General features: G+C 39.7%; 1 protein-coding gene across 1 annotated transcript; it reads left to right on the plus strand.

The window, feature by feature from the left end:
* Positions 1 to 24,593: 24,593 nt before the first annotated feature.
* On the plus strand, positions 24,594 to 56,242 carry CD28 (CD28 molecule). Its single transcript, XM_040475968.1, has 4 exons — positions 24,594 to 24,758; positions 45,750 to 46,106; positions 46,336 to 46,460; positions 51,803 to 56,242. The coding sequence occupies exons 1-4, from the start codon at positions 24,602 to 24,604 to the stop codon at positions 51,929 to 51,931; spliced, it is 768 nt and encodes a 255-aa protein (XP_040331902.1). The 5' UTR covers positions 24,594 to 24,601; the 3' UTR covers positions 51,932 to 56,242.
* Positions 56,243 to 67,527: the final 11,285 nt, after the last annotated feature.

The following is a 67,527-nucleotide window of genomic DNA, read 5'->3' on the forward strand; positions in this document are numbered from 1 at the left end:
TTGAAAACATCCAAATTTGACTGAGTTTTCCAATTTTCAGCAGAACATTTGGTAAATAAAAGAATAAGAAACTTATAATAACATTTAAAAAAAGGCAACGGCATTTCAGTGGGGCTTATTCCCCTATAGTACAGCCTTTATCTCTTGTCCTTTGTCAGACTTGCCCCACATTGGTGGAGAAGGCTCACATTCACAGGGTGTGGTTTTTGAGGTTGCCACATGGCCTTGCCATGATTTAAAATATCTCTCTCTGGCTGCCACATGGCCTAGGGAAGAACCAAACACAAGACTCATTGACCTCAGAACTTGGTGCCTTATGACTGAAGGCTTTTCCAGGATAACTCCCTAAGTTTCTATTTCTAAGTATCTGGAGCACTTCAAGCCTTAAACCATCATCTTGATCGTCTCTTCCTCCCTTTAGTAAAGCTGAGGGTAAAAATTAATTTTGGGCACAGAAGGTGAATGCTGATGTTCCTTGTTCCCCTGCGAACACTAATCCTTACTCTCCAGAAGAAAGTATCCCGTCTTCAGCCTAATCCTTTGGAAATTATTTGAATAAGAGGTAGGAGAAACCCATGGGGAAGCTATTCTGGGGAAGCTATTCTACGTATAGTCCCAGTCCTTGGGGTACCTGCAGTGTACAATTCAGGTCCAATTCTCTACTGTGTGGATGCATAGAGGGCAATTTACTTCAAGTTATTAAATGATATGTGTTTAAAATTTTGGAAAAACAATCATCTTGAAGGAAAAGGCAAAGAACATTCTTAAGGGAAAGGAATTGTTTTTTCTCTATATGGAAAGGAAAAATGAGATAAATTGGTTTAAAAAGAGAAAAATAAATATATTGCAAGGGAAACTTTTTTCATCAAACATTTTTGAGTGCCTATTATGTGCCAGAGATAGTTCTAGGCTCTAGAGATATAATAGTCAGTGGACTATACAGACATCTACTTTGGCCTCACGGACTTCCTGCTGCAATGGAAGTGTGTGGCAGGAGATGTATCCTAGTGTGTGTGTGTGAAGAGGGGTCAGAGGAGATTTCTCTCAAGACCTGAAGCCAAGACCTGAAAGGAGTTAGATGGACAAAGTCTCCAATTTAGTTTGGTTTCATTTTCAACAATCCTGTAACAAAACAAAACAAAACAAAACAAAACAAAACTTCAGTTCAAATTTATTTTTTTCTACCCTTCATGGTTGCCTGATGGAGATAAAATTTTGATTTCAATAGGAGAAATTGGATTGCTACCTCTCTCTCTTCCCCTTTCAGGGATATATATTATTTCTTACATCTCACTGTACTGTATCATTAACTGTTTTACAGGTTGGTCTCCCCTTCTGAATTGTGAGTCTCTTAGGGTCAGGGACTATGTCTTAATAGTCTCTGTTTGGGCACAAAACAGTTCTATGATGAGCAAATAAAGAAATTAAGGGGCACCTGGTTGGCTCCATTGGTTAAGCAGCTGATTCTTGATTTCGGCTTGGGGCATGATCTCACGGTTTGTGAGTTCAAGCCCTGTGTCCGGCTCTACGCTGACAGCATGAAGCCTGCTTGGGCTTCACTCTCTTTCTCCCTCTCTCTCTGCCTTTCCCCCCACTCATGCTCACTCTCTCTCAAAAATAAATAAATAAACACTAAAAAAAGCAATCAAGATGGATGAATAAAAAAATAGGTGTGGTTGCAGCATCATTTTGCATGGAAAAAAAATATATCAACATGTCCTTTGTCCTATCCAATTTATTCAACCCTCAACAAATTTACTGAACATCTCTATGTGCAGGCCCTATGTTTGTCATAGGAACGTGAGCCAAACAGATATGGTGTTGGTTCTTGTGGGGTGTACGGTCTGACGGCGGAAAACAGGCTTCATATACATTCTCACTCAAGTATCTAATTCCTAACTCTACCAAAGGGGACAAAGTAGGTAGAAATACTGAAATAAAAGATTTTAGCACAAAATAGCAGGAAAATTTATTTATTTATTTATTTATTTATTTATTTATTTATTTTTAATTTTTTTAATTTATTTTTGGGACAGAGAGAGACAGAGCATGAACGGGGGAGGGGCAGAGAGAGAGGGAGACACAGAATCGGAAACAGGCTCCAGGCTCCGAGCCATCAGCCCAGAGCCTGACGCGGGGCTCGAACTCACAGACCGCGAGATCGTGACCTGGCTGAAGTCGGACGCTTAACCGACTGCGCCACCCAGGCGCCCCATAGCAGGAAAATTTAAAGTGTTGTTAGAGTTTTGGATATCTGTAAGAAATGTAACTCCTATTTTCTCCCTCTCTTCCCTTCTATATTCCTGTAATAACGAAGTTTGTAAACTCAAGATGCATAATTTCTATATAGGGAAAAGGGCACACATTAATACTTATTCTAGGTATTTCAGCTGCTTGGCTTGGTTCCGTTGCTGATGGCAAAAACCAACTTTTGGTAAACACCAGTCTGATTTTCCCTGAAGGTGTTTCCCAATGGTCTTGATATTTAGTGAGTCAGAACCTTGTTTTGCATGGAAGTTTTGGAGCTCAAAAAATTACCAACCTCTAAATCAGGGTGTACATTCTTCCATATTGAGCTTATGAAAGGATAAATAGTTACAGAGATAGACAAGAAGAGCAGTAGTCATTTGTACTGCTCCCCAAATGTCAGGAAGACTACTCTTAGAAGCTTAAGAAATAATTATACATGACACAGCATATTTTTATTTCTGGCTTCAGATCTAAGAAAATAACTTAAAATAACTTCAGTCTTAGAAGGTGAACATTGGAGGAGCAGAGTGACCTCTTTAATATAGTAGGACAACACGCTACTATTAAGTTGATGTTTCATAGCTCCTTGTGGAAATTGTGGATATGAATTACGGGAAAAAAATCAGCATTCTTTTCTGTTTTTTTCTCGTTTGCCTTTTTTTCTTCCCTTTTCTCCCCCTGAATGCTATCATGTAGACCTCCGAGTTGTGTTGCTAATATTAATACTACTTGCACATATGCTTTTGCCAGTAAATAGACATGGAGCTGAAAAGGCACATGTAGTGGTATGATAATACTGGAGAATACTTTTCACAGGTATTTTATTTCTCCCGTAAAGGAAACTGATAATAATTTGAAAAGGAAAGGCTTATTTGATACTGTTGCTTAAATTGTACTATTCTTTTTTAAATGTTTATTTATTTTTGGGAGAGAGAGAGAAAGAGAGTGAGCGAGCAGGGGAAGAGCAGAGAAAGAGGGGGACCGAGGATCTGAAGCAGGCTCTGCATTGACAGCAGCGAGCCCAATGTAGGGCTCGAACTCACGAACTGCGAGATCATGACCTGAGCCAAAGCTGGATGCCCAACTGATTGGACACTCAACCAGGTGCCCCAATATTATACTACTCTTGATGAAAATACGAACTTTAGTTTAGCCTGGTATCGAATTACTTAGCATTTTAATAAAAATATGAGAGTTGAATTGGTAGAATAAGGATAGCCAATTCAGAAAGATGGAATAAAAGAAAAACATAAAAGCGTGAAACACCACTGACAGCACCACAGCTAAAGCAGTCCACTTCCCCAAACCCATATGCCCTGTGTTCACTTTGTCAGCCACAGAGAACAGACAATCAAGGATTGTGTAACAGAAGCAGAGAATAGAATGGGGGTTACCAGGGTGGGGAGGTGGGGGAAGTGGGGAGATGTTGGTCAAAGGGTACAAAGTTGCAGTTATGTGGGATGACTAAGTCTAGAGATGCAATGTATAACATTACGACTATAGTTAATAATACTGTATTGGATACTGAAATTTTGCTATGAGAATAGATTTCAGGTGCTCTGGAAACACACAAAGAAGGTGGATGATATGTTAATTAGCTTGACAGAAGCGATAATTTCACTATGTGTATGTATGTCAACTCATTATGCTGTACACCTTAAATGTATACAATTTTTATTTAAAATGTATATATATAGGATGCACTTCATATGTCCTAAATCATGCAGTTTCAACAGTGTGATAACTTTCCCAAGGAGGTGACAACTGGTTCTTGTGTGTGTGTGTGTGTGTGTGTGTAGAATAGTAGTCTTTAGAGGATAAGCATATGCACAGTATATAAAAAGACATAAAGTATATCTATGATACTAATTCTCATAGGGTAGGGAGTAAATAGAAAAAATGTCTAAAAATGTTCCGTAGGGGGAGGATGATAATGAGAATAAATGGTTGAGAAATTGCCCTTAATGTTATCTTCATGATGTGTAGAGGAGATAATTTACTTCTATGTGAAACTACTTAAAGAATTTGATATTTATGTTAGCGCATTAACTAGGAAACAGCCACGATGGGATGAAGCCCGAATGGTAGCATGTTTAATAAATGATGGAAGAGCCTGAGGCAAACTGATAGGCTTCTCAATAGCCTTATTATAAATCTAACAAACCTGGGCTCAAATATACTGTTTTGGAAATAATGAAGTGGTAGGAAGTAAATCCCCTTTTGCTTATTTGTAGAATCTTATGGACAGAATCTATAGTTTCCACGTGTACTTGTACAGTAGACATTGTCTTATCTGACCTCCACTAAATTTACTTGCCAGATTAACAGAGGTTCTCCATACTCTCCGTAATAATCTCTGGCTGAGGTCCATGGCCCAGGATAAAAGGCTACTCACTATTATATCCCACACTTCTGTTCTCCCCAGCTGATTATATGCTCACTAAGAGTCAGCTTGGTTCATTCCCAAACCTGCTAATACCACTTGCGTTTATTACTATATTTAGTTTTTATTTAATGAAATAGCAGGTAAGCCTATGAAAGCAAAAAGAAAGAGGATTATTGTTTTCACAAACACCAAGTTGAATACTTTAGAAAGAGCCAATAAAGGGAGTCTCAAATTTAAATTGAGAACAGTCAAAGTGGTTGTGTGCTTGATCCCAGCCATGTTCAAGTACAAGTACAGAAAATGTAGAGCTTTGGATTGAATTAGACTTGGGGTTTTTCCAGAGGAATATAAAGGAGGGAGAGAAGGCAGGTCTAGGGAGTTAGTGAGTTAGTGAGTATAGTAATGGATCTTGTCTTTAAGCTGGATAAGGAGGAAAATGAGAACACAGAGGGAGGAGAAAAAGGATGGCAGTCCTGGTCGACTGGAGGGGTTTGAGGTAATGGAATCATCCAAACTATTGGAGATTGTAATTGATTGGAGAATATAATGCTTGAAGTTGAGATCACGAGGGATGCAGTCAATAGTAATGACAAGATAGGATTGGTGGATGAAGTGTTGTAGAGGGCAACTCAATAGGAGTGAATAAAAAGGTTATGGGATATCACATTATATTGGAAGGATGTTGAAATCACCAAGAATGACTTCAGGAATAAGGCTGGGGAGAGACAGTGAAATGGCTCAAGCAATAAAGAAGAAACATGCAATTCAGTAAGCGGCAAGTCAATAAGTGCCAGAGGTGCTCAGAGAACAGAGAACACTGTGGTCTGCTATGCTGGGAAAAGTGTTGTGGAGCAATGGGTTTAACCTGGGTATTGACAGTTGAAAAGTCAGGTTGGGATAGACAGAGAGGACCGGAAGGTCTTTCAGGTGTGGGTCATAGAATGAGCAAAGGACAAATGGCAGGAAAGAGCCTGGTGTATTTTTGAGGTCAGTGAGTTTACCGGGTGTGGTGGCTTCGGATTCAGAAAGTTTGGAATGCCGGACTGAGGATTTTTGTTTTTGTGCTTTTTGCTTTTTCTGCAGAAAAGTAATATTGGTTGGCTATTGTCTTCTCTCTGAGTTCTGATCTTGACTGATGCTATCTTGTGAGCCAGAATTCATTCTTGCATTGAAGTTTAAGGTGGTGAGAAATTGCCTACGCTTGTAAACACAGGTGAATAGGCAAACATATTGAAACATAAAAGGGCAAATGGAAATAAGTTAGAGAGTTAGAAAACAAAAATTGAGCCTATGCCCAAGTTTACGTAGCGGCTACATTTGCAGAAGCTTGTGCCTTGTAAACCTCAGATTCTTTATCTTTGAACCCTGATCTTAGAGTTCTTTATCTTACAATGTCACTTCTTCACTTTTGTGATTTTTTTTCCATAGAACTAAAAGTAAACTAAGTTAATTCTACCACCCCCACTTCCCTTTGACTTTCCATTCACTATTTTTATGAAGCACAATAACAATCTACTGATTTGAGAGGAGATATTATACCATACAGAGAATGTGTATGTGGAGACCGTCTGACCAGGGTCTTCTCTTCCTTTAGCTAGAACAACATTTAAAGCTAAGTTATCAGAAAGTTTCTAGGTGATATAAAATCAGAATAAGGTAATTTTTTTTTAGTGACATCAGGCTATGCAATGCCCAATGATTTCTGTTATTCTTCATCACTTATTCCAATCGGGGTCCTGGGGGCAAAGAGATCGTGTACTCAAAGGTTTCGTTGAAGAGACTTTAACGAAGGGATTCTTTACAGGGGTGCAGGCAGCATAAAGGGTACTAACAAAGATAATGAGGCACCCAGGGAACTAGCAATGTTGGGGTTCTGTTACTGTTCCTAGGCCTGAAGGGACACAGAGAGCAAGTGGTATTAGAGAACCCAGCACAAGTGTAGCCACAGGAAGGGTGGCCAACAAGAGCTGTGGCCACAAGCAGAGGATTGCAGCCCCTGCCCAAACGTCACCAGTTGGGGAAAGAGCAGACAGAATAAACACTCTGGTCTCACTTTCCGCACCCTCAGGCTTCTCCAATATCTGGAACCCAAGTGGAATCCAGAAGGCAAGGGAGTTCAGATGATGCAGCCAAAGTGGCTAGCCTCTCAAGGTCCAGCAAAGAAGAGAAAAGTCAAGACTAGATCTGGAGAGGAAAAAAGAAGAACAACCAGCACTCTACTCTTTCAACTCTTCAATTCCCCAGAGTTTCATGTGTTTTCAGTTTCTCCCAAGAGCAACACTTTAAGATTCTGAAAAACTAGGGGCGCCTGAGTGGCTTAGTCGGTTGAGCATTGGGCTCTTGACTTCAGCTCAGGTCATGATCTCACAGTTTGTGAATTCAAGCCCTGCATTGGGCTCTGTGCTGACAGTGCAGAGACTGCTTGGGATTCTCTCTCCCTCTCTTTCTGCCCCTTCCCTGCTTGCATACTTTCTCTAAATAAATAAACTAAAAAAAAAAAAAGATTCTGAAAAATTAAAAATATGAAAAAAATTATTTTTGTCATTAAATTAGGTTTAGGGTTTTAAAGAGGGATCAGTAAATAGAACATATTAGGAAATAGTCTAAGTGAATGGCAGGTGGAAGCCAAAATACCATGTTTGTGATTGCTTAAGTTATGTTGGAGGGAACAGCTTAGTGTGAGGACCCGTGAATCTACCAACTGTGCCCAAAATTCATTGGTCTTCTCTGGCACCAAACCCTGTGGGGGAAAACCTGTTTCTGGAGGAAAGCAGAGAATGCCAGCTTCCTGTGGGCAATCTGCCTCCCTTTCCCAAAAGAAGAAGAGGAGGAAAGAGTAGGTCTACTCACCAGGGCAGCTGGAGGCTTCAAGTCCAGCATGTGCCTCTTGAGGCCAGCTCCTTCTCAAGAGGAAGATGGATGAGACTAGGCTGCACATGCCTACTTATTGTCCCCAAATTTACCAGGCAGAGAATTTTCTCCACTGCCTGCCAGCAGGGTGAGTTAAGAATGTTGGAGGGAACTGCCTTTTGTTGACCACATTTTCTCATTAACCAGTTCATTCAACTTACACACAACTTTCAGGAACTGGGCACCCTAGAGATGCTGAGAATGCAAAGATGAATAGGATGTGATTTATCCCTGGATGGTAATCAGAAGAGCAGCTAGCAGTTATTGAAGATGTACCTTAAGGCGGGATGTATTTTTCGTTCATTTGTCGTGAAAGATTCATGGCCATCGTATCAGACTGATACCATTGCTAAATTTATTTTATAGATGAAGAAACGGAGGCATGGCAAGTTTCAGGGACTTGTTACAAGTCACAGAAATTGGTAGAAGAGCTGGGATTCAAATATAGGCCATTTGGTCCCAGAGCTAGTGTTCTTAACCCCTTTCCATGTCACAGGCCAGTGCTGGAGACAGGCCTGTGCACAACTAGTCACAGTGTCACGAATGAGGTAAGTGCTACTGGAGGGATGTACAATGTGCTAAGAGAGCAGTGGAAGGAGTGACTAAACAGGCCTGAGTGCATGACACCTGTGCAGTTTCCCTTGTCCATTGCCAGAAATTGACATAGTGGAGTCTTTTTAGGGCATGCTTTATTATTACTACCCATGGATTCAGATACAGAGCTCAATTTATGTTGTCCTTCTGCTTCTCCCAAGCACAACAGCACTTAAAATAATTTCTTCCTGACATCTTGGATCCCTTCCAAGGTTCTGTTCCAACTTTTGGACAAGGCAGAAACAGGAAGAGGATGTCCTAATGTTCCCTGACTAGAGATTTGAGTTGGAATTTGGAATAGTTTTGTGATTAAAATCATTGCTAAGACTCTATTGTCCCGCACTATACATATGTGTATATGTATACACACACATAGTTTATATATAAACTATATATAGTTTATAAATCACTAAAATCTTCTGTAAGTTTGAATTTCTATACCTTTGTGTGTATCAACTATATTATATACAGTTTATAAATCACTAAAATCTTCTGTAAGATTGAATTTCTATACCTTTATACTTTATAAGTCTTATGTTACATGATGATGATTTTTTTTTTATAATGTGGGATTTTCTCACCTCAAACACTTTTTTTGGCTATGACTTTATCATAAGTTAGTAGTAACGTATCACAAACTCTCCTAACAACACAAAACAAATTCACTTTTCTATATCATCACTCTAGGTAGGAATTATTTCAATTTGGCCCTTTTTAATGAACATACATATCTTTGGTTTTTTAATCATTTGATACTAGAGTAAATATCATTAAGTTTATATGACCAGACCGCACACTATAAACTGGTGTTGTTGTCTGCCTCTAAGAGATGGTCCATTCATGTCAGGATATTAAGTACATCCTGCATTTTGGTGTAAACACCAGGTGGGATTCTAATCCATTCAGCACAGAGCCCCTCACTCTTTCCTTCTTGATGAATGAAAATCTCTGGGAAGTCCCTGCTCAGGAATTCTCTATACCTTTTGAAGTCCATAATCTCACTCCAAAATGACTCAAGAAGAGGCTGGGTCAATTCCTCTCAAGCCTCCTTTATTCACAGCCTATTTCTATTCTTCAGAAACTCACAGAAAAAAGCCCAGGTTAACATGTATCCCTTCTTGTACTAGGTTACTCTTTCAGGGTTGCAAGGTAGGAGAAATCCTCCCTCCTGTCCAAAGTTAAAATCGCCTGGGAACTTTGTGCCCCTGACTCATTCCTACCTTATTTTCCTTCTAGGGCCGTCGAGAAGCCATTGTGAGACAAAGTGATCCTCACAACCATGGGATAACCTTTGGGTGAAAGTAGTCTTTGGTTTATAGAACAAATGATGACAATACTCAGAACCAACTAGAGCAGAGGAGTTTCCCAGGTGGGGGTACAGCCCTGCTTTCTGATCTGGCCAGACATCACCACACAAAGCGCACAGGTGCTGGGGCTCTACTCTCATGGCCTTTCCTTCCTTACTACTGGTGTACCATGCTGGCATGGGTGGTCTGACAAATGGGCCAGTTCTGGAGGGGGGCACAGTACAGTAGCTTTGCAGAAAAAGAGGCTGTGTCTTCTGATGATTTAACCATCACCAAAGGAGTAATATGAAAATTGACAATTGTAGAAAACCACAGGCTGCCTGTTGGTATTGATTCTTCCCCCCCCCCCCCCCCCCCATAGTAACAGAATCCCTAACACTGGGATTCTGGGAACAGCCTTGAAAGCTCTGCTGCTCATATGACTAAGTTTTGACCAATGGGATATAAGCGGAAGTGGTGTTATTTCTGGGTTACGCCCATTATGGGGAGGGGCAGGCCCTCTCTTTCTTCGACCTACTTTCTGGTTGGCTGGGATGTTGGTGTGAAGGTATCCATCCTGGACCACGTGGGTTCAAGGATGCAGAGCTACACAATAGAAGGCATCTGGGCCTTTGAGCTTTGAGCTGCCATACCAGTCCTGGACTGCTTACTCCCAGACCATTAGCTGAGAGAGGAAAAACCGATTGAGTTTAAACCACTATTATTTTGTGTCTCTGTCAAAGCAGTCAAGACTTGATCCTAAATCAGTGTGACTTTGGATTTCAGTAGAATAGAGTCAGTTTTAGTTGAGAACATTGCTTTTTTATTGCAATTCATCTGTTTCAACAGGTAGCATGACTCTTCTCAGAGCTCTATAGCTTTCATGTAGGGTGTTGCCTTTTGGGGTGTACATAGAAAAAGAAAGCCCTGTGAAATTGGGCCTCTGCTAAAATAGAGTAGAGATCTGGAATTTTTATTTAGACTCAGAAATCCTGCCCAGAACTGTCACTTACTCCAAACGCTGCCATATTTCTCTGGCACTCCCCGTGATTGATGTCTATAAGAGCAGGAGTACTTTCTCAGACACAACTATAGTGTTTAAATTTGTTGCTAGGACATCCATGGAATTTCCATATTCTATCCCAGGAAAGAAATCTAATTTTTCTTTGATGCTACATTCTTCTTTAGCCAGAAATACAAGGCAACCGCTGTTTGCTGTAGCATTTTGGCAGAACTCTGAAGCGTGGCCTGGATCTGGGAACCCACGATCCAAGAATAAGGCACCATTTACGTACAAAATTATTGAATTTGGGTAGAAACTAGGCTCAGCTATGCTTGTGAAGCCACTGTCTTGCAGGGTCAAAAAGAGCTTATTTTTCAAGTAAGTGTGTTTCACTGTTTACTGGCGACTACCAAAATAATTATTTCCTGTGTGGGTCACTGGGAGTGAGGTAATTCCAAAGAAAATGTTCCATTGTGCTTACTGGGCTGGGCAGTGCTACAACTCCAGACATTCCCTTAAAGCAGCAGTAACCATGTTGAATGATAAAATCTTGTTCATATACCCCTAGGAGGGAGATTCATTTTCTAATTAATATTTGCAGGACCTTGAAAGAGATGGCAAGTATAAATGTACACACACACACACACACACACACACACACGAACATATCTCTGGTGCCCTTATGCTGATCCATTTAAGTAGTTTTATAGATGTTTTACAAAGAGAATGTCTATATGAACCAAGATAATGCTCTCTACTCCTTTCTTTTTTTAAAATTTATTTTTTATTTTTGAGACAGAGAGCATAAGTAGGGGAGGGGAAGAGAGAGAGGGACAGAGGATCGATCCCAAGTAGGCTCCACTGATAGCAGAGAGCCTGACACGGGGCTTGAACCCGTGAACCATGAGATCATGACCTGAGCCGAAGTCAGATGCTCAACTGACAGAGCCACCCATGTGGCCCATCTGCTCCTTTCTATGTAAAAGTTGAAACTTACTTTGTAAAGTAGTTAATGGTTTACCTGTCTTGAGGGCATGCTTCATTTGCCTGTGTCTTCCTAGCCCACATTAACAGGCCCATCACTGAGTGCAATGCTCATTAGTCATCTGTGGATGAACGTATGGCTTGTAAAGGAAGTGAATTTCAGGGAGGGGACTACTATTCTAAAACTGATGTCCCTGGAACTATGACACTGAGATAAGAGAGTTTTTCAGAAGGAGTTCCTGGCCAGCTAGAATTGGCGTATTCCTAAGGCACCAAAATCTATGGTTCCAGAGATTAAACAATTCTGTACTTCCTACTACCATATTCCCCGGGTTGAGAGAAGTAAGGCATGGAATTATCCACACCAGTTGTTAGATACTGGCATAGCAGGTACAGTGAACTGTGGCAGCCAGATCAATAGGTGATAGACAATCGAACTAGGCTGGATGGACTACTACTAAATTTTTTGTTGAGTTCCTATTATGTGCTGAGATACAGAGGTGAAGAAGCCAGATGTGGTCCTTGCCCTTAGGAAGTTTAGCTTCTAATGGAAGAGATGGACAAAAGTACAAATATATAAAATAACTATAAACTGTGAGCATTTAAAAAAGTAAGCTGGATATTGAGGTAGGGAATAAAAGAAGTACCTAATTTATTTTATTTTATTTTTTTTTAATTTTTTTTTCAACGTTTATTTTTTATTTTTGGGACAGAGAGAGACAGAGCATGAATGGGTGAGGGGCAGAGAGAGAGGGAGACACAGAATCGGAAACAGGCTCCAGGCTCTGAGCCATCAGCCCAGAGCCTGACGCGGGGCTCGAACTCACGGACCGTGAGATCGTGACATGGCTGAAGTCGGATGCTTAACCGACTGCGCCACCCAGGCGCCCCAAGAAGTACCTAATTTAAATATGGCAGCCAGAAATGACTGTCAGGAGGAGAAGCAAGCTTCCAGAAGAGCCAAGGGGAAGAAGATTCCAGGAGAAAGCTCAAGTGAAGTCCTGCTGCCTAGAAGAAACTGGTGTTTCAGAGGATTAAAAACAACACTCATGGGTCTGCAGCAGAGGGAGGGAGGGAGGGAGTGTGCTCTGACAGAAATTCTCCAAGAATTTTTTGATTTACTGTCAAGGACAGACTATCAAATGGAAGATGTGGAGTGCCTGCAGTGGTCAGGGGGCTTGATGTTATCATGCAGAGCAGGAGGTCTGAGCCTGAGTGTGGTCCTTTCACTGTATATTGAAAGTCTCAGCACTGTATGTCTCACCCTGTTGAGGGACAGTGAGTAGAGTGGAATGTTGGAATTCATCTAAAATGCAGGAGAAAAACAAGCACAGGTGGAACGGTCGAGCTTGTGATTCTGGCCCAGTATCAGGCCCACATGAGAAAACCATGGTTGGGAGTGGCCATCTGTGCCTGGTCAGGCATGGAATTGGAGGCTGAAGAGCATACTGATATTGAGGTCTCTAATGTTATTCACACTTTCTGCTCCTTGACCTTTCAGGATATAAGACATCTGGGATGTGTCCTTTATGAATGTCATTAAGATGCTGCCAGATTCCAGCTGAGGCTGAAGAGCGCGCGCGTGTGTGTGTGTGTGTGTGTGTGCGCGCGCGCGCACTGTGTGCACCCCACAGGTTGGTGGATGGGCTGCTGACGGCAGCCAGATGCACTGGCTTGTTCTGGGATTGTTAACCAGGAGTCTGATGTAATCTCGGGCAGGAGAGAAATTACATCTTCGTTTTCGCTAACCTCTGAAACTTAGCATTGCAACAATATACTTAGGCCACAAATCACAGTAATTTTAGCAGTACTCATGACTTTGTCATCAGTAGAAATCACATGATTAAGAGAGGGTTTTTTAGGCTTTCGGACCACCAATGGGTCCTTGACACAAAAAAGTTAAGAACTGTCAGATGTCATGGACACAGTCTCGACAGTTGGATGTAATAGGAATGTTGGGGACAGAATGTCCACACGTCCTCTTGCATATCAAGCCATGGGAAGTAAATACTGAGGCAAGACTTACTCATCAACCCCATGTTTGTGCAAATGCATACATATTTTTATTCAGCTTGTGGATCAATTCAAAGACTGAGTTTCTGAGAAATAAAAAGAGAGGGATTGATCAAGGGAGACTTAGAGAGAGAGAGAGAGGAGGGAAAGTGCCCACAATCTTGGGTACAAAGACTGCATTTCCATCAACATTTCTTAAGTAGACGGCTGGAAAAAAAGCACACATAATCTTGCAACTCCGACCTCCTGGAGGAAGGCCATTCAGTCAGCCTGAGTCTTCCCCATTTCCTCGGGCTGTAGACCCAGGGTCCTCAGAGGTGACACCGCAAGAGTGCACGATGCAGATTGTTAGCCAGTCTGCCACCTCCCCCCGGCTTAGCCACTCAACAGGTACTATTTTTAGGAAGTCTAATTTCTCAGCAGGGACGTAACACCAAAAGCCCTGAGAAGTCAGCCTGGTTTCCCAAAAGTCTGAGGTGGCACCCAGAGAGAAGAAATCCTTTCATGCCCCTCTGCTGAAATTAAAATATTTCTTTTTTTTTTTTTTAAATTAAAAAAAATTTTTTTAACGTTTATTTATTTTTGGGACAGAGAGAGACAGAGCATGAACGGGGGAGGGGCAGAGAGAGAGGGAGACATAGAATCGGAAGCAGGCTCCAGGCTCTGAGCCATCAGCCCAGAGCCCGACACAGGGCTCGAACTCAGGGACCGCGAGATCATGACCTGAGCCGAAGTCGGACGCTTAACCTACTGAGCCACCCAGGCGCCCCGAAATTAAAATATTTCTATTTCTGCACCCTGAGGCGATGGAGACAAAAAGGAAAAGGAGATGTTTGTTCACTTTTTCAGAGATTTCAGAAACCGGATTTAAAGCTTACGAGGCCATTCACTTGCTCCCAGCCTCCGCCCTCCACCCCACAAACTGAATGATGGTTTCTGAACGTGCTTCTTCTGTTGATCCGTGGTCTAGTGGAAGCTCTTTCTAAAGGGACGGTTTAATGAGATGATGGTTTAATTGAGAAGAGCAAGGAATCAGAGAATTCAACTCTCCCAGGATCAGTCTCAGAGCAGCAACAGAGTGGTTCGGTTCTTTTCTGCTACTAGTAGTCTTCTCATCTGTAAAATGAACCAGTAGCCAGGGCTGCTCCCCATGGCTTCTATGAGATAATGTGTGTAAATTGAAAGGCCATTAATCTGGAACTGCTTTCACTTCCGTTTCCCTAGATGAATGTGCCAATCTCAAAGAAGTGCCCTCCTTTTTAATTAATGCTAGGTATTAGATTATGATCTAGGCCTATTTCCTATCACCTCTTTCCTTTTCCCCCTACAAATTATCCCATCTTACCTCTTCAGTCTTTCTGCAGTATCTTCCTTGCTGGATCATGAAAACATGCTTATCTCTCTGTATCTTCTACCTTAAACAGACCCTCCTCCTGACCTCACATCTCCCTCTGGCTCCTGCTGCCTCCTGTCCGCCTGATTGGGACCCATCTGCCTGCAGAGAACAGTGTTCTGCTCTGGCCCCAGTGGTAGCTTAGTGGTAAAGACTCTGCTCCTATAGGTGGGGCCTCTGGTTTTCTAGCAATGACCTAACTTGGTGGGGGGGGGGGGGGTAAATCTGCCTAATTCTGGGGAGCCTGTTGTGGCTGCCCATCTTAGCCACATTCTCTGGTAGTACTCTTACCAGTGATATTTGCGTCTTCACCAAAGCCTGACTCCTTTGTCTTTTTCAGTCTTACTTGATTTAAAACCGTATTAGCAAGTAGAAGGGAACAATTTGTTAACCTCCTCCAACCCCAACAATGTAAAAATGCCAAGATTTAAGGGACAGATGGGGGAAGAGTAGCCTGCAATCTGATCTGTGTTCATGGCTTTACTATAATCCCAGTCAGGGAGCCACAGAGAGCCATTCCTATCCTTCCCCTGGCCCTTCCCATGCTCCTACTGAAATCCTGGTCACCACCGTGATTCAGGCAGCTGATATCAATCAGTTGGAACTGATGTAAGAAATTAAACCTATCTGACAGCCTGGATCTAGCATGCGTATGTTCCTAAACCTGTGTCAGCAGCCCAGACCTGCGTGCTGACCCATATTGTTCTCAGTGCAAAGAGCAAACTTCTTACCATGGCATGACTGCCCTGAATGCCTGTCACCTCCCTTGCCTTTCCACAGTGTTCTTTCTGCTCCAGCCACACTGAGCTCCTTATGGTTCCTTAAACAAGCCATGAACTTTCAGGGTTTTTCCTAGAAGGAAGTTCCCATTCTTCCCCATTGCTGATTGGGCCAATTTTGTTTATCCTCCAAACTGTAGCATCCCTGCCCAGAGAAGTTTCTCTAAGCAAGTTAGGGGCTTCTTCTTCAGTGTTTCTTCCAGACTTGAGTCTCGCCTGGACTCTCAGCACGTAGAACAAGGCCTTCTCTATTGTGGGCACCAAACATGGGTTTATTGGGTGAACACGTGCCTTTTCAAGGTCGCTACAGACTTCCTAGTGTTGTTTGTTCTGTTTTGAAGCCCACTAAATAATTCCCATTTCTCTACAAAAGTCCTGTTTGGCATAGCAAAGCTGGATAAACTTCACACAATGAACAGCAGCATGAGAAATCAGAATTGTTTAGGTTCTTGACATGGATGAGATTTCCCTGTGTTTCCAATATTGATTCTGGCCCCTCAATGAAGAGAATGATGAGTTAGCTTTTAGTCACTTCAAATCTGAGCAGCCTAATATATCTATGTATCTATATCATCTATATCTATATCTAATCACCTATCATATAACAGAAACTAAACAAACCAGTTTAGTCTGAAATTTTCCTCAAGACCGTGTATGAAAGACATACACACTATGGTGTAAATGGATGTTTCTGGATGGATTCTTCCCTTTTTTTTAAGTTTATTTATTTATTTATTTTGAGAGAGAGAAAGTGGGAGTTGGGGAGGGGCAGGGAGAGAGAATCCCAAGCAGGCTCTGCACTGAGTGCAGAGCCCGATGTGGGGCTTGAATTCCTGAACCGTGAGATCATGACCCAAGTTGAAGTCGGACGCTTAACTGACCGAGCCACCCAGGTGACTTGGATGGATTCATAAATACTGCATTTGTCTGGACCTTGCCTCAGACCATAGCCTTGCTCTCAACAATTCTATATATTACTCAGTGCTACCAAGAGAAGTGTAGTCACCATCTGTCACCGTATAACATTCTTGATCCCTTACTGTTGGGCTTCTTGTTATAATCTTTTCTTCTCATGTTTCCTTTTTCCCTTCCATAATTTCTAGGAGAAAACATAAAATCTTCATTTTTATCACCAGTACATATGGAAGGTTAGTAAATGTGTGTGAGTGGATAAGATGTGGGGGTATAGTGACTTAGAAGGGAAAAATCCTACTTTTTCTAAAACTTAAAGGAAAAAATAGAACTTAAAAACTTGGAGTTCTTTTAGCTTATTTCTATATCTGGCACATAGGAAGTACTTAATAAACATTTGCTACAATTGTTCTTTTAATTTTAATTATTATTAGTATAATAGGATCCAGTACTTGAAAGCAGGTTGTTTTTACACCAAAGCATGTGTAGGGAATATACTCTCCTGGCCCTACACTCTCCATAGGAAGTAGAGATTGTATATATTCTCTGGAGTTCATCCAAGCTACTTTTGGGACAAACAGGATCATGTATTTGGAACAGAGGTCAACAGCTGCTACTCCTCTGTGGCATTCCGGAGATGTGGACAGATGTATTCAGATTGACCTTCCCTATTCTGTGAGTGTGGGAACCAGTGGGAAGGGGTAGGGGGAGGGGAGATACTGTAGCAGGGAGGGTGGGAAGGTTCCCTTGGGGCCCAGTAATATGAGAGACCACTGAAAATAATGTTGAAGTGAATAGCTCTATTTCCTGGAGGTTCTGGGCTAAAAACATGTTAGGGGGATGAAGGCCCTTAAATTTTTTCTAAAATGAGGAAAACCAGGCATGACAGTTTTCCCAAGGCCAGGACAAGAGTGCACTTCCTGAAGAGGTCAGAGGTTTCCTCCTTACCATTCCACTGATTGCACAGTAGGGAATAGAAGAGGGTCAAAACAGGTTTAATACAAGACGTGGAGTGAAATACATTCCTTACTTTGCTCTCCCAACCCCAGTCATATTTAATTAACATTCCTGTTACCAGGAAATATCCAAATATCCCAGTGGCTTCAAAAACTTAAAAATTCAGCCTGACTCAAGGTCCTTGGTACCTTTGTGTAATGCCAGAAATAAGGCAGACAGCTGGTCTTCTATAAGACTGAAAGAATGTGGCTCCATGAGGCTGTTAGATTTTCTGAATAATAGGATTTGAGAAAAGCACAGTAGACTTCCCTCCTAATAATACCTTTAGGTCCTAAAACCTGTAAGTTTACATGGTCGTAATGGGTTAGCCAGAATCTGGTTGTTGGTAATCTTTCTCAAACTTTCATGATGGTGATCAATATTTTCTGTACTTGCCACTCTTCTTTTTCCCCCAGATTACCAAGTGAATGAACCTGTTTTCACGAAAACACCTTTTCCTAAAGCTGAGATTAGCATTGCCTAAGCTCACCATGTATCTTTGCTGATGGGACACAGATTCCTGGTTTCGTCAGGGTGGATTCCTTTACTGACGATGTCAAAACTCTACACATATTATTTCTTCCTCTCGACTGGGTCAGCAGAAAAGTAATGAGAACCACACACTCCTGATTGAAGAAAGACTTTGCAAGTCATAGAGAATTGTCACTGAATCTTTTTTTTTTAGGTATAATTAACATACAATGTTATATTAGTTTCAGGTGTACAATATACTGATTCAACAATTTTATGTATTAGTTGCTGCCAAGATAAGTGTAGTCACCATTGTCACCATATAACATCATTATTGTACTATTGACTATATTCTTTATGCTGTGCTTTTCATCTCTGTGACTTATTTATTTTATAACTGGAAGTTTGTACGTCTTAATCTCCTTTATCTATTCATTCATCTCCATTCACCTCCCTTTGGGCAATTACCAGTTTGTTCCTCCTGTTTGAGTCTTTTTGTCTGTTTCTTTGCTTCTTTATGAAGTTGGTGCTAAAGGTCAGATGTGCCTATAAAAAGATACATTTCTCTCTAAAATCCTTGCTCCTAAACACTGCACTATCAATTACATATTCAAGCTGCTGTTGACCAGAGTTATGTCTGTTTCTACCATGATGTACGGATCCAGACCAAATGGAGCTTATCCCTGGTTTGCTACTTACTGTGTGATTGTGGGTAAATTACTTAAATTCTCTAAGTTTCTGCTTCCTTATCTATAAAATGGAGATATTAATAGTACCCACCTACTAGGGTTGTTGTGGAGATTAGATGAGATAATGTATGTGTAATGCTTAGCTACTAGCAGGAAGTCTCCAGGAAATGTTAGCTCCAGCTTTTTAAAATTTTTTTTATTTTTTTAAATGTTTATTTATTTTTGAAAGAGAGAGAAAGAGAGAGAGAGAGAGGGAGAGAGAGAGAAAGCTGGTGAGGGGCAGAGAGAGGGAAACAAGGAATCCAAAGCAGGCTCCAGGCTCTGAGCGGTCAGCACAGAGCCCGATGAAGGGCTTCAACTCACGGACCATGAGATCATGACCTGAACCGAAGTCGGATGCTCAACTGACTGAGCCACCCAGGCACCCCTGTTAGCTCCAGCTTTTACCACTTGGAGTGGTAGACCTGCCTCTCTAAGTGCTCAAAAGGTTTTTAGACAGTTGTTTTTGGCTATTTTTTTACCATATTTTTCATGTAATCCTTGGTAAAACCTCCTAGATGGTTCTTGCAAAAAGATCTTTTTGTAATAGCTGTTTACTCAGTGGGATTAGTCAACAAATATGGCAGTTATTTTTTTGTTTTTCCTTTTTTTAGGCATAAAATTTTTCAAGATTTGGTCATGCTGGCTTGTGCTAACATGCATGACTTTCTTAATGTCATTTTTGTCTATTTTTTAAAAGTTTTTCATACCAACAGCTGAGGTGATAGTACACAGATCAGAGAGAAAATCTCAGGCTTCATTATTTTCCCACAATCACCATGTGAGCATTTGAACCTCTGTAAGTCAGAGTTTTGGGGAGAATTAGAAACTAAAATGAAAGGCAAGTTTCTTGCTGGAATTTAGATCAAAGAAGATAATATCCTGGTAGGCTTGCTCTATATGAGTTAGAGAGAGCCACAGGGCTTCTCATCGTTGTTTGGGTTGACAACTATAATTCTTTATATTCTTCAGTAATACTTTGTAGTTTATACTGGTATATGTTACTATTAAAGCATTGTGCATCAAGGAAGAATACTATGCTAATTTCTTTTTTTAAACATTATTATTTTTTTAATTTTTTTTTTTTTATTTTTGAGAGAGAGAGAGAGAGAGAGAGACAATGAGAGAGAGAGAGAGAGAGAGAGAGAGGGAAGGGGAGACAAAGGATCTGAAGCACTGGCCCTATGCTGAGAGCATAGAGCCTGATGTGGGGCTTGGGCTCATGAACCCTGAGATTATGACCTAATTGTGACCAAATCGTGACCTGAGCTGGAGTCGGAGGCTTAACGACTGAACCACCCAGGCGCCCCTATGCTAATTTCTAAAATAAGAGTTCTGGTGGCGCTCATGCTATGAAGTAAAATCAATCCACATAAATATACCGAACATACATTCAGTGATCCATTTTGGTTGATCCAACAAACATCTATTCAGCCTATTATAAATGTGGTGAAATGGAGATTCATGAAATCTGATTTCTATCCTGATGGTGGGAAGAGTTACACATTATGTGAGATATAAACAGCTTATTGAGTGAGGTATTTTCATCTCCATTTTACACATGAGGAATTCAGACTGTGAATTTCTAGGATCATGTAGCTACAAAGTGGCCCAACTGAGGTATTTGACCCCTAAACTCACAGGACTTCAAATCTTAGCCATTGGAATTCAAGATGTGTGATTTTTCTCCCTATTCCTACCATTTCTCCAATACCAGCTGGATGTCCTACAGTTCAATTCAGTTCTGACACTGTTTAGTTAGTGTCAGATCCTACAAATTAAGGACTCAGTCCCAGGAGACTTCCTTCACTTCAGATGCCAATTCTAAGTCTCAAGTTGTCCATTTGTACTTCTGTCTGGCTTGCCTATAAACTGGGTTTCTACGACTCCTTACTTAGGGTCAATAATTTGCTAGAACAGCTCACAGAACTCAGGAAAACACTTACTTACCAGTTTATTATGTAATAAAGGATATGACAGAGGATGCAAATGAATAGCCAGATGAAGAGATATATAAGGTGAGGCCTGGATTCTAAGTTCTGGAGATTCTGTCTCTGTGGATTTAGGGTGCATCACCCTCCTTGCTTGTGATATGTTTACCAGCTCAGAAGCTCCTTGAACCCTGAATTTCAGGGATATTTACAAAGGCTTCATCATATATGCATAACCAATCATTAACTCAATCTCTAACTGTTCTTCCCTCCCCAGAGGATAGGGGCTAAGCTTCTAATCATAGCTTGATCTTTCTGCTGAACTGCCCCCATCCTAAAACTATCCAGGAACCTACCAAAAGTTTCCTCCTTAGAATATAAGATGCTCCTACCACCCAGGAAATTCCACAGGATTTAAGAGCTGTGTGTCAGAAACTAGGGTCAAAGACCCAAATATTAAAACAGAAGATGCTCCTAGCAACTTCATTGATTAGGAAATCACAAGAGTTTTAGGAGCTATTGCCAGGAGCCAAGGACAAAGACCAAAATATATATTACATCACAATCTTACATGCTCTGAGATTCTTTTCTTCCCCCCAGGCTCTTACCCCTAGCCTTATTTCCTATTAGGTTTCAAATAGCCTATAGAATTTGGACACTTGTATTATATTTTTTTCTACAAGCCATGTAGTTGGGACTTCAGTATACTTGTTGATTGAGTAAGGTCATTTGTTTCATCATGTTGCATATGTCCTTGCATTTCAAGAGCATGTACGGATTTAAGGAATCTGGAGTTTCTCCAGAAAAGTACATGTGCTGTTTTATGAAACACAGTTGGATTTATATATCCCCAGTGCCGTCTTGGCCCACTAGCTCCTTTCCTCTCCATACTCCAGTCACACAGGCTCTAATAACACATCTTCTTAAATATGCCTTGCAATGGAAACGTAACACGCATTCCCTATTCTTTGGTCCTGAAGGAATTTACAACACTGGGGAGGGTTGAAAGCAGGGAGTCAGTAAAGTGCCGTGGTTAAGGAATAGTGGTTCAAGTTTGAAAGATCTAGGTTCAAATCCTGGCTGCACTGCTTCCTGACACTTCCTAACCCTCTCTCAGGGTCAGTCTTCTCATCTGTGTAATGGGGATAATAATAGCCTCTTCCTTATAGTTTGTGTGAGTATTGAATGAGATCAGGCATGTAAGCTGCTTGGTACATTAGCGCTTGCTACTATTATTGGAAATGCGCTAGAGTCTCAGTACTGTACCCATGTACTGCAATTGGGTCCCTTATTTGACCTCTATCATTTCTACTTCTTAGTATATGTGAATGCTTTTGAATTTCAGGAGGAAATGTGAAAGGATTCTAATAAAATGATTTACTTTTTTTGTGTGATACATGTTGAAAACAGGAAGTCAAAGTTTGTGTTTCTTTTTATTCTAAAGAATGAAAACCAAATAAAGTTGGTCAAGTAATAAAATCAAGTACATTTAATTACTTAATTAAGTCATCTATCCTCTCTGGGCTTTAGTCTCCTTTGCAAGATAAAGGCATTAGACCAGATAACTGCACTATTTCTTTCTACTTAATATGATTCTATTAAACACTACCGTAGATACAATATTAAAAAAAATTTTTTTTTCAACGTTTATTTATTTTTGGGACAGAGAGAGACAGAGCATGAACGGGGGAGGGGCAGAGAGAGAGGAAGACACAGAATCGGAAACAGGCTCCAGGCTCTGAGCCATCAGCCCAGAGCCTGACGCGGGGCTCAAACTCACGGACCGCAAGATCGGGACCTGGCTGAAGTCGGACGCTTAACCGACTGCGCCACCCAGGCGCCCCATAATATTAACTAGATGCTATACCGTCATCCTTGGTATACTTGAAAATAGTTATTAACTCACATCTTAGCCTTTGTTATCAGTCATTGGAAAGTTTGGGTGGTCTTCGTTTCTACTATACATATTTTTAACCCTGGTAATGAGTTTCAGAGCCTCAAATTCTAGATCTGTGTAGTCTGGTGGCTCCAGAATAGGGGTTATCTTTTAGAGAAGGGTACCTTGCCTTCTATGACTGCTCCTGGAAAGACATCAGGCCCTAGGTAAGATCTAGAGGGTCAGAGCCAGGAATACTGGGTCAAATTCTAGAAGTGAATTTTCTCCAGGACTGGGGACACGACTTCATCATTTACTTTTAGTTCAGAAGTGTAAGTGAACCGCTGCCAAATTGTTCCAAAGTGCAGAGAAATATGTCAGTACAAAAGGGTCACCAAGATCTGTTTGTGAGAAAATTGAAATGAGGACAAAGAGGGTCTGTCCGGAGACAAAATACTTTTGATCTGTCATTTACCAGATGAGGAGGAAGAGACATGAAGACTTTTTCCACTTGTAGCTAGATCATCAAAGATGTTCACAGTAGCATTTCAAAATAGCAAAAAGTTGGTAAGAACATTAAGGGATTTTTTTTAATGTTCATTTATTTTTGAGAGACTGAGAGAGACAGAGCCTGAGCAGGGGAGGGGCAGAGAAAGAAGGAGACACAGAATGAAGCAGGCTCCAGGCTCTGAGCTGTCAGCACAGAGCCCGATGCAGGGCTTGAACCCACGAACGGTGAGATCATGACCTGAGCAGAAGTTGGACACCTAACCGACGGAGCCACCCAGGCATCCCGAACGTTAAGGGATTTTTAAATAATTTATGATATAATTATAGGACGGATATTATATATCAATTAAAAATGATGTTTATAAAGAATACTTACATGTCATGGGAAAATGATTATGGTATAACAGATAATAGTATATATCTGTTGAAAATATAAATAAAACATAATATTAAATACATAAAACTCTTAATAGAAAAACCTATGGAAGGCAGTGGACCAGAATACTAACAGTGTTTATATCAGGGTGGTAAGATTATGGATGAGTTTTGTTTTAATAATTATTTTTAATAATTAAAAAGGTAAAATGAATCTTTTAATAAATTTTATATATGAAATATGTCCTTTCACAGAATAAAAAGCAGGACAGGTTATCTTAAAAAAATACATAACACCCCAAATTAGGGTAGTCATATAAAGCTTAGATTATCGGGAAAGGAGGAGAAAAATTATGAGAAAGGTCTTGAGAAAGCCAGTGAGTGCAAGATCTTGACCTGGATGGCCAGATGAGGAGAGCAGTGTTGGCTCCACCAGTGGGCTGGCCGTATATGCAGAAGGCCTGGCCAGCAGCAGAGCACCTGGAAGCATGGTGACTGGTCTTGGGGAGCCTTCTAGAGAGCCTGTGTTCATGCCTCTTACTTAACCTTGAATGGTTCCTTGAGGAACATAGGGAGATACAAAGGGGCTTTTGGTTACACTGGTGTCATATGTGAAACTTTTTGACTTTCCCGCTGTTCAGGGAACCCTTTCCAGATATTCACTGGGCTGGCACCTGCGTGTGGGGTGTGTTCCTCAAAGTTCCTGGAAGGGAGTTGGGGGAGGCTTGGTATAAACTAAGGCTTGTGTGCTGAATGCTCCACAGAGCTACCTATGTCTAACACAAAAGTTCAATTCCTAATATTTATAACTCCTCCCAACACCGATAGGGATGTTTCCCAAACCCTGTAATTCTTGTTGTTGTCTTTTGGACACAATCTCTACTCATGCTATAAAAAAATCTCTCTGCTGCGGTTGGTTCTCTTCCTCTTTTGAGAATACTTTTTTTGTCTTCCCTTCAATTCTTGGTGGGTTTCAAGCACCTATTCCACAAGCTCTGATACCTGTGTACAGAAAATAATTCTCATCAGCCCATCATAGAGTAACTGACATTCTTTTTCAATGACAAGAAAAGCTCGTCTTTAAAAGAAGAGGAAAAGTCTAAAGTCATCAAAACAATGTAATATCCTGTGTGAAATGTTGCAGTCACGATGCCTTGTGGTTTAAGTCCCTTGATCATGTGCCCTGAGTTGGTGGTGGCTGTGGATGACGGAGACACTCAGACTCTGGCAGGTGCATCTTCAGCTGCCCTCACACTTTGGGCTCCTCGGGGAGGAGGGGCTGGAGCCCTGGCCCACCGTTAGCACAATGATCCTCAGGCTGCTTCTGGCTCTCAACTTCTTCCCCTCAATTCAAGTAACAGGTAAAGAATTCTGATTTCTTTCCTCCTCTCAGTTTTTCTTTTGAAGTTTTCGATTGGCTTGGCTCATCTTAAATTTCAGACAACTGATGAAATGTAGTTTTTCAACTATTTGAAATGTAGTTTTGCTCTAATATGGCAACCTGTTATTTAGGAACTCATTGATTCTCAGTCTACAGTATAATATTTTAAGAAACATTGTTTGGAATTAAGTAAGATTTATTTAGCTAGTAGTTGACAATGTTTCAGGGAGCTCTAAAAATTATGCTTTGAAAAAAATTAAGACGATTGCTATAAGATGGTTGGTTCTGAAAGCTCTGGATTTAGACCGCTAGGGTTCATATCACAGATCCATTTCTTACTAGCTGAGCTTAGGCTAGTATGTAAACTGTATGAGTCTCAGTTTTCATGTCTATAAAATGGGGATACTAACAACCTCATCTCAAGGGCACTGTGGGGATAAAATGAAAAAAATCTGTGTGAAATTCTTAGCACAGTCAGTGCTTGGCTTGCAAGATGAATGTTAGTCGTAGTTCCTATGTCTACTCAGATTGAATTCAGTGTGTAAGAATGAATTCTGGCGTCATTGCAGAAGGTGGCACAATCCAAAATCCAAATGCTAATGGAGAATTAGTTTCTTTTACAATTGGCTGAAATCTGTTACCTTAGATTAAAATCCTTTAAATTCCCAATGATGATGATGAAGATCATACACTTAGTGCTATTATAATGGAACTCCTTTTCAGATGAAGAGATCAGGTGGTAGGGATGTTAATTTGTCCGAGGATATACAGATATGAGTTACTGCAGTCAGGGTCTGAACCACCTTAACCTGACTCTTCAGCTCTTGACGATTATACTATTCTGCCTGACGTGATGTGGTTTATGATTTCATAGCTCCAGATATATCCAGGGTTAAATTATCTTTGAAAATCACAATTCCAAACAGAAAGAGCTTGTTGCTTTGGTGGGCTGGGGACGGGTATTCGAATGGTTCTCAGAATTTGAAAAATGTCCCGCTTGGCTCAGGATTTGTACTGATTAGTGAGCACATCTAAATAGGATAATTATTTTTCCTTTAAGGTATGTTGACTAGCCAGTATCTTCAATGTTCTTTCTCATTTATTTTGGTGGTGTGGAGACTGCATTATTTGATGTTGTTCTTAACATCATGTGCATGAACTCCAAAGGGTATAATTTCCCAACCTGCACAAGTGAAATAGTTACATATACACCCATCTATTCCATTGCCTTTTGTGCCAGTGAGCACATTTACAAACTGTGTGTATTTATAAAATGTGCCGATACAACGAAAGACATAAGCTGGTGATGAGCTAGGTTATGCCCCAGTATCTGGTGCCAAGCATTTAAAACTACCAAATATATTTTAAAAGAATTTAAAAAATTTCTTTTAGAAAAAGGTCTTTAAACTATTTTTAAGGGATCTTTAAAATTTATTTTTAAAGATATTTAAAATTTCTCAATTTGTTACACAGTCAAGGATAGACAGAAAGGAAAGACAAGCCTCATTCTCACCGAAACTATTCGAGTATTTGTACACAAAATACTCTCCTGATGTGCTTTGTGGCCAACCATCTGTCATCAACTCACTGAATCTCTTTTGAAGGTATTTTTTGTAAGATGCAAAGCTTTATATTTTTCCTTTAGAACATTTATTGAAAGAGGAGTAGCTAAAACTGTCATTAAGGATATACACATGTGGGACCTCTGTTTTCTACTTGGAGATATATCTGCATTTCAAATGCCAACTCACCCCCATAATAACTTTTAAGATTTCATACTGAGTGGCCGTCTAATGAAGTAGGGGTAGAAATGCTTTTAAATGCTTCTTCCGGTAAGAAAACTTATGAGAAAAAATACAACATAAAAAGATGCATGATCCATTCTAATCAATGATGCAAAACCTGCCATATGCTTTTTGCCTCTCTGTATTTGCCTTCCATAAAGAAATTATAGATAAAATAATTCTCTTGTCACACTGTAACTGTCCTCCCTAGGATTGAGAGAGATTACTGGAATGTCTGTGTTGAAGCGTGTGTGTGTGTGTGTGTGTGAAGAAATGTTCTTTTCCACTATTTAAAAAATTTGAACTCACTGGCTCACAGCATAGCTTAAAATGTTTATTCTATGAAGGTTAAACCTAACCTGATTCTTCATGATTTTAATGACACTGTAGAAAGATCTTTACAGCTAACTTAAAAAATATATAATTTAGGAAGCATGAGGAAACCTTAACTTAGACAAATCCTTTAAGAAAGTTACATGTTTCCTACCAGATTTGGGCAACTGTGCAGTTGAGATCTACAAATTGAGAGGATTTTGTTGGACTTTCAAATAGAGTCCAACTTAGAATTGCAGTCCTTGAAAGGGAACCAAGTTGTGATTGATGGTAGAAGGAAGGTGCATATCGTAGATGGCATTGATCATAGATTTTTCAGCCAGTATTGGTTATTTTTCACCAAGGCTAATCATCCAGCATGAAGATAAAAATCAGGAAAACACCACTTATTTTTGTATGTGAGGATTTCTTTTCATTTTTCCCCAAACCTCCACAAATATACTGTCCAAATGTCCAGTTTGAACACAGTGGATTTCTCCAATGCTTTTGCATTTCCCTTGGCACTTCTTTTTATGAGAGAGGCATAGAAGGCAGGAGGAAGATGATTTTTTTTTTTAAATCATCAGTGAAGCAAGGTAATTAAAGACTTCATTTTTAGTTCAGCAAATGACCCCTCTGAGGTCGTTGTCCACAACAAGAAGTTATTGACCTCTCACAGGAAAGTGTTGCTGTGAGGCTGGGCTTAGGAAAGATAAGATAGAGAGATGAGCATTGAAAATGCTATATAACCGGCAGATTGCTGTATCTCATGACATCCACTATACTGTAGCCGTTTTTCTGACTGTTAAAGAATCTACTGGGTGTTTTGTCATCTCAAGTAAATTTGATGGACATTTCAAATATACAGACATTGCTTAAGAATTTATTTGACTCTACTCCCACACATACGATAGGATTATTACTTTTTATTTTTTTAAAGACAACCATCCAGACAGGACTTTTATAGCAAGGACCATAAAACCAATATCAATATATCAATACCAAGGAATAGAATGAGTCATTTTCACAGACTGATTAGAAAGAGAAATCAATCTGTGATTGTAACTCTGAAGCTCTCACATTAAAACCCTTTTTATGGATGGGAGGTGGGGATCTTGCTGCCTCTTCTTTAGACTTAGACTGTCTTCCCTTTTAATGTCTTCATTTTATTTTCCTGAGTGGAGAAATGCCACATGATTACCATTCAGCTTTTACAACATGTGGTTATTTTCCTCCAAGTAGTTCCTGTATGCAGTGTGCTGACGTTTACAAAATGAAAATTTTTATGCCACCAATATCCTAGAAGACAATTCCATTGTGGTTTATCGTCTCTAAAACAATAGCTCTTTATTAACTAGTATGGGCATTGATAAGGATACACGATTGCAAACTTTCTCATCTACAAATTGGAGGGCGGGCAATCTTTCGAAGCAGTTATTTTACAGCAGGTCACTTAAAAGGATAAAATCTTTCATTTTTCCCTTTCATCTTGGTTAAAGTTTTGCTTGCCTTTTTCTTCAAGAAATTTGTTACTTATGTAACTTCATAGAGGCTGGTACTTTTCTCCTTAGTAGATGGTTTAGCTGAACGCTTGGAAAAAATGACATCTGGGTGGTTTTGTGACTAACTGAAGGGGTCTCTGGTTTTTGAAGACGTATTAAGGAATCTATGTCTCTTTTATGGTCATTTCTTGACTCTTTTGGTCTTAACATGGTGTTGTCATAAAAAAAAAAAAAAAAAAAAAAAAAAAGTACCCAGAGCTTTCAGTCTGAGAATCGTTGCCTAAGAATTGGTCCGTGAAGCCGGAGAGAAGGCAATCCAGGCCCCAGGGAGAAGTGATTGCAAAGTAGGGGTCAAACTTCTTGCTTGCCACTCTCATTTTGATGATTCTGAACCTTAGAAGAGAGGAACACTGGATGGAGTCAAGGGCTCCTTGGTTACTTGTTAGAGGATGTGAAAAAGAGAAGTTTAGACTTCTTTGGCCTAGTGTTTCAATACTCACGTCATAGGCATCTTGATTTAGTCTGTGTGTCACCATACATGTTACGTGGGTTTATATTTTCATTGCTGGATGGAAACCTGCACTTTGGTGGAGAATTTCTTAACTATGAGCTGCAACTTTATCTGTGCATCGCCATTACCGTCATCTTGTTCATTTGTCATCATCTTCATTATCTGTGGGACTTCAGCTGTCAAGGTAACTGGGTTAATGGTTCCTGATGGTGTCACAAATGTCACCCACTCATAATTCACTCTGACCTCTGATCTAATCAGGACCCCTTTTCTGCAGTATCTAAGTCAACTTTGTGGCTCATGATTCACCATGTAATGTATTGATTATAGCAGGAACTCCTATTCACCCACTCATTCACACAAGAATCTGAATTATTGACATATCTTGCATTTTAACAGTGACATAGATTCCCTTGTTAGGAACTGAGGTGGGTGGGTCTTTTCTTTTCTTTTCTTTTCTTTCTTTTTTGTTGTTTTTACTTGCTGAGATGGTAGAGGTTGTAGTCTTCATTGTTTAATTAAGAACACTTGTCAGATGCTGAAGTGGCAGAATATCACTGTCGCTAGATCTGCAGCTTTCATGTGATGTGATGACTTTCTTTGATATTGAACACTACTAAAAAAAGAGGGCACATAATTTAAGACCAGCTTTAGGAACATTGGGTCCAGGAGGGTTCCGCTTCTGATCCACAGACTCTGTCCCATAGAAACTGGGAGAGAATGGGCACGTATAAGAAGACTGTTTCCTTTCACGTTGGAGCTCCTGGGAGGACTAAAACCAGGCTGTTACTAGGTTTCTGTTCTGTAAAGTGCCTGCTTCTTCTTGTGCTTTAGCAAGACAGGTCTTCATTCATGTACTCATTCTATAGGTATTTATTAATATCTTCTATGTGCTATTCTAGGTTCTGTGACTGATATAAAAATTCAGTTTGAGTTTCAATGAAGTACAAATGAGAATTGTGAAATCTTTCTAGAATTTTTTTATTTCAATTTAGTATCATTGAGAATAATTTTCTGTTCACAGTAATTTATTTTATGCCAAACAGTTACAAATAGAATTCTCCATGCAAGTCATGGATCCAACCACGGATACTTAGAGATGGGCAAGAACTTAGACATCTCTCCAGCTATAGAAAAGCAAGTTGTGTTGATGGTTCCTAGACGATGCTCATAGAAAGGTGACTTTGCAACGTGTCCTGGCATTTTTGGATGATCTTAGACCGGATCCATCTCACTTATCCAGTCTATTTTCTTTCATTCCCTAATATAGGATCCTCAAACCCAGTATTTCAGCTTTCTTCATAGTAGCACCTACCTGAACTCTGTGTTTATGCCCTTTCTGATGCTGCATCCCTCCTGGAACTCTCTCTCTCTCTTTCCATCCATCCAAATCCTACTCATCTTTCACTTTAGAATACAGTGCAAAATTCACCTCCTTTGAGGAAGTTCTCCTTGGGCATCCAGCCTGTGTTATGGACTTGTAAGAAGAGTCCCAATGGGAACGTAACTCAATCTAACATTTAGTAAACCTCTGTTATTTTTTTAATCTCTGTTGGAGTCTGAAGGAATATAAAAAGAGGAAAAGCATTATAAAGACTTACTTAGCACACAAGAGCTGCTTGTGTAATTAACCAAGTTCTCTCTGACTTTATGATCCAGTTGAGAAGACTATACATGACAGGATATGGCAGCTGGAAACAGATAACTAACTCGGGGCAACTTCCTCATGCTGTTTGGTGCCTTAATGATTTTGCATATATTATTCTTGCAATCTGAAGTGTCCCTTACACCTCTCACCTGAAGAAGCCTTCTCTGAGACCCTAAAAGGCAAAGTGAGGGACTTCTTTCCTTCTCAGGTTTCCCAAAACTGTTATTATGCATTTATACATCTTTTAATCTGTTTTTTCCCCCTAGACTGTGAGCTCTTTGCAGGAAGAATCATGTCTTATTCATCCTGATAACTTAACAACACACTGAAGTTATAACTTATTTCAGCACAGTGCTGGAAGCATTATAGGTGTTCAACAAATACCTGAAGAAGGAAATGAATGAGTTACTACTAAAATGAAGAAGCATAACATAAATATGCTAGTAAGATTAATGCAGAATATAAGCATTTATGGAGAGGTGGGAATTGAAGTGGATATTAAAAAATAGGATTTGAATGGATGATGTTATTAATAAAATTGCTAGCTAATACTTATTTAGCACTTATAATGTGCCAGACACTGCTCTACCCGGTTTTCCCTATATCACTTATTCTTCCCTGAAATCCTTTGAAACAGTTACTATGATTATCTAATCTATAAGATGGGGACACTGAAGCATGGAGCAAATAGAGTGACTTGCCTGTGCTCACACAGCTAATAAGTGAGTAAATCCAGACACTCTTGCTCCAGGCTTCATATTCTTACCAATTCCATGTTACTTCAGGAGGGAGAAGCAATACAAATAAAGAAATTAAACAAGGCATACAGTTCTGTGTTCTTGGAACAAAGGGCCAGTCTGAATGTGTGGAGGCTTGGAAAGTTAGGGTAGAATCAGGTCAAACCAAGGATTGAATACTGATAACCCAAGTTCAGACTTCATTTTCAAGGCCTTGTGAAGCAGCTGGAAAGTTTTTGGAAGCAGGATGGTCTAGAATGCCTAGGGATTAATGGTAAGGAGATCATGTTGTAACACTCTGCACTTTGCCAGGAGAAGGGGTAGATTAGAATTTGGGTAGCAAAGGTGGGAACAGAAAGAAACAACTATTCTGCGAAATGATTGAAAAGTAGAAACTCCAGGATTTAGTGCCTGAAAGAGAGGGAGGGATTAAGAGTGATGCCAAGGTTTTTGGCTTAACAGGGGAATGGTGATATCACCACCTGAGATGAAGGTGTTGCTGTGCAGCTGAGTTTGGGAGCCAAATACTGTTTGGTTTTAGACACACTGAGTTTGAAGTAAGGGCCTGAGATGGCAGAAAAGTGTCCAGTACAAACCTGAAGCTATGGGAGTTGGGTAAGAAGAAAACATCTAGGAATCCTCATCTTTGGAGTAAAGCTGATGTCATGAGAATGGATGGCCACTAGAAAGGAGGGAGTATAACTATAGAAAAGCAGAGTTGAATCTTACCTGGAAAACAGCTCTGGTTAGGAGTTGGCTAACAAAGATGAGGAGCCAGTGAAGGAGACATAGAATGTGTTTGGAGAAATAAGAAAAGAATAAGGCTCGATAGAACACCACTAAAGCCAAAGGAGGAAAGAATTTCAAAAAGAGATAGTGCTTAATAGCATTAATTGTATAAGGGGAGAAGTGAATAGTGACTTGGGGAGGTATTGGTTTTGGCTCAAAGGAGACCAGTTGGAATTTTGGAGCTTAGACAGAATGGTGGGGAAGCAAGGTAGCACTTTAAAAGGTCAAGAAAAAGTGGAGGGGAACAAAATAGAGATAGTGGAAAGAGAGGAAATTGCTAGATTAGAGACAATTGGGAGCTTATATCACCTATAATGTCTACCATTTTTTCATATATGGTAGGTATGTAATAAATGTTTGCAAACTGAATGACTTCATTACGTTTGACATGTGGAAGAAGCCAAATGCTGTTCTTGAGGGAGGGAGTGAATAAGTGAATGTGCAGTGTTGAAGGGGTGGAGGGGAAAGAAGACCATTGGGAAATACAAGAGGAAGAGGGAGAAAAATAAAGGAGAATGGAAGCAGTTTTCTCCAGATGGGGAGGGAGATTTGGGGCACAGAGGATGGGAGTATTAGAGAAAGGAGGATAAATGTCTAAGAGGAATGAGGAAGAAAAGAAGAGATTTATAGGGGCAGAGATATGTATGTTAGTATGGAGCTAGGGTAGATGAATGATTCCATGCTGGCATACCTGACATTAAAAACTTTTATTAAATGTGTGTGTGTGTGTGTGTGTGTGTGTGTGTATATAATTCTTTCAGAACAGACCTTGGTGTTAAACCTGTATCAACAAGAGCTACTGGATAATACATACCTTGACTTTGAAGGCTTAGCCCATTTGTATTTTAAATTTGCTTGAGCCTTCAAAAATGAACAATATGGCTAGACTTGGCCTCAGCTCATGCCTGAGATAAGAGGGTCACAAGGTTCAGAACAACCTTGCCCAACATCATGGGCAGGGCTCCAATTTCCAGTCAGGGAAGTTAATCTCAGAATCTCCATGTGTTTTTCAGAACAAGGATGTAGCTGCTTGCCCTTGGCTTTGTGGAGGACATGTCTGTTATTCTACAACCCCCCTCCCCCCCTTATTTTCCCCAAACTTAAAAGCTAAAGTCACTGATTTCTCAAGGAAAGGGGATGTGATTAGGAGTTTTAGTCTGTTGAATTGTGACAAAACTTTTCTAGGCCCTCATTTCCTTGTCTGATATGTGAGGAGGTTGGATTTGAAGACATCTCAGGTCTATTTCTGGTTTAAAAATGCTTCTTACATGGAATAAGAAATGCTGGCTTTTATCTGCCCTCATGAGGCAACTCAGCCACCCGCCCCTTTGTGGATGCTCTTATGATCTGAGAGAGAAAATACAAAGAATTGCAGAACAGACATCTCTGAAATTGCTTGGAGACACTGCAAGCCAGGACATTAAGTACTAAGATGCTTAGAAATTATGGCAGGACTTGGTCTTTGCTCCCTCTCTTCCACCTTCCTGTGTAATGTTAAGGTTCAACATAGTAATTACTTTCAAACTTCCAGGTCATGACATTTGCCTAGAAGATTGTGTATGTGCCAAGGTGGCCTCGAGGAGGCTCTTTGGAGATGTAAGATTGAATTATCATCATACTGTTTATGTAGAAAGCTGTGAAGTACTGGTTACCTACCACTTGGACTACAGGTAACTACTGTAGTAGTAGTAGGTAATTACTACTAGGGTAATAAAACTGGATATTTGGGAGTGGTCTGGCAGTGTTTGTATAAGTTAAGGTGCTCCTCCTGGTTGGCCTCTTAGATTTTCCTTCTAGCATTTGGAGCTGAGAGGACAATTGAGGACTTCTGAATTGTAGGGCTGGGTCACATCACACTCATTTATGTCACTTTGTGCTTAGGAAGCTTCAGTCCTGGAGCACTCACACTCTGCACTCCTGGGCAGCGTCCGAATGGGGATGGATGATGGGGATGGCTACGACAGTGCAGGCAATGGCTTTCGGCAGCCTTAACATTAACTGTTATCTTCATACAGAGGACATCCTGATGTATGTGTTTATCTCCGACTTTCTTGAGCTCTGGTCCGGCACATCTAATTCCTGGACCTTTCCTTCAGGATGCCTTACCCACCTCTCAAACCCAGTGTATCTAAAACTGAACCCTATGGCTTTTTTTTCCAAACAAATTTCCGCTCTTCACTTACCAAATTTTGTTAACAATGCCTCCACTGCCACCCTCCCCCTCCCCACAAACTCTGTGTCCTTTCTGATTCTTGTTCACCATCAGTGAGCACAACCAAGTGCCAACTCCACGTCCGTCCTTTCCATCCAGCCCCCTCCGCAGCTCTGGCCCCATGAGCTCACATCAGAGCTACTGCAACAGCCTCCTGATTGGTCTCTGCCTCCCTCCACCCTCCTCCAGCTAGTGCACCCCGCACGGCAGCACTTACCACACCGCTCTCAACTCAGCTGTCTTCAATACCTCCCGTTGCCTTTCTAGTAAAATCCAGATGCCTTTTCTTGGCATTGAAACCTCTCTATGATTGCTATCAGCCATCTTTACCTATTTCCCCTTTATGTAAAATGAATGTTCTGCTGGTCACCAATGAACCTTTATGCTAAAAGTCATTCCCTTGATCTTAGTCTGTCTAAATTTGCCCCAGACTTCATGGCCCGGCTAAAGGTCAGTCTGTCTGCACAGAAGCCTCCAGAATCATCTCATCTGGAAATAAGGCCTTTTTCATGCGACTGTCCATGACAGGGCTCCTGCACCGCATGCGCTTTGGAGTATAGCTAATTGTGCATTTGCCTTAGGATTTCACCTAGAAGAAAGAGGCTGAGTCTTTTACATCTCCCAGGAACCTAGGACATTTTGTTCTATTACTTATTTGCTGAATAAATGCATGACTTTGTCATGGCAGAAGTCAGAATACCAAAGAACAATTTTCTGACACATTGAAATTTCTTTTCAGAAAGAACTCATTGATCGTTTTGATAATTTTTCTCTCTTCAGAATTAATGACTAGGTGCTCAGATGGGACTTTTTGCTATTGAACTACTTGACCTCTGAGTTACTTTCCGACAATTGCATGGAGCACAATAGTTTTTCAAAAGGACAAGAACAAATGTCCTCTATGCTAGAGTGTCCAGCCTGTGTATAAAAAGATGAGGGTGAAACATGGAGCTTAGATTGGTGCTGGTTAACAGCAGCTAGTTGAGTACATTTATTAATCAGGTTTCTATTTCTATTTTTATTGCTACCTATAATCATTGTACTTGTTTGAACTAAGGAATCTGGATTTTGTATACAAATCATCCTTTTGATATGAGTAAATATGCTTGACAGAACTGATGGTTGTACACACACAGTCTTGGGCGGGGCTGGTCCCGTGGCCGGTTTCTCTGAAAAAAGTCATTGCATCTGTCATGGTGGCCTCCTCTTCATGATTCTCTTTCCTTCTGGTTCTGCCCATTCCCTTTTAGACCTAAGGGTGGTCATAATTGCTGCTGTGAGCCAGTTTCTAGCATTTGCCTTGTGGTTCCACACTTTTGACAACAGTCCTTTTATAAATAAGCCTTCCTCCTATTGCCCAATTTTGATCGTGCCATTTGTTTTCCGCAGGGATCCTGAATGAGGCGCTCTCTCTCTCTCTCTCTCTCTCTCTATACACATACATACATATGGCTGGCTTTGAAAATACAACATGCTTTTTCAAAGCTCTTTTTTTGGAGGAGCTTTCCTTAAATCTTTATTCCTTGTGAAAATGGGGAAATTTTCAAGACAACAGTCATTAGAAAACTAGATGGAACAACCACAACGTGATTTTGAAAATGTAATGTGTATTTTTTTCTTTTTCATTTTAACATGAATTTCAGAGAGTCTGGAGCCATTCAAGGTATGCTAGGTCATTCCTAGCTTTGTTTTTAGCTCAAAGAAGATGGCAAAATTCTGCTAAGTGTTTTGTAGTCCTCTTTCTCACATTTGTATGAGGCAAAGCCACCAGCTAGAGTTATCAGAGTCACAGACAGAGAAAAGAGCCACTTTCCTCCCAGAAAGCACAGTTTGTCTTACAGTTCCCTGAGCAAACACTGGATTGGCCTGTGAGCAAGCCTGCCCTTAATGGAGCCTAAAATGGAGCAAGTGGTCAGATGGCCACGTGTTAAAGAGTATCCTAGGCCTGAAGAGGAAATATACTCAGAGGAAAGTTACAGTAACTTCACCGGCTCTGTGGTCAGGAGGGAGGTGCCGTACCCCAAGGAAATCAGCGTCACCTTCATACTGCGTTCGCAAACACCACGGAGCAAGATAGTTGAAAATAGAAAGCTTTCATTTTCTTGGGTTCCTGCCTGACACGTTAAATTCTGTTCAGTCAGAATTTTAAAAAAGGAAACGACGTGATTAGGATCTTATGATCTGATTTTTAAGCTGCAAAAAAAAAAAAAAAAAAAAAAAAACAAACCAAAAAAACCCCTCTGATTGTGATGTGCAGAGATGGAACCCAATAAAGTTCTTGAGAGGTTCTGAAAGAAAATCACATTGCCAATTAAAAATGTATTATATTTCTACTTACTGCTTCCTTAACGTCTCAATGCAAATACCAGTCTTGAGTGCTGTCTACTCTACTCTCTAGTTCACTAGCCCTAGGTGCTATTCTGTTTCTCTGTGGTGCTATAAGGAAAAGGAAAGATGGCATATCATAAATTAAACATGATACATATATGTAATTCACAGATGTCCTGAAGAATTTGCCCAGTAAGGTTTGAACTGAAAAGTGACTATGTTTCAACTAATGTTCATGTTCAAAGTGTTTTGTGCAAGTGCATTACAGGTAAAGAAAGTTTGAAAACACACTTTTTCTAGGGGTGCCTGGGTGGCTCAGTCGGTTAAGTGCCTGGCTTCAGCCCAGGTCATGATCTCACAGTCTGTGAGTTTGAGCTTCCAATAGGGCTCTGTGTTGACAGGTAAGCCTGGAGCCTGCTTTGGATTCTGTGTTTCCCTTTCTTTTTGTCCCTTCTCCACTCATGCTTTGTCTCTTTCTGTCTCTGAAAAAAGAATAAACCTTAAAAAAACCCCAAAAAACCAAACACACTTTTTCTAAATATGACCATGAATCACCAGAAATCACATGAATCTGCTGAATGCACAAAGTTGGTTTTCTATTCATTCATGATTTAAAGCATTATTTCTAGAAACATAAATAAATAATCTTAGCTGTTCCACTATTTGTGTGACCTTGTTTAAAAAGTCACTTACTTTTTTCATTTTCAGTTATCTCTTCTATAAAATAAAGGGTTGGCTTGGATTATTTCCAACATTCCTTCCAGCTGAGCACTTTTTGCATGATGGTACTCCAGCAAAATGGTGGAGAAAATTGAATTTAATTTGGTTTTATCTTGATCTCACTCCATTTATTCCCCTACTCAATTGTGTTTTCCTCCCTAATTCTCACTTCTAGTACCATCCAACTGTCCAGTCCTGCTTTCCGATGATCTAGGATCACTCACCGAAATTGTGTTGAAAGTGTTACACAACGCAACCCAGAGGGAAAAGAACAATACATTACAAGTCATGAAGCATGAGCCACGTCCTTAAGGTCACTTGTCCTAAACTTGGGCAACTTATTTGGCCTCTTTAACCTCAGTTTCCCTATCTATAAAATGGGCATAAAAATGGCTGTCCTATATGTTTACTTCAGAGGTTTATATGGAGTTCATATGAGATAAAATAGGAAAAAGCATTTTGTAGTCCTATGACTGTAGGCCACAATTACTAATTGAAGTCAATATGTTCCCTACATGGCATTTTAGGATTCATCTTCTTTTGAAATCCAAGCATTAACTGAGCTGGTGAGAAGGGTCCTTCCAGGGTCAGGGTTCCTTCTCTGGTGCTTGGAACCACACCTTAGAGATGGTTATCCGGTTCACCTGTGCAGAGAGTTGACAGCTATTAATGTAGTAATTGACCCATTTACAATAGGGAAACAGGGAAAGGTTTTTGTTTTTGCTTTTGTTTTGTTTTTTTGTAACCAGTTCTCATGGAATCACATGTAACTTCCAAATTTCCAAAAGTCAACTGTATCACAAGATTCACAGATTATCTATGGGAAATCTTTTAGTTCTCACTGCCTTGCTTATAAGGAACAGATAAGTACATTTTCGCCTCCAATCTTATTCTTCATGTTGCCTGTTGTTAAGGAGGAGTTGTGAGGGAGAGAGGTTTGAGGTTATAGCTTCCTGTCCCCACACCTTTAGCTGATTTAGCTGCTAGGAAAGGCTTTGAAAGCAAAGCACTAAATTCATCATCAAAACAACTTGTCAATTCAGTTAGAGAAATGTCAGTCAAGCGGATCTTTTGAAACCAGAAGCAAATACAATTGTTGAATTTACAGTATTTTTCTTTTAATGTAGTAGGTTTGACCTAGGTGGACCTTGCCTAAGCACTCGCAAGAAGGAAACCAAATATCCACAGGGAAAGGCTTGGTCTGCTAAGACCAAATTAACCTGACAAGGATGCTTTTCACTCCTAGCATGAACTAAAGAGCAAAAAGGAATCAAATAAATGTTAGTATGGGGAAGCTAGATATTTCTCTAGTTTTTTTGTGAGTCTAGGTATGTTCTTAAATTTTACAATGTGTTCTTAAATTATTTGAAGTACTGTGTGGATTCCCTGAAACTCAGAGAACCAAAATACGTATCAAAGTCCAATGTCATTTGTTGTTTCCGTTATTGGTTGCTATGACTTATCCATGTTATTGCCCCACTCCCCTAGAGGAAGGGGTGTGCATTTTTACAGTGCTCCATTTTAAGAAAAAATAAGAGGAATCAGAATTAAGGTGTCTACTGTAAGTTGTAATGATCACATATATTCAATATCACTTAGAGGAATTGGTTATCTTTTTCTACCACCAAAAGTGAATTTCCTTCATTTAGTGTCTCTTTAAAGCAGATGTAGATTTTGAAGTCCTATGAGATGGTTTCACACTTAGGCTTCTCTGAATGATTGACATGAACCAAGGTGGAACCAAGGGCTATCAGGATATAAATGTTGAAAACAAGAAGTTCTATCAGCCAATCCTTAACTTGGGTTGAACCCTAAGCTAGAAATCATAGCCACATGCTCACACATATTTGGCAAACCACTTGAAGCATAGCACCTAATTTTAAAATTATGTGATGACATGGAAGACAGAGAAAAGTAAACATTGACAAATACATTGGACGTCTCTTGCATCAAATGGCCACATAATCAATATTTTTCAAGCTTTTTCCTGACACAGTATTAGTACAGGGAGTCACACACAAAAGGATTATTCCTTCCCTCTTGCAGTTGTTGGATGTGCCATCAACTGAGAGAATACCGAATATGTAACAGCCAGCCAAGACACTGGGATCTTGGATTGCTTTTCCCTGAGAAATTTCTCAATTTGTAGTGCTGAGGTAGAATATGTTCAGGAGATATCCCAGCAGTCTTAAACATGCTGAGGTTTGACTTTGGAGGCTCCACGATAAACAGAAGGAAAATATTATCACTATATTATGCTTTGTGAAGGAAAATCAGTTTCAGGAGAGGAGGACTACCACTTCTCCTTTGTGAAAACAGAAAACACCAAACAAAGTTCCAGGCAGTCAACTGTGTTCCCAGGAACCTTGGAGGTAACTCACATTTTCTTTGCAGCGATCTCTTAGGCTGGAAGAACGTCTTTTCATAGCCCAGATGTATAAACTTTACCTCAGTTTCTGAGCATAATGAGTGAAGAAGAGATGTAGGCAAAACAGTATTACTTACTTGGTTGGTCTGTGGGCCTGAGGACAATCATTTTTAACTCCTCCTTCTCCCTCACTCACCACATCTAAGCCAATGCTGAGTTCTGCCATTTTTTTTTTAACTGTTCCATCTTTATTAGAAAAGAAACCAGAAAAAGGGAGTGGGGCAAGCCCAACCCTAAATGACCCCTCCACTATGACACAGGCAAAGCCCGGCTCATCTGGGCATCAAGGTGTGGACACGGCCACCTAGACTGGGCGTGGACATGGTTATACAAAGTCAACGTCTCATAGAAAAGGTTGAGTTCTGCCAATTTTAACCTGTAAATATTTCTTGAGTTCATCCACTTCTTTGTAATTGTAGTTCAGGCCCTTATCACCTCTTGCCTAGACTACTATGATTGTATCCTAATGGTCTCCATGTTTTCTTACTTGTGCCCTTCAAATTTACCTTCCATATTTTTTTTTAATTTATTTTTGAGACAGAGAGAGACAGAGCATGAACGGGGGAGGGTCAGAGAGAGAGGGAGACACAGAATCCGAAACAGGCTCCAGGCTCTGAGCGGTCAGCACAGACCCCGACACAGGGCTCGAACTCACGGACCACGAGATTGTGACCTGAGCTGAAGTTGGCTGCTTAACCGACTGAGCCACCCAGGCGCCCCTCCATATTTTTTATAAAATGAAATCACCTTTCTGCTTATGATGCTTCAATAGGTCCTCGTCACCTGCAAGAGAGAGCCCAAGCTATGAACTCTGCTTGTTTGCCAATCTTGTCTTTTACAAGTCATGGTCCAGCAAAATTGAGGTAGCTATAATTCTCTACCTCTGCCATACTCTTTCTCACCTCCTTATCTCCTCTGCCTAGACTCTTCTTTTTCTCTCTTTGTCTTATATTCCCTGCAGTCCACTACTTCATGCCCCATGTCCTACCACACAGTCTCCTACTTCACCCCACCCCTGACACAAAGGCTCATCTTAGCTAGGCTTTTACTTAACAAATTTGTTGAATAAGTGTATGCATACATCAACACTTAGGTCAGCACTCACTTTCAGAAATCCTGAGCTGGTTCTCCAGTCACACCCAGAAACACTGTGCAGATCACTGTGCCAGTATTTTATTTTATTTTATTTTATTTTTTTATTTTATTTTATTTTATTTATTTATTTTTTTTTTATTTATATATGAAATTTATTGTCAAATTGGTTTCCATACAACACCCAGTGCTCATCCCAAAAGGTGCCCTCCTCAATACCCATCACAAGAATTGAAATCATACCATGCATACTTTCAGACTGTGCCAGTATTTTAAAAGTAGCCATTTGTTTACGTATCTTTCTTTCCCATCAGGCTGTAAGCTGCCCAAGGATAGAAACTGCGCCCTGTTCATCTTTGGGAAGTGAAATTTTCTCTTCTGTGTGCATCTTGGGAAGGTGTCATATTCTGAGTTACACAAGAATATTAAGCAAACTACTGGAGTATAAATGCTAGAGCTTCTCTTCCTTCTTCCGTCTCCCTTCCTCTCTCTACCTCACTGTGGGTGCTGGGAGAAGGAAGCCAAAGTGGCTAACCTTCCAGGGTTTCTCTCTAGATTTTCTTGGTTTATCTGCTTATTCTCCCTTTTATTACCTTGGCAAAGAAGTCCTGTTGTCATCTTTTTCCTTATAGCAGCTCTTGAAGGCAGAGCAGGAAGAATTTGACCGTCTCTTAAAACAGAATCCAAATAATTAGTAAGAGAAACAACCCCTGGAGGGCTCAGTAAGCGGAAATACCAATAGCTAACCTGTACTCCTTGAAAAGGAGGGGAGATGCTGGCATTTCTTGCTGGGTTTGGTTTTTCTAGTCAGAAATGGCTCAATGATTCTTTCTAGGTAAGCAAAGTCTAAAACCAAACAAAATAAAACAAAACAAAACACAAGTTGCATTTCCCTATCATAACAGGTTGAACTTTTTGATTCCTTACATGTGCTTTTCAGTGCTTTTAGGGAGTGTTTGAATGAATCATAAATGAAGCTCAGTTGCTGAGACACACATTTTGAATAAGGATTTAGTGAGATGGTAATCAGACCTAGCTGCTGATAACAATGATACAGTCAGGTTACCATCTTTCACTTATTGACTATTTAATGAGATCCTATTATTCACATGGTACCATACAAAGAAACATAAAAGGTTGTCCTTGCTCAAAGAAGACAAGGAAACTAGAAGTCTAGAGGAAATACACACAAGTCAAAAGCTTGAAGCATATGAAACAGGAGGTGCTCAAAATGTAGAACCTGACCAAATGATACAGATAGTAATCGTTTTGAGACCTGAGAAAGGAGATATTCTAGGCCATGAAATTAGTTAACAAAGTATGGAGAGAGCAATGCTCACACAGTACATTGCTGAGATGTTGACTTAAATAGTCTGGCTAATGGAGGCTTGGGTTTGAGGAAATGAGGTTGGAAAAGCCCGTGGAGGCCTATGAGTTGAGGATAAGAAATGAGTTTTCAACTGTAAGGTTCTGTAACCACTGAAAATTAGAATCTCCTGAGAAACTGAAAGTACTGATGTTTGGATCCTGTACACAGAGATTCTGATTGAACAGGCCTGGGAATCAAGGGTTTTTAAAATTTCAGGTGATTCTAATATGCTGTCAGCTTAAGAAATCTGTTACACGATAGTGATTTTCAACCCTAACTAAATATTAGAATCAAAGGGGGGAATTTTTATGGCAATACTAAAGATGATCCATAGAATGGGAAAAATATTTGCAAATCACATATCTGATAAGGAACTTGCATCAAAAATATGTAAAGAACTCTGATGATTCAACAGTAAAAAGGCAACCCAGTTAAGTAGGCAAATAATCTGAATAAACATTTCTCTAAAAAGGATATACAAATGCTAATAAGCACATAAAAATGCTCAACGTCATAGTCATTTGAGAAATGCATATCAAACCACAATAAGATACGGTTTCATATCCACTAGAACGGCTATAATAAAAAAGATGAACAATAACAAATGTTGGCAAGAATGTGGAGAAATCAGAGCCCTCATACACTGCTGGTAGATATGTAAAATACTGCAGTTGCTTTGGAAAATATTTTGTCAGTTCCTCATAAAGTTAAACAGAGTTAAACCATATGACCTAGCAATTCCCCTCCTGGTATACACCCAAGAGAACTGAAAACATGTCCACACAAAAATGTGCACACGAACATTCATAGCAGCATTATTCATAATAATGAAGAAGTGAAAGCAAATAATGAATAGAAAAAAATTTGGTATATCCATACAGCAGGATATTATTTGGCCATGAAAAGGAATAAAGTTCTGATACATTTTACAACATAGATGAACCTTGAAAACATTATGCTAAATGAAAGAAACCAGACAAAAAAGGCCACATATTGTATGATCCCATATATGTGAAATGCTCAGAATAAGCACATCCATGGAGATCGAAAACAGTTTAGTGATTGCCAGGGGCTAGAGGGAAGGAAGAATGGAGAGTCATTGCTAATGAGCATGGGATTTCTTTTTTGGGGTAAGAAAAATACAATATTCTGGAGTCAGATTGTGGCAATCCATTCATAATTTGTGAGTATAGTAAAAAAACCACTGCCAAAGGGAAAGGAGGTGGGGGTGGTGGGCAAAATGGGTGAAAGGGACTGGGAGATATGGCTTCCAACTGTGGAATGAGTAAGTCATGGGAATAAATGGTACAGCACAGGGAATACAGTCAATGATATTATAATATGGTTGCATGGTGACAAGATAATAGCTACACTTGTAATGAGCATAGCATAAAGTATAAACTCGTTGAATCACTATGTTGCACAACTGAAACTAATGTAACGTTGTGTGTCAACTATAAACAAAGAAAACAAAATGAAACACAACCACTGAATTGTATACATTATATACTTTATTATAAAGTATAATTATAATATACTTTATAAGTATAATTGTATACTTTTTTTTTATAAAAAAAGAGTGGCTTTATGGTACATGACTTGTATCCCAATAAGTTGTTTTATTTTTTTTTTTTAATTTTTTTTTCAACGTTTATTTATTTTTGGGACAGAGAGAGACAGAGCATGAACGGGGGAGGAGCAGAGAGAGAGGGAGACACAGAATTGGAAACAGGCTCCAGGCTCTGAGCCATCAGCCCAGAGCCTGACGCGGGGCTCGAACTCCCGGCCTGCGAGATCGTGACCTGGCTGAAGTCGGACGCTTAACCGACTGCGCCACCCAGGCGCCCCAAGTTGTTTTAAAAAATGCAAATAGATGATACAAATCCCTTCTCCCATCCAGCATAGACAAATTTCATCAGAATTTCTGGAAATGGGACCTGGATAGGTTTTTGTTTTTGTTTTTTAAGTTCTTGGTGTACAACTAGTGTTTAGAACTATATAGGTGATGAAAAGCTTTTAGTGATTTAGTTCTATGCATCTTCCTTCTTCCCAAAGCAAAAACAAAACACCTGAGCACTTGAATTCAAATCCAGGCTAAATTGTAGGTTTTATTTTAATAGATTTTTATTCTATTTGGCTCTTCAGTATGGGTGTGTGGGATGTTGCTTCAAATAACCTTAAAAAATATTTTTTAATGTTTGTTTATTTTTGAGAGAGAGAACGAGCATGAACAGCAGAGGGGCAGAGAGAGAGAGAGAGAGGGAAACACAGAATCCAAAGCAGGCTTCAGGTTCTGGGCTATCAGCACAGACCCTGATGTCAGCCTTGAACCCATAGACCATGAGATCATGACCTGAGCCAAAGTCGGACGCTTAACCAACTGAGCCACCCAGGCACCCCTAACATTTTTTTTTTAAAGAAAATGAAAATAGGTAGACAATTATTAGCATACCCCAAAATAATGGCAAAAATGTTTGGTTCTTATTAAAGTTTGAGTCAGAGACACAAAGCAATTCATTGTTTTAGAATAATGGAAAATTTAGAGAACTTTGCAAAGTTGATTCTTAATGCTTAAGTGGTCTATTTCTCAGGTTATTGTAGTTTACTTGGGTTTTTTAGTCTTAGCTTTGCTCATCATCTCTTTAGTGATTTAGACAAATCATCTATTATTTCTAGGCCTTAAACAGTCATTATATATATATATATATATATATATAGTTGTGTTCCAGGCAATGGGGATATAGTGGGAAGTAAGATGGGATGGATATGGTCTCTTCTACATGTAGGTTATAACACCTAGCTTCAGGTTCTTTGCTTTAAAAGTGAAAAGATTGAACTAGATGGTCTCCAGATTCTTTGATCATTTACTGGAATAGCATAAAGGTAGAAAAATGGCAAAGAGGGGGAACTCTTGTATATCTCTTCTATCTTCTGTGATTTAAGGGAACAAATATGTGAAGTTCTTGAGAAGGCTTCTCTCAGAATATGCTATGGAAGGTAAGTTAAACTCCTTGGGTTATGTTTTCTCTTACTCTTTATCCTACTTCATCCTTCTTACTCTTCATCCCAATAAAGTCAAATGGCTCAAAACATTTTAATTTCTTCACAAAAACCTGCATCACAACTTAAAGACAAATCTATTTGTGTATCTATGTCAGGTGTTACAAGCCATTTCTAAGTATCCCACTCAATCAGGAAAATAACAAAATTAAACATGATTAACATCTTTGGAATCTTAGTCAAGATTCAAAAATTCCAAACGCATAGCTGTGGTGCTCAATGCCAAAAGGAGGCCACCTTCTGCCCTCCAAGTGAAAGCATTCTCCATTGTCCCATTCTAAGAAGGATGGAAATAATATAAAAATGTAAACTTTTAAACTCTCAGTGTATTGTCTTCCGAAGAGTTCCTGCATCTTCTTCTGCCAAGAGAAAGCCTTTGCTGGAGATCTGTTTATTTTGTTCATTAATATATCTTGATTTCAGGGGGATAAAAAAGTCCTCATGACCTTGTTCTAAGCAAATGATTTTTCCTCCTTCAGAAAACAAGATTTTGGTGAAGCAGTTGCCCAGGCTTGTGGTGTACAACAATGAGGTCAACCTTAGCTGCAAGTACACTCACAACCTCTTCTCAAAGGAGTTCCGGGCATCCCTTTATAAGGGAGTAGATAGTGCTGTGGAAGTCTGCGTTGTGAATGGAAATTACTCCCATCAGCCTCAGTTCTACTCAAGTACAGGATTCGACTGTGATGGGAAATTGGGCAATGAAACAGTGACATTCTACCTCCGAAATTTGTTTGTTAACCAAACGGATATTTACTTCTGCAAAATTGAAGTCATGTATCCACCTCCTTACATAGACAATGAGAAGAGCAATGGGACCATTATCCACGTGAAAGGTAACACGCAACTCTACCAGTGCACCACTCTAAAGTAATGGTTTTCAATGGCAGTCTTGAAAACTAGGTCATGATCAGTGACTTCCCAAAGAGGAAGTCTGCACATTCTAAGCTAGTGATATTTTGCATATTTTGATTCATCTCCCGTTCTTCCATAATGTTCAGAAGGAAGGAAATGTACTCAAGTGCCATTCCCATGTCATTTAACCCACTCTATTCTATTTTTCAGAGAAACATCTTTGTCCAGCTCAGCTGTCTCCTGAATCTTCCAAGCCATTTTGGGCACTGGTGGTGGTTGGTGGAATCCTAGGTTTCTATAGCTTGCTAGCAACAGTGGCTCTTGGTGCTTGCTGGGTAAGAGAAGCAACACTGCTTTTGTGTACCTTTTCCACTATGAACATGTTCAAGAACTGTGCCTGTGTGGTTTATTTTCTGTTTAGCATGTGATTGTTACTATTATTGCTATTTTTTCCCTGCTAGGTTTGAGTAGGCTCTCTTTTAGCTTTCAACTGTATTGGAGATGAAAACCTAATGTGAATTCTAGTTTTTAGAAGGCATTAATTAGGTGGCCAGGCAGAATAAGAAGCTAAATGGGTACATTGCGGGTGATGGTTGGGAGTCTTAGGGCCAGGTACTTTTCTTCTCCCCATTTTGCAATATCATTATGACAAGTAAAATAGCTTTAATATACATATATGTATAAGAATCTAAGCAACTTGGGAATCTAGGCAATGAAACCAATGAACAATTTTGGTTCAGGGTCAAAAATTGTGAGAAATTTGGCTACTGAAATTATGCATTCTGCATTCAAACCTAGCAAAGAAACTAGGTCTGTTTATCTGAGTCATATTTTTATCTCCTCTGAAGCAGTTGAATTTTGTGAGGCCAAGTATGGTTGCTGTCATTATGAAACTATAATGGGAGTTAGACTTTTCTGAGCTCTCAGCACTGAATTAGAGTTTGCCAACTTGTGCAAATGTTCAAGTAACAAACTTGGCATATTTTTCTTTACCTTCTTCAAAATTGAAGTTTTGAACATATCTTGATGACTGTATTTACTGTTACATTGGGACTCCCTTACCAAAGGGTCTTTCCCCTTACTCAGAAACCTCCCATTCTCATGTACATGGTGTGGACAGAGTATCTCCTGCTTTGATTCCATGTTGTCTTTGAATTTTTTTCTATAAGTCAGACGCATGTATGAGTCATGTCTTCAATAAGAAATGTTACTCCTCAAGGACAAAGGATTATTTCTCTTGATATTCACCATCCATCTGGTATTAAGCATATTTAATGCTTAATGAGCGCTTGTCAGATTGTTGAATTGATAACCCCCATAAAGGTCTTTAAGGCATATTCCACACATTTAACTAATCTACACATGGGTCAGTGAAAACCATGACAAGTGGAATCATCCTATTTACTATAGCATTGTTATAGTGCTGGGGTGGTGGTGGTAGATGGAGGTGAGGAGGGCATCCCCGGGTTCATGGTCATGTCAATGATAGATGCAGCCCGAGATCCTTTTAAACTTCGTTGGCCTATTACCAAAGTTTGCCTCTCCATCCTTCCCATTCCCCACATGCATTGTGAGAGATTCTAAGGGCAGATGGACATTTGCTAAGCTGCCTGTTGCCTAATCTGTACCTTCTGCAGGGTAGGGAACAAAGTGGCTACTTTTTCCTGGAAATCCTTTATACTAGATATCAAGTTGATATTTACCTGTCTTGCCTTCTCTAAGTTGCCCAACCCTGAGAGCTTTTTATGTAGAGAAAATTGCCTAAATTCTTCCTCTGATGTCAGTTGAGTCCCTCATCTTTCTGGATCTTGGTGTTTTCATACAAGGTACCTTCCCACTTTTGAACCTCTGTGGTACTTGCCAATGATTTAGAATGTAGAACCTTAGTCCTTATTTTTATCCCTTAGGAATTTCAATGTCTTAATCTAAAATATAGGTGCAGCGGCTTTTTGGGTACATCTCCAAGACAGGTGCTCCCCTATAATATGCTGACTTAGGTCAATGTAATTTACCAGCTTCCCAGGAGGTAGTTTTGAGAATTACTTTAACTTTCAGTGGTCAGAAGGGTGTTGCTCATCATTTAAAACTTATTGTAAATACGCATTAGAATATCAGTTACTATTATCAGGCACTAATTCCAGGCTCAGTGACTGGGACTGCCCAGAGGAACAAAGCCTGCTTCTCCTTTTCAGTGAATTTAAACAGTTTACTTTCAAATTGGAAACATCATAGATGCTATGGGCTTTTCTTTAGTAGCACTACTTGCTTTGTCTTGATAAAACTTATTTTAGTCTTATTCTAGTTCATAGGTTCCCCGTGAATTAGGAAGAGCCAGTTGTTGGCATAATCTTATATCCTGTGGTCTCTTGTAGTCAGGTTGTCCAATAAGAACTCTTTATTTGCATCTCAACCTAGATCTTTATACTCTCTGACCAAAAGGGTGTGAAATAAATATATATGTATATTTTGTAGAATAATACAGCATTTTTACCTTTGGCTCATCTTTCTTGCTGCTGTTACTATCTAAGCAACCACCAACTTGCTAAGCTAGACAGGGCATCAGGGATCCCTAGAGTTCAGCCATTTCCTGGGTCCTATTCTGGGATCCTATTTTTGACTGGTCTACATTGTGCCTTGGTGTAGCTGCTGTTTTCCCGGAACTTCCTGAGTGCTTGTGATGTGCTACCGTAGGCAGTTGTAGGTTGAGTGGGTTTCTGGGAGCAGCTGCACATTCTATCTCTGTTCTTGACCTGTTGCTGACATTTGAATAAATAAAGAGCTATCCTCTGCCAGGCTGCTGCAGAACAGCACCTGTTACCGTCACTCAACCAACCATTCACTCAGCTGAATGGTAAAACCTATTCTCTTTCTTAAAGGAGCCTTTTAAAAAACATGGTCTTCTCCACTATCAATCACAATGTAGGGAACGTAGATAGTATGTGGATAGGTAGTATCTGCCTTTAAATTCAGTGTGTTCTTGAAGACTGTGTCTTTAAGCAAACTGTCTTTTGTCTTGCTGTTGTTTTGAGGAAATAAGGAGGTAAGAGTGGGAGTGGAGGAAGGGCAAGGGAAGATAGACTGTGAAGTCACACATCTTTAGCAGACACAGCGGATTGGTGAAGGGGCAGAATAGATGACCCAGTCACACAGACACATAAGGCAAATACTCCCCACACATATAGGCATGTGCTAGATGCGGCTGGACACTACGGGTTCTGTATGGTGTTCCCAGCCATGCACGTGTCATTTCCATCCCACTTTCATGTTTATGGCTAAGTGGACTAAGTCCACTATATGCTAACAGCATGAGGGTAAGCATGGGAGCCAATTGAGCAGATCTTTCATAGTCTTTGTGCAACCTGGAGAGCCTCAGACTCAAGACATCTTCATTATTGGGGCCAGCTATAGTTTTATTTGGGTGTCTGAAGGCAAAGGCTGCCATTGGGAGTCTGTCAAGGGAAGTCCTCAGAGCTGCAGTAAGAGCTAAAATTCTTGCCAGGGTATCATTAGCAGCCTTCCACATTTATTTGGGGGCAGACGTTTCCTTGCCCTTACTCCTGCCGTGTCATAACCTTGTGCCCAAGAGAACTCTAGTCTTTCATTTATAGAAAGGATGTAGAGCCAAGATGTTTGAAGAGCAACTTCCCTCACCCACTTGGTTTCCATGGCTACTTCTCTTGAATGAATCTCCCAATTATGTCTGTTTAATGGTATGGTCTTCTTAGTTTCAGCTGGATCATTCACCCATCATTCAAATCCCAAATCACCAAAGCTGAATTTGTAACCTTCTCTTACAAATCTACTTCTCCTACTGTCTTGTCTTATATCTATGGATGGAGCAGCATCCTTCCAGGCTCCCAGGCTCAAATCATCAGTCATCTCTGGGTATGAGCAAAAAGGAAGGGACAAGCAATCCAATAATATTCATTCTAAATTTGGTCACATATTTTGTATCCATTACTTCCCTTTCACTCCATTCATTTTCATGATCAGACTCCTTCGATCATGATTTATCAGTCTTGGCACTATTGACATTTTGGGCTGGATAATTCTTTGTTGTAGGGGGCTGCCCTGTGCATCAGAGGGTATTCAGCAGCATCTCTGGCCTCTACCCACTAGGTGACATAGCATTCTTCCTAGATGTGACAACCCAAAATATCTTCAGACATTGTCAAATGTCCCCTGGAACAGGGGATAGGGAGCTGGTTGTGTCAAGAATGAGGCTTAGGTCGTCTGGTTTGGGCAACCGTATATATGGTAATATCACCCGCTGAGATCAGAAACAATGAGAGAGGACCAGACTTTAGGGGAGGCTCTTGAGTTTCCTTTTGGACATGTTGAGTTTTAAGTGCCTTTGAGGTCTAGGTCAGAGATATAAATTTGGGTGAATAGTTGCAAATGGGGATGAGATTGCCTATAGAGAGAGAGGAAGGAGTGAGTAGAAGTCTATGGGGAACTCACATTGAATGACTACTTAAAGAAGGATGAGCTTGCAAGGGAAGCAGGCAAGGAGTAGCCAGACAGGTAGGATGAAAACCAGGATGGTACCATCTCACAGAAGGCAAATGGAAGAGTGTTTCAAAAAGGAGAGAATAATCATTAGTGTAGAATGTGGCTGAGAATTCAAATGATGAGAACTGAAAACATGTTAGCTGTATTTGGTAATGTGGGAGTCAGTATTTTTCCAACCTTCAACACTTGCTCCTGCCCATTTGACAACGCAGGTATGAATGGTTCATGGAGGAGTGCATGGAAATAGGCCAAGGCAGAAGTCACTTGCTTACGTATTTATTCAAGTGTTCATTCCATTCACATGCAATATATCTACTTATGCACCAGGCCTAGGTGCCAAGAAATAGACATTTTGTTTTTTCATAATAGAGAATTCTGCATTCAGAAATCTGGGTAGCTTTCTATTTCTAGAATTTTTATGGGACTTTTATCAAATATGTAAATTTTACCATCACGTTGGTTCAGAAAAGATGCTCCTAATGCCCAATCAAAACTTTTCTAAGATTTATGGCAAGTATGCTCTTGCTCTGGGTTTAGGATTGCCCCTACTTTCTTCCCTTACCCCTGATAGAAAGGGGGAGAAGGAGCAGAGTCTGAGGAACAGAGATGAAGGACACTATTGTCTTTACAGAAATGTACGTGCATATAAAAGAATAGGAATGTAAGTAGTTGTCTAGAACCATAACTCTCCACTAATTTGGACTCCACTGCTATGAATTTTATGATCATTTCAGAATCTAAGGTCCTCTTGGATTACTTAAGGAAAAACAGCTTGTTAACCAAATGACTAACGTAAGAAGATTGCAGTGGAGAAGCTCAACCTTTTCATAGGAGGAAGGGCCTTAAAGAGTATTTACATATCAACAAAGGATACGTTAATTAGATATGCTTTTGGAATTCAGATCAAATGATTGTATTAAGGGTAACATGGGTACATTTATCTAAAATACGTTGTTTGATTCCGATTTCGCAATTTGGAAGAGTCCAAAGTAATTAGGTTTGATTAGTCACTATCCAGGTCCAAGGCGCTCAATGAAGTCAGGTGTATTCAGCTTCATTTGACAGTCTATGTTCTGAATAGTTGCTCCCAAGTCTTAGAGCTCCTCCCATGACGTCTCTTTCTGTGCCCCCGCCCCCTTCACAGTGATGTTTCTCTTTTCTGCAGATGAAGACCAAGAGGAGTAGGATCCTTCAGAGTGACTATATGAACATGACCCCCCGGAGGCCAGGGCCCACCCGAAGGCACTACCAACCCTACGCCCCAGCACGCGACTTTGCGGCATACCGTTCCTGACATGGACGCCTATCCAGATGCAAGCCGGCTGGCAGCGCTTCACCTGCTCAACACAACTGCTCTGGATAGGAAAAAACTGCCTCGTCTTCAGCCGGCCACCAGCTCCCATTAGGGGCTCCTATTAGGCCAACGATGCCAATGTTTCTTGAATGACTAGACCAAATAACATTATTTTGAGGCTCTGAAATGAAGTTAAAGAATATTGCTGTGGCAGGCTCTATCTTGTAGTGCCATGACCCAAATTTCAACTTACCATGTATTTATTGACTTGATCAAGAGGTTACAGTAGAGAACAAAAAGCCATTGGATTCTGTTAGCCTTGAAATCTGTTTTCCATTTCACTTCTTTTTCATCTCACTCACCTGAACACTGTGGCCAAGTGGAGTGTCATATGGAAGGACTTTTTAGATGGAGAAGAAAGGTTACAAAACCATTCCTTTTGGTTAAAGAGGGGTTTAGGGTGGGGGTAGGTAAGGGTGGGGGAGGGGGGAGACTTCATATTTTTAAAATCATTAAAACACTGTCTCTCATTCATGAAATGAGCCACTAGTTCCTATTTAATACTTTTGGTTAAGAAAGATACAGACATTGTGTTTTTTGTTTTTTTGTTTTTTTGAATTCTGGTCATATTTAGTCCTTTGGACCAGTGGAATACCTTCAAAGCAATTTGAAGCAGTCTTGCTCTTCTTACTCCCTGCAATGGGAATTCAATGGAGTATTGACAATATGATTTGAAAAGAATAAAGCAGTCCCCCCAAACCACAGAAGAATGTGTCAGGAAATGAAACCACCCGATGTCAAAATTATTTGAATACTATGAAGTGTTATTTCTTTAGCAGATCATTCCAGTCACATCATAGAGGGGGCTTTTCTGTTCCATATATTTCAGATTTGCTGGGTTGGTCTCTTTGTTATCTGTGCAGAAATCTAAAGTGGGATGCTGAAAGCGTATCCAGAGCAGCAATGATACTGTGAAAAAGGGGTGTTAGTACTCATTAGGGTATATGGAGGATGAGTCCCAAGATGCTTCTTCTAAAGGAGGAGAATAGAAGGGAATGATGGGACTCTTGCCAGTGTGCTCAGGGAGTGGCTGGCATCTGGTGGAAGATTTCCAGAAGACAACAGGCAAAAGGAAATGTGGCAAGAACTCCTTTACAGAGACTTTATGTGCTTTAGGGCTCAGCGCTCCAGAACTCTGTGGGTTCAGCTGTGTGTTTACCCTGGAGGTCCAATGACATGGAAAAGTATTTTGGAGTATGTCTTTTGAGTCCACATCAAAGTTCTCAAGATACTCAACAAAGCCTGACCCTGTAAAGCCTGACCTTGTAATGAGCACAGATATTTTTTCTGCCTCCGGTTTGGGCCAAATGGAGTATGCCTGGGGACCTTGAAGAAGAGCTTTACTGCTGCCTTTACAATTTGTTCAGTGCCTCGATTTATTCAGACATTAGAGGAGTCTAGGTTGTAGAAGCAGATGAAATAGATCTTGTCCAAGTCCCGTTACTAGTTGGCCTCAGGCAAGTTGCTGACTTTCTAAGACTCTGGCTTTTCAACTATAAAATGGAGGTAATGATCATAATGTACTGGACCAGTGATGTACTGCTCTGTCCCTATACTATAATCTCCATCAGGGCGTGGCCCAAATTTGTCCTTTTTTCATGCTTGTCCCTGATGCTTAGTACCATACCTGACAAATAATGTTAGCTATTATTATTATTGCCATATAAATTATGTATAAAGATTAAACTGGAAAATGCCCCGAGAAGGGGAAGAATATTGTAACACAAATTTAAACCCACTACCCAGGGATAAGGTGCTATAAAATTTGAGAATCTCTTAACTTCTGCCATTTTCCTGTTTTGGAATATTTTAGCTTGTAATGAAATGTACAGCATTCTGCCCCCCACTTTTATGTACAGAAAGAAGTCTTCTTTAATTTTTTTTTTTTGTGTGTGTGTGTGTGATGTGGGGAGGGATAGGAATCCTATGATTCCAGACAGAAAATATTGTACTTCAGTTGACTTTGAAATGGGCTTCCATTCCATGAATATGATTAACCCAAAGAAGGTCAAACTCGCTAGTACTTGGGTGACAAAAACTCCTGAATTTTTACTGGCACGTGTGCTGCATTGCCAGCCTCTTGGCACACAGAGTTCTTTAATCCAAGTGACTGGATTGGATTTGAAAATGATAGAGTTAGAGAATTTTTAGAAAGGGCAATGTCAAAACATAAATTTCAAAAATGGAAAGATTTGATCTTTGGTAAAAAAAAATGGTTTTATTTTCTGATGGGAAAAATAGGTCTACTAAAGATGAATCACACTTTAGATTTCTCTTACTCACTCTGAACAGAGCCAAAGTAGAAATGTTAACAGGGAAGTCCATTTTCATTATTAGTATGAGCCAAGAAATGGTTTAAAAACAGTGGTTGGAGCAATGCTTTTACAGTTTCACATAAGGTAATTATGAAGAAAATAATGCCATTTGCTGCTATTATTGTAAGAGTCTCATAGTTAACAGTATTTCTATAATTTTTGATTGTGAACTCACTTATGTTGGACTAAGCATGCCAGTTTAAAGAGACCAAGTGTACATTATGTTCTGTGTACTCAGTGGTAAAATTACTGAACTGTCACGTACCTGTTTTTAAATTTATGCTTTAGTATTTGTCTTTCAAAGCAGGTATGCTTTAGTTTTGGCCATGAATCTGGAGAAAACTTGCTATTTAAAAATGGTGTGGGATAAATATTTTAAAGTAAATCTCCAGTTTAGCTTTTTTAAAAAAAACCCAAACTTTCAGATAGTAGTTTTATTTCAAGCAAGGTACACTCCTGGTTTGTTTACTTGGCTTTAGTCACAATTTCTCATCAGACCAATGGTTTAGATCTTTGAGATGTCAGGCTGTGCATTTTGTGTGATGTGAATGTTCTACGAGAGACATCAAACTTTAGTCTTGACCCCATCAGTCCCTTGGGTTAACTAATGGATCCACTAGTTATCATGGCTAATTTAATGGGGATGTTGATGGTTAAATGGATGTTAGATCCCTCATTTCAGCTTTTTGCTCTGCTGGATAAGAGCCACAGCCCACCTGGGACTGAACCCAAAGTGTTAAATTCAAATACATTCTGGAGGTTAGAGATGGTGGCAGTGATGGACCCAGAACTAGGGTCATCACTGCTGTAGACCTGTAATTGACCCAAGTCAAGGACAGTGGCAAGGATTTTCTCAAGTCCTGGGCTGAGTGACTTCTCACTCTAAGCACATTTGAGGCTCAGGAAATCTCTCCTAGAGGTATATGCATACTTTCCAACATATTTCTCCTCAAACATCACAGGCATGTTTCCATCTCGGGGCTTTTACACATACTCTTTCCTTTGTCTGGAATGTTCTCTTCTGGGTATCTATCTGGCTTGCTCCCTCATTTCCTTCAGGCCTCTGCTCAAATGTTACTTTCTGCCCTAGTTAATACCCTCACTTGCCCCACCAACCCTATATACTTTCCTTGCTTGCCTTGTTACCATAGCATTTCACCATCTCTTATGCAAGATTTTTAAAAACTTATTTATTTGTTTATTGTTTGTTTCCCCAAAGTAGAATGTAAGATTCATGAGGGATGGAACTTTGTCTGCTTTGTTTATTGCCATATCCCCAGTGCCTAGAAAAGTACCTGGAATGAAATGTATATTTATTGATTAAATGAATGAACTGCATACACCTTATGTAGTAATGGTCAGCTTAAATGTACTAATCATACTCTGAGAAGGAGAGAGTCAGCTCTGTTTTCTACTTTTCTATTAATAAGTTCAAAAATCCATTTTATCAGTGAAACAGGAGGTAAAACATATATAATACACAGCCAAACTTGATGAAAGAAAACCTGATAGATAGAAGTTCATTCACATTTTAGAAATTTTTGTGCAGTGATGAAAACCAATACTGTTAGAATCATCTTAAAAGGTCATGCTAAATAAGCCCCAGACAAGAGTAAGTTGCTTTTCCATTGTAGTTCCCAAATTTACTCTTAACAGAGTATCGACCATGTTTTAAACATGACTTTAGACTGATACTTCTAACACTGTTGCCTTGGCAGTTAAAATCCCATCTCACTATGAACTGCTACTCATTTCTCTTTTTTTTTTTTGACCCCAGCAAATTCTATAAATGCCTTGCCTGGCTATGATTCAAAAAGAGCTCACAGATGAGAATGCTGGGGATAGATAATTTCAGCTTCTTTATCTGTCATGCTCATAACTGAACACTCTAATGGCTTGTAACAGTTTAAAAATAAAAGACCAACAACAAACAAAATAGTGGCACTTTTAGTAAATTGAAAATTCAAATCAGATATGTTAATCACCACACACACACACACACACGCACACACACACACGGCTATCATCTTGCAGGTAGGGGAAGGCCCTTGAAAAAGAGACACAGAGCTTGTCTGATAATTTACATAGCGGCTCCTATTTATTTAATTGCAAACTCTTCTTTGAAGGTGGCCTGAAGTTAGATAGGTGTACCATGAGTTCTTCTCCAAAGTGACTCTTCCTTGTTGAAGTGGAGCTCATTAAATTTAATAAAGGTAAACTTGAAAAAGATGAGTTTATATGCATCCTCCTACTCCAAAAAACCCTGAACTTAGCTAATCACTCATGAATTCAATTGGACAAACCAATTCAATCAGAAAGGGACAAGACTGGTAAAAACCAGCCATTAAATGTATCTGCTCAATAAGTGCTCCTTTATTGGGCTAATAAAAATAGTGTAGCCTAGTTATGTAAAAAGGTTCTAGCACCTTGAAACCCAAGTTCAAAGTGAAATCAAATGCAAACTTAATAACTTTACCTAACAGATCTCCCACCATGTTCTAACTACATAACTATTGAATGATATAATTGCTCACAGCCCTGAATTACCTTTTTTTCTCTGATAAAAAAGTCTGATAAAAAATATGGATTTTTTAAAGCAGTATCCTTTCTCCTCTCTCATCTTGCCTGTAACAGAGATAATATATGAGTGAGAAAAATCAAAGAAACTTCTAGATCCATCATAATGGAGGCCAAACCACCACACCAGCAGCAGCAACTGGAATGGTCTGAGAGTCATTACCAGACCCTTGTTTGGTAACTTATTTGTGTCTCCTAAGTTGAGGCACTGCCTCACTCTTGACTTTTAGTCAGTGGTACTCAGAAGTTTGGTTCTTAAGGAACAAATCTGCATGGGTGGATCTCTCCACTGTCTCTGATGGCATCCCAAATGAATGGATGCTTTCCCTTCGAAGATTCACAGGCTCTCACAACTTAGAAACCCAGACCACTGTCCAGAGCAGAATGTAGTACACTTTTGCGGTATTTCTTTTGTTCTTTTCAGGGTGTGTGGACACTTGGGCTCCATACTTGAAAAATGCTCGGGATGAAATACAGGCGATCCAAGAATATTTTGTCTTTTCTAAGCTGACCTCATTATTGAGACTACTCAAAAGGCCAGAATGTATGCTTTCCAAAGACCAGCTTCGTATCCTGTTTGCCTGATTAAATTGTGAAAGGTGTTGGAGTGCCAGGAATTCAAGGGGACGAAAAGTCACAGAAGGGTGAATTTATCCTAGAGTAGGGGTGGACTAGATTCTCCTTACATTGCATCTTGATAGTGCTGTCTTGATGACAGATTTAAACACTCCTCTGGCTCCAAAGAACAAGTTGTGAGAGCTGGGTGGAAATGTCAGTTGAAACAGAAGAGCAGCAAACAGCTTTGTTTTCCTATAGTTGTGGTTTTACTTGGTGATGATGACACATGAAGATGAAAATGTGCAGCATGAACTCCAGTTGTTATCTGAGTGAGCATCTCTGCCAACACTGAAGGATATGTGTGGGTGTCACCTGCAAGCAAAGAGAGAGAGAAAGAAAAAGAGGCCCTGTTTCGGAAAGAAGAGCCAGTTAATCAAAGATCAACAAGTGGTGATGTTTATTTCATGAGCTTTATCTTTGATTTCCTTCCCCTCGTTAATCTTCAAGTCTCAATTTTGTCTCTGGACTAAATATATAAGTGTCTGGTGATTAAGGAAGGGGTGGAAAGGTGGGCTTGAATGGGGATCATGGCCATTACTATAGTCATTTGGTCATTTTTTCGTCTCCTGGGCACAGATTAACAATTGATATGTTAGCTTCTAACTTTTGAGAACCTGTGGCATATTATGCAAGGATAGACAAACTTGAGATTGCTGTTGGGGACCCTTTTTCACTCCCAACCCTGTGCAACTCTTGTTTCACTTGTTTTATGCTTCTTCCTCCTTCCTTCCTATTCATTCGTTCAATAACTATTCAACAAGCACCTGCTCAGCTCTAAGAAATGGGGTAGATACTGGGTATGTGGCAGTGAGCAACACGGACATTATTATCTCCACACTTACTAAATGTAAAAGGTAGACTTTATATAGCCCTTTTCCTTCTTCTTTAAATACGCTCCTCCTCTTGGTAACCATTTAGTCTTAATTATGGGCTCAGACTTTCATGTGGCTGTTTGATAACCTCTGTTCTGTTGGTTTGCCTGAAATCTATTTCTTTGAGATGTTCTTATTTAACATTTCTAGCACCTTTAATGTCTTAGATGAGGTATTGATAAACTTTTTCTGGAAAGGGCCAGATAGTAAATATTTTAGGCTTTGCAACCACATGGTCTCTTGCAGCTATTCAACTCTGCCACTGTAGTGCAAAAGCAGCCATAGACAATATGTAAACAAATGAGCATGTCTGCATTCCAATAAACCTTTATTTGTAGACATTGATACTTGAATATCATGTAACTTTCATATGTTACACAATATGAGTATTCTTTTGATTTTTTTTCCCAACCACATATACATGTAAAATCCATTCTTAGCTCATGGGCTGTTCAAAAGCAGGCTGTGGGCTGCATTTGGCCTGCAGGCTGCAGTTTGCTGACTTAGACCCATGCCACAATTTTAGTTACAATTATGTCTTTGAGTTCCAGTCACCATCTGCATTTTTAGGGCTGGAAGCAATCAGTTTGGATGTGTAAAAAGGCTTCTTGGAAGTGGTGAATGTTAAGCATCTGTTTTGAAAGAAGGACATGGATCATGCAAGAAGGAAGAAGAAACTTCATCTGAGGGAAAGTCATTTTAGGTAGAAGAAATGGGTAATTAAAAGTAAAGATGAGGAGAAGCTGTTTGAATGATGATGCAGTCCCCTGTACATTATTGCTAAATGCCTAAAAATCTTAGGAATTATGGTTACTCTTCTATCAAGTCCAGTTTGCCTTTTCTCCTCTTTTCTAAGCATCAAATCCTTTTAATCTCCAAAGAAACAAAGCAAATTTTGAGTCACAGCAGGTAGGGCCAAAAAATATGGCTTTGTTTAGTGTAATGAACAGGACCACTTTCACGGTGAACTCTTCCACACGTAGCACAATCTAATTCAACATGGGGTAGGTGCAGCAGAGATCAGAAGCAGCTGTCTCAGAATTGGCCCCCTACTTTCTGCCCATCATCCATGATTTCAATCTGCACTTGGCTGCCATTTTATAGGGGACCAAGAGTGACCACCCCCTGGAATCCAAACTTTCAACAGGGAAGTGGTAAAATCAGTTTTACTTACATAAGAAGGACACTGACCTGGCCCTTACCATTCTCTCATCTCCATTCATGTCTCTTGTCTACAGCTGCTGGTTACACCCAAGGTACGAACAGTCTCTGGAAGCAGTCCAGCATATGTGGGCACCCCAAGTCATACACCCATCTGGGCAATTTAAAAATAGAGCCAAATGTAGCATTTAGTCTGATATGTCCAGCCAAGATGAGGAAATTGCCTCTAAAAGGTCAGATGATTAAGATCATTGTGCCAATAGTCTAGCCTGTCAGTAATGAATAAAGATTCTGGCAGAATGAATTTATCCTGACTTTGTATATGGCATTCAAGTTCTGGGTCTACATGAACAGCCTCAGGAATTCCAAGATTTTTCTTTTCCGTCATGTAGGCCCACTGTGTATATTTATGTGTTGTGTGCCCTGCACAGGGCCCCTAGCCAAAGGGGGTGGAGGGGGCTGAAATCCCTTTGGATCCCCTTAAGCTACTCACCTGCAAGAGCTATGTCCACCTGCAGAGAGTGCCTTTCTCTACTGCCCACACATATGGACTGCTGAGGTCCTGACAGAATGCTTGCCTTTCTGCTACTTGGTGACTGAATTCCTTATAGAATAAATTAGGTCCTCACTCTCAAAACAGGAATTATCTAGGATGAGCAAGAGTTAAAAATCAACCAAAAAAGTGCAATTGTTCTTACCATAAAAATTTCTCTCTTGGGTCCCTTCTTTATTCTTTTCTGCACTATTTATTTATTTATTTATTTTTCTGCACAATTTAATTCAGTTGGGTGGTTTTCTCTGAAATACTTCTTGGTGGGGGGAGGGTGGTTTAGGAGTAATGTGAGAAGAAACTTCCTGGCTCAGATCTCAGAGGAAAAAAACCTGTGCCCTGGAGAACACCAGGTTTGGAGTTCTTTCCTGGGCTGTCCTTGGAACTTTTCTGTTAATGGCAGAATGTATTCTTATTTTGTAGTTCTCAGTACATGAGGGGCTTGGACTTCAAGTCTGATATCTATAATAGGTATGGTATAATCATATTCCCGATTATAACTCTGCCAAAATAATCATCCCCAAATAAATTCATTGCTTTGGGTTTTTGTCCATCACCACATTCCTATTTTATAGCTATAAATATTTTATGTTTGATATTTTTCAGTAAGGATTATTTGAATAAATCTATAATTTCCTATAACTCTTAAATTCAATAATTGATCATAAAGGTTTCCATTACTTTCTCTTAAGAAAATCATGAATTTTATTCATACATTTTAGGTCAGAAATCTTGAAAACTTTTTGGAACTTATGGATTTCTTGTGTGAATTTAATCTTAAAAGCACCTTCATGTTATAGCACAAGAAACTATTACATCATTTTTAGAGTTTATCATTTTCCAAATAATAAACTTCTTGATGACATAAACTTTACATTATTTAGTCTTCCATGGTGAACTATTATCTTGAATATGATACGTGCTCAGCACATCTTTTTTTGTTGTTGTTAACATTTTGTTTTAATTTAATTTAATTTAATTTTAAAGAGAGCGAGAGCGAGAGCGAGTGAGAGCATGCCTGTGCAGCAGATGGCCGGGTAGGGCGGGGGGGGGAGGGGGGAGAGAGAGAGAGAGAGAGAGAGAGAGAGAGAGAATCTCAAGTAGGCTCAGCACTATCAGCACAGAGCCCAATGTGGGGCTTAAACTTACAAACCATGAAATCATGACCTGAGCCAAAAGCAAGAGTCAGATGCTTAACTGACTGAACCACATAGGTACCCCACTCAGCACATCTTAATTGGATGAATAAATGGATGGATGAATGAACATCTGTCATTTGATAAATATCTGCAAGCTGTTTGGGCCTTTGACAGATTAGATGAACTAGCTACTGTGAAAAGACTTGGGAAAATTGAGGACTACTGATAAAGATTTAGAATTTCATAAATTGTCAAAATGTATTCTATTAATATATACATTTTCAGACATTGTTTAGACATTCAGAAGCAAAACCCATTTCCCCTTCCTTGGCAACAAACAGAACTCTAATTGTGTTCATGTATCTACCCCCATTGTGCTTCTGGGGCGTTCCAGGGAGTGGGTAATAATTGGTTTAAGCCGGAATAGTGGTCCTATCTTCTCATTAGTGACTGTTTTAAGCATGGGCATGTGACAACATTCTGAACTAGAGCCAAGGCAGTGTGTTCTAAGAGGTCTCTGGGAAATTTTTTCCTGGCTCTTTAAAAGAGGTCGGTGGAAATAAACAGTCTCTTTCCTGCTACAGAGTGTTGTGTCTGTAAGTGGCATCTGGAACAGTCATTTTAGGACTGTGAGGAGAGGAGAGTTAACCCAAAAAGAACACGCAGAGATACACAGAGCGGGAAGAGAGGAGGAACCTGTGTTCTGATGACATTGTTGAGCTGTAGAATGAACCAACACTGAAGCTGTTCTTCCTTCAACTTTTTGTCATGTGAAACAATAAATAATTTTATCATTTAAGGCATTTGAGTTGGCTTTTCTGTTGCATGAAGCTTAAAGCATTTAACTAGTAACTCCTTTATGCTTATTGATGTTCATAAACACTCAGATTATATTACTTGGTATACACAGAACTTGACTCACTAGTATCTTGTCTTGTTGACATGCTCAGTAATTAGTCTCTGGTAACTGTGAATAACTAAATGTTATGCTAGATGTATACTTATGACAGTATTCATACCTGCTGACATGGGAAACTTGGGAAACTTGCTGCCTTGAACACACTGCCTATTGGGGTGTTGTAGATTGCAGAATAGCTGAAGATACAAGAAACTCACAAGAGATCAGTAAGACTTAACTGATAAGAAGGAGCACCTCCTACAAGGAGTCTGGGGAACTTATAGTCATATATTTTTATTTTATTTTATTTTATTTTACTTTTTTAATCTACTCCCAAATTAGTTAGCATATAGTGCAACAATGATTTCAGGAGTAGATTCCTTAATGCCCCCTACCCATTTAGCCCATCGCCCCTCCCACAACCCCTCCAGTAACCCTGTATGTTCTCCATATTTAAAAGTCTCTTATATTTTGTCCCCCTCCCTGTTTTTATATTATTTTTGCTTGAATTAAATATATATGTGAAATATAAGAACACTGGTTTGCTTCCTTATAGTGTAGGACACTACACACCAGTAAAATCTAGCTGACTAGTCTCTTTTTATCCCTGTGTTTGTTTGTTTGTTTCTCTTTTTACCTGTTTATGCCTTTATTGTCAATAATTGTTTTCTGTTACATAAACATGCCAAAAACTGAAGTTTCTGACACGTTCTCTTTTTTAATTTTTTTAATATTTATTCATTTTTGAGAGACAGAGCATGAGCGAGGGAGGGGCAGAGAGAGAGGGAGACACAGAATCCAAAGCAGGCTCCAGGCTCTGAGCTGTAAGCACAGAGCCCAGTACGGGACTCAAACTCACAGACCGGAAGATCATGACCTGAGCTGAAGTCAGATGCTTAACTGACTGAGCCACCCAGGTCCCCCTACACTTTTCTTTCTTTCTTTCTTTCTTTCTTTCTTTCTTTCTTTCTTTCTTTCTTTTCTTTCTTTCTCTTTCTTTCTCTTTCTTTCTATATAATTTATTGTCAAGGTAGCTAACATACAGTGTATACAGTGTGCTCTTGGCTTCGCGAATAGATTCCTATGATTCATCACTTATATACAATACCGAGTGCTCATCCCAACAAATGCCCTCCTCAATGCCCATCACCCATTTTCTCCTCCTCCCCACCCCCCATCAACCCTCAGTTTGTTCTCTTTATCTAAGAGTCTCTTATGTTTGGTCTCCCTCTCTGTCTGAAACTATTTTTAATGCTCCTTAAACTCCGGGGACCAATAAGAGAGAGAGAGAGGTCATAGTAGGTGTAAAACAATAAATATTTAAAAATATTTTAAATTTAAAAATTCAAAATGTACTTTATTAAAAATATAATTAAAAAATTACATTGTTGATTTAGACCAGCAGCTTAAAATTGAAAAACAAAACAAAACAAAAACCTCTCCCATTTTTCTTCTACTGAAATCCTACCAAAAGGTCAAAGTAGGTTTGCTTAGTAGGCTTAGCCCTGATTACTTCAGTATCTCTTAGTTTCTGCAGTGGCTACTCAGGTAACACCAATCTTCCTTGGGATGACACATTAACTTCTAGAGTAGCTTTGGGATTTCCTGGAGGAAGCCTTGTGTCATGTGAAGAGAATGCAAACAGCACACATATGTTCAGTATAGTGACAGACACTGAGAAGGACAGAGAGGTTTAACACATAGTCCTGATCTCAGAAATTTACTATCTGGTTGGGTAAATAGAAGAGATTTACATAAACAGTATATGCTAAGCTCCAACTAAATGTTATACAATTCAAATTCAGAGGTGAAAGATCATGGTGGACTGGAATTTCAGATCTGGCTCTGGACTGGAATGAATGTTACTGTATATATATCTTTTCAAACTTGTGTGAAGTAGAATTGCTTTGAGGGGGAGTATTTGCACTTTCAATTTTTAGAAATATTGTCAATTTGCTTTGCATAGAGATCATACTGATATATATTCCCATCAGCCTTGTACGAGAGAGCCTGTTATCCTATTTATTACCAATAACACAGTTTTATCACAGTTTGATCTTTGCCAATTTGGTAGCTTAAAATGGTATCTCATCACTGAGTTAATTTGCATTTCCTTTTTTGTGAATCAGATTCAGTATCTTTTCATATGGTTAAGAGTCGTTCATATCTCATTTTTTGTGAACTATCTACTCACATTTTTTGTCCATTTTGTTTTCAGCTGTACTATTGCCTTTTAATGTAGGACCTCTTTAAGGAAAGTAGCTTTTTGCTTGGAACTCCTTCATTTTAGTGATGAGCAGATGCAAGCTCCTCATCAATATCTGCGAAATACTCATTCTGCGCCTGCACTGAACTTGGCACCGAAGTTAGATATAGCCCCTGTCCTCAGGAAGCTTCCGGGTTGTGGGAGACACAGTACCAGTCCTATGTTTTTTTGGTCTATTATAAATAAGGCATAGGGAGTTATTGGAGCTCAAGGGTGTGGCACCACCTACGCATGGGAGGAGTTGGGGAGACTTAGGGAAGTATTCGTGGAACACGTGACACCAGCTGAATCTTAAAGGACAAGGGAGACTTAACCAGATCACAGACAAGAGATTTACATTTCAGGTAGAGAGACCAGCTTGTGCAAAAACACAAGCATGGTGCCTTTGAGGAGTTCCGCATATGATTTCAGAGTGGCTGGAGAGCAGGTTGATATGGGAGAATGTAAGAGATGAGACTAGCAGTGTGGCTGACTTCATATTATGACAGACCCATGCCAAGAAATTTGGAGTTTATCCCAAGGGCATTGGAAAGCTAATAAAATATATATATTTTTTAAATCTTCATTTTAAATTATTATAATTTATGATTAATAACCTTACCTTCTGGAAAGCCAAAAATAAACACTAAAAAGTCTTCCTCATCCTTGTTCCCTCTGCTACAGTACTAGTCTTCATTTTTTTACAGTTTCTATTTATTTTCATAACCCTAAATATGTGTATATTCATATTTCTTGATTTATTAAACTTAACGGTACTTAAATACTTTCCACAGTGAAAGATGAAGATCTAGCTCATTTACACTAACTCCTACCCTCCCAACTTTCTGGAAGAGTTTTAAGCACAGGGGACCCAATTAGATTTGCATTTTAGAAAGGTAATTTTGCTAGTGTGTGAAGGGTGGTTTGGTAGCTGCTATAGTAAGTGGAACAAGAATGTGGGATGGAGGGAGGGGTTAGCGGAAGGTGCTTGGGAAGGTTAAGATGGTGGCTGACTAGGAGTTTTTGGAGGGAGGGAGAGAGTTGCTCTCTGGGTTCTGACTGGTGCTACAGCAGGTGGTACTTGCAATCTAAGACACAGATGTAGGAGGAGACAGTGATTTTTAGCAGGGAAGGAAGATGATGAATTTCACTTTGGATATGTTGAGTTGGACATGTTTCTGGGAATCCAGGAAGAGATGCCTTCTGAGGCAGCTGGCCATAGAATTGTGGCACTCAAGAGTCAGACCTGGGCTAGTAGACAGATTTTTGAGTCAGGCATCCATCCACAGTTTATTCATTTTCTCATTTGTTCCTTCAACACATATTTGTTGAGTGTCTTCTATGAGCTACACGCTGGGTATAAAATAATGACAGCAGACAAATTTCCTCCTCCTGGAACTTTCAAAAAGGTGGAAGATAAACAGTAACACATAAACTTACAAAAATATGCATACAGTCTGAGGTAGGCGCTATGAAGAAAAGAATAAGGCTTATGAGCTAGAATAACAGCATAAAACAAATTTAGACCAGGGGGACAAGGGGAGAAATTATGCATAGGTAAGTCATCTCTATACCTAGACCTGGAGAGTGCCAAGCATTAAGGAGGTCTTGAACAGAGGGCCTTTTAAAGTTGAAGTCATGGGCAGGCCAAGCCCTAATCTTCGTGGAGCTCAAGATAAAGTACTAAATACCTAAACATCATAAATCAAGGCAACAAAGTGTCAATAAATATGTTCTATTCCCCGACTGAGATGAATTTCATGATGACAAAATATAAAAATAAGTGTGAAGACAGAGCAAACTATGGACTACAGCTTAATTCTGCTATTATCACATATGGCTGGTCTTCCATTAGTGGGTTGAGGTGTCTGAATGAGCAATAAAATTAAGACACATATCATGCTCTGTTTTTTGAACTAGGTGCTGGTTATTTGCTCTGAAAACTCACTGAGCTGTACATGTATGATTTGTGTACTTTCTGTATTGTTACACGGTAGCAAAGAGTTTTAAGAATTTGTCATATACTTATGTCATAATTCTATTTTTCTTGTTTTTATTTCAGCAAAAATCATATGTGTTATAATCAAGACTTTAAACACAATTTGTGTATCACTGACTGTAATGTTGAATGGGACAACTTATCTGTGTTCACTGTAATTCTTTGTCTCAATTGAGATGATGCCTTGATCTCAGATGGTCAGAATATAGTTGTAGAGAAATTTGTTATAGGATTACTTATAGGTGAATCTTCTTCATATCCATTTCTTTTTATTTTATTAAAATGCCACTTTTGTTGTATTTTGCACATGTAGTTTCTCTTCGTTTGGAAAAATAATTTACTCTAAAAAAAGTGCTTTCAATTTATTTTAAAAAGAAAATATCCATGTTTATATCTATTTATTTTTTATAATAAATAACAAGGAATAGTCCATAACAAATAACTGTAGCCAGAACAAGTACAGAAGTAACTTCACTTTCTAACACAACCACAATTTGTTTTTTATTTGAGGATCTTCTGTTATTTCACTTCATTCTTCTAATGGATTCTCTGTCTTGTCTAAGCTAAGTCTAATTGCTTTAACAGTATTTAGTTGACATTCCCATCATGTACTCAGAAGCAGTTGTAAGGTCAAATTTGCTATCTGTTCCATGAGGATTTCTGTCCTTTGACAGGTCCATAAAATATTGTGTATAATCTTTGAATTTTTTCAAAGAAAGTTCACTCTCAGCATATTTGAAGCCATATCTCATATAGTGCCAAATAAAAACAATGAATCATATGTGACCTCTGTATTTTGGGCCAAAAATTCTGGCTTATCTACATTTTTCTTTCCAACCATGTTAGTGTCATTCTCATAGGCTTTCTTTTGACAATTGGAAAAATTTATTAAAATAAAATTGTTTTAGGGTCTCCTGGGTGGCGCAGTCAGTTGGGCATCCATCTCTTGATTTCAGCTCGGGTCATGATCCCAGGGTCATGGGATCAAGCCCCCCATCAGACTCCACGCTGTCAGCATGGATTCTCTCGCTCTTCCTCTGCCTCTGTCTTGTTAGCCTGTGTGCACAAACACACATGCACACGTGCCTGCACACTCCCTCCCTCCAAAAAATAAAATAAAATAAAATAAAATAAAATAAAATAAAATAAAATAAAATAAAAT

This window comes from Herpailurus yagouaroundi, unplaced genomic scaffold (genome assembly GCF_014898765.1).
Source record: "Herpailurus yagouaroundi ecotype Mexico unplaced genomic scaffold, PumYag 140, whole genome shotgun sequence".
NCBI lineage: Eukaryota > Metazoa > Chordata > Mammalia > Carnivora > Felidae > Herpailurus > Herpailurus yagouaroundi.

What these genes read in the sequence shown, in the direction of transcription:
- CD28 (XM_040475968.1), top strand. Translation starts at nt 24,602, where the DNA reads ATGACGGAGACACTCAGACTCTGGCAGGTGCATCTTCAGCTGCCCTCA. An exon ending in GACCATTATCCACGTGAAAG is followed by an intron (nt 46,107 to 46,335) that starts GTAACACGCAAC and finishes TCTATTTTTCAG; the next exon opens with AGAAACATCTTTGTCCAGCT. An exon ending in TGGCTCTTGGTGCTTGCTGG is followed by an intron (nt 46,461 to 51,802) that starts GTAAGAGAAGCA and finishes TCTTTTCTGCAG; the next exon opens with ATGAAGACCAAGAGGAGTAG.